This window comes from Diospyros lotus, chromosome 9, assembly GCF_014633365.1.
Source record: "Diospyros lotus cultivar Yz01 chromosome 9, ASM1463336v1, whole genome shotgun sequence".
NCBI classification, from domain to species: domain Eukaryota; kingdom Viridiplantae; phylum Streptophyta; class Magnoliopsida; order Ericales; family Ebenaceae; genus Diospyros; species Diospyros lotus.
In genome coordinates this window covers 17,616,530-17,678,029 of record NC_068346.1, presented here as the reverse complement: position 1 = coordinate 17,678,029, position 61,500 = coordinate 17,616,530, and the positions used below count along the sequence as shown (strand labels likewise).

Sequence of the window (61,500 nt, the reverse complement as noted above, 5' to 3'; positions counted from 1 at the left end):
CAAACAACGTTGATATCAAGCCTGCAATTATTCAAATGATTCAAATGAGAGTGTACAATTTTCTAGCCCTAATGATGATCCTAACTCTCATATTCCTAATTTTCTTGATAAGTGATACTTTATACATAATGGAGTTAGTGAGGATGTCGTTCGACTTAGGTTATTTCCTTTCTCCTTAAAAGATAAAGCAAAAGAATGGCTTAATTCTCTTCCTGCAAGTTCTATTACTATACGGAATGATTTGGCACAAAACAAATTTATCTAAATATTTTTTCACCTGCTAAAACAGTTAAATTAAGGAATGATATAACAACCTTTTCACAATTTGGTAATAAATCCTTATATGAGTCATGGAGAGAGATTTAAAGAAACTACTCAAGAAATGTCCTCACCTTGGCTACCTGTTTGGATGCAAATGCAAACTTTTTATAGTGTCATTAATCAATCTTCTCGTTTAATATTAAATGCAACTACATGTGGTCTGCATGAATTTGGAGAAGATGGCAACCAACAGTTATCAATGGAACAATGAGAGAGCAAATAAAAAAGGAGTTGGAATTTATAATGTTTATTCTATAACTGCCTTATATGTTCGAATTGCTGAATTAAAAGGAATTTGGGTAATTTGGGGATTTCAATTATAAATGCTTCTTCTTATTCTTCTTCTCATTTTCTTTCTTGTGAGTTTTGTGGGCGAGAGAGACATACTAGTGTAAATTGTCAAGTAGGAAATCCTTTTCCTTCTGTTTGTTTTGAACAAGCTGATTTTATTTCTTATGGTGGCAACAGGTCAAATTTTAATCCTATTCCAACACTTACAATCCAAGATGGAGGAGCCATCCTAATTTTTCTTGGAGTAATTGTAACATCCCTGGAATTTTGGAGATAACTAAAGGAGCGTGGAGCCCATAAGCTTTAGCCTTTCGGATACTTTTAATAGTTTAAGAAGAGAATATCTAAGGCAAGTTCATGTTTCCTACTTCCTAATTTGCAAGTTCTCTTTCCTCCTTAATTTATTTTAATGGCAAGTCTTTAACCATAATTGCAAGTTCCATTATCTATTCCTTGTTGTTGCATGTTCTTCCTATTTTCACAAGTTCCTATTTCTTTAATTTCCTGGTAAATATTTAATGGTTCTCAATTATATACTTAAGTCTCAAAAGTTTTGTATCACCCTATCTTCCTTTGGAAATAATACTTTATTGAGGACATGTAAGGCTTTGATGTTGTCTTGCATGAAGGTTGTCATCTCAGACATGTTGTTTCGGTAATTGTGTCAATTATGTATGAGAAGTCATTACAAATGTCCATGGTTGTGATAATACATATATCATGTGTACGAAAATGGTTTTTAAATATGTAAAGGATTCATGATGCACGTAGCGGACAAGTCCACAAGATATATTCACAGAGAAAATTTCGGCTCAAAGAAGGATTTCGGTCCCATGGTTATGATATGGATTTCGGTCCCATGGTTTTTGGACTTCAGTCCCATGATTATGGTTTAAAAGATTGCATATGAGCATGAATGCATGTTTCATCTTGTCATCATTTTAAAGCAATGAGAAGAAGTGGGGCATGAGTGCCATAAATGTTTACATGATGCTATTTGCCTCTCGATACCATGAGTTCTTATGCTCAATTTCTTTTAGTTATATTTGCTGGGCTTATGGCTCATATTTGCTTGCATCATTCTAGGTTGAGGAAGGGAAAGTTTGAGGTCGAGTTCAATGGTGTTAGATCCTTGTCAATAGATATGTGCACAGGGCTCTCCACCCGAAAAAAGATCTTGAGGGTAACTTCGAGACAAAGGCGCTGGTGTCATATTTTATTATGGTTGTTAATATGTCTTACTATTGTGTTTCCCCGAGGTATGTATTGACAATTATTTGTACTTCTGTTGTTTTGAAAGAGATTGGTATCAGAATATCGTGTACGAATAAAAGAATTTTTTGGGTAAAAAATTTTCTATCATTATAGTAATAATCAACAAAGAGCGCCTGGCTTTCAACAACAACAACATCAATTTCCAAAAGAGAAGAAGTCAAATTTGGAAGATATGATGGCAAAGTTTATCAATAGTACAAAGGCAAGAATGCAAAGTTTGGAAACTCAAATTGGATGACTTGCCCAAGCAATTTTGGAAAGACCACAAGGAGGATTGCCTAGCAATACTGAGAAAAATCCAAGGGAATATGTAAAGGCCATCACTTTGCAAAGTGGAAAAGAACTTGAAAAAGAAGAAAAAGATAAAGAGTATACAAAAGGAAGAAAGCCAAGAGCTTAAAGCCAAAGAAGAGGATCGGGAGCTATCAACGGAGAAAAAGGGAAGTTCTTATTCTCTTAATTTAAAATCTTACAAACCTTCTCTTTCTTTTCCTAAACAATTTCTAAAGGCTAACTTGGATAAACAATTTGCTAAATTTTTAGAGGTGTTTAAAAAGTTGCATATTAACATCTCTCTTCTTAATATTATTTCATAGATGCCAAGTTATGCTAAATTTTTGAAAGAAATAATTTCAAACAAAATAAAGTTAGAGGGAATTTAAGATGGTGAAACTTAATAAAGAATGCTCAGCAAATCTACAAAACAAATTGCCTCCAAAACTCAAGGATCTAGGGAGCTTTTCTATTACTTGCACTATTGGAGAAATTAATTTGTATAAGGCTTTATGTGACCTTGGTGCAAGTATCAATTTGATGTCTTTTCTATTTTCAGAAAGCTTGGATTAAAAGAACCAACACCCACCACTATTTCTCTTCAATTGGCTTATAGAAGTATCAAATATCCAAGGGGAGTAATGCAAGATATCTTGGTAAAAGTAGATAAATTTATTTTTCTATTAACTCCATTGTTCTGGACATGGACGAAGATTATGATATGCCTCTAATTTTAAGGAGACCTTTTTTTGCCACAAGAAAAGCTTTGATTGATGTCCAACAAGGAAAACTCAGCCTTAGAATTAATGATGATGAAGTTCTCTTTGATGTGTTTAATTAAGGCTATGAAACATTCTAATGGAAATGAAAATGAAGTCTTAATGATAGATTGTATTGATGATTTGGTAGATAGGAAGTTTCATGAATTTAGGTTAGATGTCCCTATAAAAAATTGCATTGCTAACTCTTTTGATATGAAGGAACAAATTTTGGATGAACAACACAAGGAAAGCGTGGGCTATTTGGGAGAAAAGCAAAAAGCCTGTCCATCAAAAAGAGACAAATTGCTACCTTTGGGTGTTTCTTCTTCTTCTTCTTCTTCGAAAGCCAGACCATCAAATTGAGAAACCTCCTATTTTGAAATTAAACCTCTTCCTCCTCATTTAAAATATGTTTATTGGGGGATTCATCTACCTTACCTGTGATTATTTCTTCTTCCTTGATAGGTCTTGAAGAAGAAAAGTTGAAGAGAGTGCTTAAGGAGCACAAAAAGGCAAATCTTATGGATGAAATATCAAATAGAAGACTATGGTATAAAACTTGAAAAATATTCTTATAAAATGTGATAATACAAGTGCTATAGATCTAACAAGAAATCATGTATTTCATGCAAGAACCAAGCACATTGAGGTAAAGCATCATTTTATTATAAACCATGTTCAAAAAAGAGATATAAGTCTAGAATTTATTGATACAAATCATCAAATAGCTGATATCTTTACAAAGTCTCTTGACAAAGAAAAACTTGAATTCTTTATAAGTGAATTAGGATTAATTATGTCATGACTAATGATTTTGAGTTTGTATATCTTGTGCTCTTTGAAAATCATTTTATAAGGTAATTCAAATGTTATATGTATATGTTTGATTCTACGGCCAAGCATCAAAATATGTCATCAAATAAGATAATTTGTCGACAGAATGTTCATAGGCCAAGATTTCATATGATAAAAGCATATTTCTGTGTCAACCAAATTCTTGTGTTAGTCGATAGAAGACCATCCTTTGTCGACCAAGTTTCCTTAAGTTAATAAGTTAGTCGACAAAATGTTATCTTTCAATCGACCAAGCTCCATGTTTTAAGGCAATCAGTCGACAAAAGCCTAGCATCAGTCGACTAAGCTTATGTTTTCTCTTTTGTTGGTCACCAAAAGCCTAGCATCGGTCGACCAAGCTTGTGTTTTCTATTATGTTGGTCGACAGAGCACTCGATGTTGGTCAACCAAGTGGGTTGATCTATTTAAGGGTTAGGCAACCATTCGCATTCCCAAACCCTAACCTTCTTTTAATTCTGCCAATTTCTCTCTCTCTCTCTCTCTCTTTCGTGGTTCATCCAATTCTAGCCTTCCTTTGTGAAATTTCTCTCTCTCTCTCTCTCGTTCCCTTAACTTCTCATCTCATTCCCTTTCTTTTTTCATTCGAGTGCATTGGATTTCTCCTCTCCAAGGGCATTCATTTCCATTTCTCATGGAAAGAACAAAGAATTTGGGCAAGGACAAACACAAGGTAAGGAACCAGCATCTTTAAGTCATTCGTCACCTCCACCTACACCTCAAATCCGTCCCTTCATTTTAGCAAGTCAACAGGAAAGGTATTCTATGTATTTTGATTCCAGAGAGATTATGAGAGGACGATATTTGGATATAGGGTTTTTAGAATCTACTGGTTTTCCATACATTGAAACTCTTAAGGAATTTGGTTGGTGGAATTTTTCGACTATCCATAAGAGTATTTATGAGGACTTAGTCAGGGCTTTTTATTCAAATACCAACAATACGTATCATAAACGTTAATCAAATAAGAAATTCAAGACCAATATAGGGGATACAAACTTTGAAATTACTATTCTTGCGATCTATAACAAGTTTGGAATTCCATTGGAGGGTGAAGATTATGCTTCTTGGACAAGATTATGTTAAGGCAAGTCAAGAAGTCACTGGAGATGATACCCTCACCACTAGAATCACTGACACAAACTTGATGGACTTGAACACTAGGCTCTTACATCTTTTTGTTGCCAAATGATATATCCTAGAAATGGCAGTTTCTCGTTTGTCACTATAATGGATTTATGGTTACTACAATGTATCAAGGCAAAGAGAAGGCCAAATTTGTGTATGTTGATGATAAACTTAATGATAGAATCATTTACTGGAAAAAATAGATCTTTGCCCTATGGTATGGCTGTTAGTGAATTATTGGATAAAGATGTGGGAAATCTGGATAATGAGAGAAAAACCTATCTAACCCCATTTCAACACATAAATGGAAACACAACCATTAGAATTGGGTATCACAAGGTGAATGAAGCTTGGGTAAAGTTTGAGAAGGCATAAAATAATGAGAAAAAGAAGAGAAAAACATCTGAAGGACCATCAATAGAATCTCTAGATGAGATAGTGGTTCAGGGGCTAGTAACTCTCAAGATGGCTATTGCAATGGTGGACCATAAACTTCTCAGAATTTAGGGAAAAAGTCAGAGCTGATTTGCAGAGCCTTCATTAGCAAAGCAGGAGATGTCATCTCAGCTGGGCTGTCTCGTGCAGATGATGCTCACCCAGTTTCCTTCTCCTCCTACTCCATCAGCATCTCTGCCATCTGCTTCTCCTCATCCATCTTCTCCCTCCTCCATTTCCCTGATCCTTAGATGTTGCTTTTATTAGAAATTTATTTCTATGTTATTATTTTTTTTTTGGTATCTCAACTTAATGATTATCCTTAAACATATTTCGTATGTTGTATGCATGTCTTTTGACTTTAAATCGTGAATGGTGAATCCTCTATTTATGCAAGTCATTAGGTATTACTCCTCATATATTTCATTGTTCTATACATGCAATGGGAGGCCTATCTTGTTTTCCAATTCTTTTGAAGCCCTATCTTAAGGGGGAGTCTGTCTCTAATTCTCTTTGATTATGACAAAAAGGGGGAGAAACATTTAGTTAAATGGAAATTGATTTTCTCAACTTAATATGTTTTGTTATCATCAAAAGGGAGAGATTGATATCTTACTCCTTACTCTTGTGATCAGATAGTTTTGATAATGACAAATAATGAAATTAATTTACTAAATGTACTCTACATGTTCTAAAATCAATTTCATGAAGTTTCGTAAAAAGAAATCAAGTTGGGCTAAAGAAATGATGTTGGGCTATTTTGAATCAAAGGGTTCATTTGTAAAATTGGTTCAATCCTAAAGCAAAGCAAGTCGACAAGATTTCAAGTTTATTATACAAGATTGGTCGTCTATCATAATGCTTTTTATCTTTCAAAGCTTATCTTGGTCGACTAAGTTATAGGCTTAGTCAACTAACAATGTGCTTATTTTAGTCTTAGCCGACTAACCTTAAGTCTTGGTCAACTAACAGTGTATTTGTTATATCTTAGTCGACTAACTCTTTAAGTCAGTCGACAGAAGGTCAGCCTTGGTCGACTAAGTGTCATGCCTGTTTTTGTCTTAGTCGACTAAATGCTCTATTGCTTTTGTGACTTGGTTGACTAACCTATTCTGTTTATTAACCAAGCTTATTATTTTATCTGATTCTATTGACTAAGTTCCTTTTGCAGAAATCATAACGGCTAGTTTTTAGCCTCACTTAATGCTCGCCCAACTACCCCAACGACTCGATTTTTGGATTTTTCCACCATCATCTATAAATAGGTGGTTGAAGGAGTTGAAGGCTGTTGAGAATATTTATTACTATCAACTACCAAGCATACACTTTGTATTCGCGCTTTCAACTTGTACTATATCTCTCTTGTTTTTTCATTTCAAGGCTTCGCATTTTACTATTTTATTCATTAACAGCCTCGTATTTATTGTAGAGAGGATTTGTACTAAGAGTTTTTAACTCTTAAAGTTATTTTCGTTGTATTCATTTCAATTTACCTAGCATAAGCTAGAGGGCCCATTCAAGTGGGAGGTTTTTAAATTTCCTAGTAGCGGACTAGAAGACCTACTAGATTTGAGTAGGGGGTTGATAGTGGATCAATTTCAAAATCCTCAGTGGGAAGTTAAGGTAGTGGATTAGGCTTGAAAAGATGAACCACTATAAATCATCATCTCTTGGTTTTGTGCTCTCTGTTCATTTGTTCTTTTTAGCATCCTTATATACCCTACTTAATTTGTATATTTAACATCTCACCTACAAAGATTTTATATTCATTATTCTCACAACGAGATTGTCTTCACATAGTTGATACCTCATCGTGACATTTTAAGATCTTGAGGTTTAACGAATCATGGTCTTCACAAACAACATCTCTGTTTATCAAAATAATTTTTTTTTGGAATAAGAACTATTTTTTATACCAATTCACCCCCCTCTTAGTTAGTGTGTGCCATAGCATTTCAATTCTATCACTATTAAGCACCAAAATTAAAATCAATTTAATCATGCATTCCAATGTTAAAAATCTTGTGATAAATCTCTTAATGACATTTGAAATATTATGTTTTTATTTGATCAAAAATGAAATAATTTTCTTAAGGAAAAATCAATCATATGTCAACTATATTGAAAAGTTTTCTTATTCTGTCGACTATCTTCAAGCAATTTGTCGACAAACATAATGCTAGTTTTTGATATTTTAAAATTTTGCCTTGATTTGTCGACTAACTCATTTCATCCATCGACTAAGTCATTTCATTTGTCGACTAACCTTTGAATATGTCAACTAAATAATTTCATTTGTCAAAACCTTTGAATCTGTTGACTAACTCAACTCATCTGTCGATAGTTTGTGTCTCTGATAGCTTCCATCGGCTAATTTTTCAATCTTCAACAGCTATAAACAACTAGTTTTCACTTGAAGCTCTTGGGATGCTTATAAATACAACTCAATGATAATCTAGAAGAGGCTCATGGATGGGAATGAAGTGAAGTGAGCTTAAATTATAATTCTTCTCAATTATATTTGTGCTTTCATAATTTTTCCCTCAAAGGCTTTGATCTTCATTTGTATTTATTTGTTTCAAACCTTGTATCATTTTCAAAGATCTTGTAACTAAGAGATTCATCTCTTAGATTCTCTCTTTGTTATTCATTTCTTGTATTTTCTACCTTGTATAGTTAGAGGGCCTACTTTTGTAAGTAGGAGGTTGATTTTCTAGCAAGTGTGCTGGAGGGCCTACCTTAAGTGTAGGAGGTTTGTAATTTCCTAGTATTGGACTAGAGGGCCTACTTGGGATCAAAAGGATTTCAAGTTTCAAACAAAATTTTAAATTACTCAATTCACCCCTTTTTGGGTGTGTGCCATAGTATTTCAAGCCTATCAATAGCAACATGTAATCTTGGTCGAAGAAATAGTGGTGGAGCCAGCAAAGAGGCAACCGTCAACTAGTGTGACCAAGGTGAGAAGATTTTTGAGATTGACAAGCTATTATCAGAGACTCGTGAATGGATTATCTGGAATAGTTGCATCCATAACAAGACTCATGAGGAAAGTTAAGTGAGGATGGTCTGCCAGATGCGAGGAGAGCTTTCGAGAGCTCAAAGGCAGGTTGATCGTGCACACTTATTCTGGTAATACCTAATGGGCTTGGAGGTTATGTTGTTTATACCAATGACTCAAGGATAGGTTTGGGTTGTGTGTTGATGCAATAGAGATGGGAAAATTGCATATGGATCATGCCAGTTGAAGAGGCACAAAGTGAACTACCCGAGCATGACTTGCAGCTGACAGTTGTGGTATGTGCTTTTAAGCTATAGAGGCATTACATGTGTGGTGAGACATTCGATGTGTTCACAAACCACAAAGAGTCTGAGGTATATGTTCTCGCAAAAGAAACTGAACATGAGAAAGTGACAGTGGATGGAGTTCCTCAAGGACTACAACTGCACTATTTTGTATCACCTAGGGCATGGTAATGAGGTGTCTGACGCTTTGAGTAGGAGTGTGTCTACTGTTGTGACTGGGTGGATAACCCGTGAGTGGCAATTATTAGAGGCATTTAGCCTATTGATTGTGAGTGTAATGCCAAGGGGATCGTCCATTCTTATTGTTAGTCTGGCAGTTTAGTTGGATCTGGTGAATGAAATACAAGAGGCATATGTGGTTGACAAACGTATATGTCTATGGGTAGGTGAGCGTAGTCAGCCCAAGAATTCTGATTTTTGAAATGTGAGATGGCATTATCAGGTTTCGGGGTAGGATATACGTGCCTAACCTCTGAGAATTGAGGCAAAGGATTCTAGATGAGGCCTATAGGACTCAATATACAGTGCACCCGGGAGTCACAAAGATGTATCAAAATCTTCGAGAGATCTACTGGTGGCCCGAGATGAAGGCTAGTGTGGCTAGAAGGGTGACACAGTGTGATACATGCCAGAAGGTGAAGATCGAGTATCAAAAAAAAAAATAAAAAAACAACGAGGCTAATGCAGCCAATAGACATCCCTAAATGTAAATGGGAATATGTCACAAATGGATTTCATGACGGGATTTTCAAAGAATCAGATGAATAATGATGCGAGATGGGTCGTAATGGACCGACTCATGAAATCAAAACATCCCTTACCTAATGAATAAGTCAACACAAAAGTTTGCAAAATAATACATAAGAGAGATAATCGAGCTTCATAACACACCAGTGACTATAATCTCGGGTCAAAACTTGAGGTTCATAGCGAAATTTGGGTGGAAACGATTGAGTTAAAAGATAATTTGACCTAATCGGAGTCACTCGAATAAATCTTAGATCGTTGCAACCAAGTTTAAGGAATAAAGTAATTCCTTTGGTAAAGATTCAGTGGAGAAAAACATATAAGGAGGAAGCAACATGAGAGCTAGAGCATACAATTAAGAGAAAATATCCTCAGTTGTTCGAAGAAATAGAAATAAAATATAGAATTTTTATAGCTCTTCTCATAATTGTACTAAAGATTTATTGTGAATGAAGAAATAATTGTGGATTTTTTGTTGATTTTGTGAAAGGCGCGTCATACTTTGTAAGCATTGGACATGTACTGAATACGAACTAGGATACTTGATAAGGTTAAAGACGATATGCAGTCAAGATGTTTAAGACATGATACTATTAACAATTGGGGGTAGTATCTATCGACTTGAGGAATAAGCTAATAATAATGTTTGGTTATTTGAAAATGAGGTAATGAGCTTTGTTCTCCCTTAGTTATATGATCAGTTATCTGCAAATTTTGAGACCGAAATTTCTTTAAGGAGGGGTGGATGTAATACCCGAAAATTCTTTGAGGATTTAAGTGTAATTTTTATGCGCTTAAGTGTAATTTTTATTGGGGTATAAGTGAAATTTTCCAAAATTATGGGGGATAAGTGTAATTTTCCAAGTTGTGGGAACAAGGAAAAATTCTAGAAATTAATGTGAGGGTTTGAGGTTAAGGGCCAACGTGTAATAAATCAAAAGGAGGGGACCAAAGTGTAAGAAAAGTAGTGTGAACACTGCCATGTCCAACAGCCACAATGCAGCAGTCAGCATCGACGTCAAATGGTTGATCAAAAGCAGGGATAGGGCCATCATGGCCAAGGGTAAGCCTTGTGATGCAAAGTGAGGCCGAGATTGGTTGGAGAGATGGTCAAAAATGACTATAAATAGTCGAGGTTAGGCCAAGGGTTTCTTCAAAATTAAGTCGTGTAATCCAAATGTTTTGAGAAAAATCGAGGGTTTTTTATAAAGGGGCTTTTGTTCTCCAAGTTGTGGAGATTAATTCTGGAGAATTTGATGAGTTTTCATGTTGATTTGAAGCTTGGCCGAAAAATTGAGATTCGTCAAAACCAAGGTTTAAACGGCCAAATCGAGGGTGTGTCGACTAATTGTTTCAAACCAATAAGTATGTCATCATGTTAAGAAGATTGAGTAGGCTAAGAAGGAAGAAGAAAATCAAAGAAAACAAGCCAAAACCAATCACTAGCGGTGAAGGAGAGGCCAAAGAAGATGACCAGAATTGGGCGCGTGAAGGCACACGCCAGGCGTGTGGGTGCAAGCGTGTGGGGGTAAGAAAATGGAAAAAAAAATAAGAAAAAATAAAGACAAAAATCGAAAAAATGTGGAAAATTTTTGAAAAATTAAAAATTTTAGTTCTATTAATTTTCCAAAAAATTTGGCCAAAAAATTATCTGGGCACTCGTATTGAGGTCAGGGCAGTCATACCGAGGAAGCCTAGAAGCTAAATCAATGTGAGTGATTTTTCCTGAAAATTTATACACGATATGTTTTACCTAAATTGAACATGATTTTCACGAGAGTTTCCAAATTATATGCGATTTATGTACATTTTGTCATATCTATACATGTTATATTGTTTCAATAATTGTGATATTTTGTTTAGCATAATATTATTGGCATATCGGTACTTGTGTCATCCATGATGGGGTGAGAATTTGCCCTGGTAGTATAGCTACATTTCTCCAAGTGAGTTTTGTTGAAAAGCTGCGGAAGTCTCTCGTGCCGGGAATGGATTTTCCCCAAAGTGAGAATTATTGGGATGACTTCCTAGGATTCCGTGTTGAGGTTAGAATGCTGGTGAAAGTTATGCTAGGACGTTGGCATGTTCATATCCATGCGTCATTCATTCATGAAATTTATTTTAACCCTTACTTGAAAATTCATCTTCTAATTAGGACTTTTGTCCTTGGAATATTCCACGTTTTAGGTGAATCAAGCAATAAGAAGGGAAATAAGTGGTCGAAGCGTAATTTAATTTCAAGTCATGATATTCCCTATGTTTGAAGTAGTTTATATGTTATCTCACTTACAAGATATTGCAATTTATTGGTTGTTGAGAACAGTAGTGTACGTTTGTGTATGTATGGACTTATGATATCCTTTAGGTTTCAATTTAACTTCTACAAGTGTTTAAGTTAGCTTTCCTTAGCTTCCATATGGAATGTTGAATGTATTTATGGGGATTTTGTATTGAAGAATTTGTGATGAAAAAAAAAATCTCGAGAATAACAGTACGTTGGGAAGGGCGGGTCGTTACATATTATCTCCTACATCGTGGTAGCATCTAACTTTAGCATTGACAGGCCCACGTGGGAGAGCTCCTGCAGACCGTCTAACTATTTCTTTGTCACAGACAATCAGAAGACCCAAAAGACTCATCCAAAGACAACCAAGTAATAGCTCTTCCCGAATAACCCCAGAGCTCTCCCAGAACCACCCAACTGAATGCCCCTATTTCAAGGCTTCTTCGAAGCCACCCACTTCCAAAGACCCTTCAAGACATCAGTTATTTAAAGACCACCCTCTTTGGGGAATCTTCCAAGGCATTTCTATTTCATACTTTTCATTTTCATTTCTAAATATCTTCAAATGTTAAAAAAATTCTCAAAATGACTAAGAAATATTTTTGAGTTCATGAATGATATTTAGGTGTAATGAGAGAAGAAAGTTAAGGTGGACTCGATGTTACTAATCTTGAAATAATGAGTCGATTGAAAGGCCAAAACAACTCCTTTTACACATACATGAATGTTCTTTATAATTTATAATTAATTTTTTATTTAAAATATTAGTACGAGTCATAATTGATGATGGTGTAACATCTTCTCATTAGAAAATGTTAAAGTGATCATGTGTTATTATATTATTTATTTAACACCTCTTATAATGAAAATGTGACACGTGATTAATGACACTACAAGAGGTTTGATTTTTTCCGGCGGTGAAAAAATCGTCGAAAAAAGTAAAAAAACCGTCGGTAAAATTTTTACCGATGGTAATTAATTCTGCCAGAAATACCTCCATCAGAAAAAAAACATTACCCCCGATTTTCTCAAATTGCTGGTAAATTCCCAACGATTTAATAAAATCGCGGCAAAGGTCATGCTTTCCCGGCGGTTTAAGCATGACCTTTGCCGGTGATTTTTAAACCGCCGATAAATCCCTAGGAATCGCCCAAAAAAAAAATTTAAAAACCGTTATGCCGGCGGTTTTTAAACCATTGGCAAAGGTCAACCGCCGGTAAAACCCTAAGAACCGCCGACAATACTCAAAAAAAAAAAATAAAAAACCATATGCTGTATAACATTAATCAAATGTATAACAATCAAAACCTGTATAACAAAAAACCACCAACAATTTTAAAAGATTCACCCACTACACACAATTGTATACAATAGATCTATTTAAGTACAACACATTTGATCATTTAGATCGATCTTGTCTCGTCTCATTACACAATACATCTTTGTACATACAAATCAACCCTAAACTAAAACTTGTCCAAGTGACCTCAAATAACCCTTGATTACGCCACTATGCTGCTCCAACCAAAATTGCATATCATATTTTTTCGATTTGCATTGAAAAATAATAGATCTATACGTATGTACATTAACTATGAAATTGCAAAAAACATGTTTAAAATTGCATAATAACTGTATACAAAAACACTTACATCAGAGACCCTCTATGGTATCGTAGTTTTACTATTATTAGCATCCCTCAAGACACGCATCCCAGAAAATTGTCGAGGCAATGGATATAATGGCTTCAGCACTTTCTGAATACTAATTTCAACAAACTCATTACCTAGTTCTACTCCCCCTACAGACTTGGTCGGATCAATGGAGACAATAATTGCCTCAGCAACAATGTAGCGAAATATTCGTCCATTCATCAAGTGAACAAATTCACTAATCTGTCATATCATACAGAATAATAAGAATTACTTTTTTTTCTTGTATGTTACATATTGAAAAGAACAAAAAATCCTAAAGTCTATTTCATCAGGACTCGCCCTTATAAACTAGATTAGATGAGTATTCAATTTCATCCTGGATTCATATGGTACAAAATATATAAAGTTAAAACAAAAACTGAATAACATAAACCAAACCCATAAAACAAATAAATAAAAAAAATAAAAAATTAGAAGAAGAAGAAGTTGTTTTAGGCCATTTCATTCAGGCAAGACACACGGCTGATGAAGCACGATTAGATTCGCTTCTTTATCGAGCAAGGAAACTAATGGCCGCAAGTAAGGGGGCTGGAACAGTGAGTCAACTAATGATTTCACGATCTCAGTGAATAGAGCAAAATCATGGAAAATTTTTACAGTTTCATTATGAGAGTCCCAACTCGCAACTTAATTGTTTCAAGCGATTAATATATATTAATTGCAAAAAGTACTTAGTTTTATGTGATTTCTTTTCATTTAGCATTTACATATTATACCAATGTCTTTATACATTATGTTTGTTGTTACAATCAAACAGAGATAGCAAAATCTCCAAACACAAAACACACCGTCAAAATCTCACACAAATGAACTCACACGAACTGAAAGGTTAAACGCAGCCAATATTGACAGTATTTCAAACATAAACCAGAAACAAGAGGCGCAAGATTTTATAGTGGTTCACCCCAAAAGTAGGGCTACGTCCACTTGAGCTCCGGTGAGAAGAGCTCACTTCCACTAAATAGATTCAATCTGATTACAGCAAAAAACAATAACAAAACAACCTGATTTTCTAAAACAGCAAGCCACAAAATCACTTACAGATTAGGAGCTTTCCTTACACAACACAAATCAGGAAGCCCTTGCAGAAGACGAACTATACAACATTTACAGAGAGAGAACGAGAGAGAGAGTATAACATGAAAACCCTAGAAAATGACCGACCCTCTCCCAACCCCCTCATTCAAGCTTCTTCAATGCGATCAGAAAATGGCAATCTCGAGGCGAGATATAAACGAAATGAATGGCTCGGATTGCCTCAGCAAAAGCAGCGCCGATGGTCTGGATTGAATCGTGCAAAAAAGGAGCAGCAGCAGGCAAAACGACAAGAGATCAAGAGCTATGAGAAATGGGCTTGGCCCAAGCTGGCTGCATCTTGTGGCCCTCCAGTGGGCAGCCCAAGTTGCCACAAGAGGCCCCCAGACTTGGGCCTCTTTTATGTTTCACAAAATATAACAAACTCCACCTTGAAACATAAAAAGACTAAGTAATCAGATATGAAAATATAAGTAAAGCATGCTATAATTCTCACCCTCATAGCTCTAGATGACCAGAAAATTAGCCATCATCAATATGCAACAATTTTAAGCAATGCTTAAATTTAGTTGCAGTTAATACCTTGGTACCCATGTCAGCTGGATTGTTGGCTGAAGATACTTTCTGAATTCCCATAGTTCCGTTGGTTATCATTTCTCTTACATAGTGATACTTCACATCCACATGTTTGGTCCTATCATGATACACAGGATTTTTGGACAAGTGGATGGCACTTTGACTATCTGAGAAAACCATCACTTTGCTTTGAAGCAAGTGAATTTCTTTTAGTATGCCTTGAAGCCATATGGCTTCCTTAAAGGCATCTGTTACAGCCACATACTTTGCCTCTGTGGAGGACAGAGCTACAAGAGGCTGTAACTGAGACTTCCAGCTTATACAATTTCCACCCAAAGTAAAATAGTAAGCAGTGGTGGATTTTCTGGAGTCTCTATCTCCAGCAAAATCAGAGTCAACATAACCAACAAGATTTAGAGTGTCAAATCTTTTCTTAAAATTTAAACCAATGCATGCAGTACCATTTATGTACCTGAGCAAATGTTTTAAGGCATCCCAATGAGTTTTACCAGGGTTAGACATATATCGACTGAGTAATGAAATTGAATATGCAAGGTCTGGCCTAGTGCTTATCATTGAGTACATAATTGTTCCAATTACATTTGCATAAGGGACATTTTCCATTTCTATTATTTCAGAGTTGGATGTGGGACATTGTAATTTTGATAAAATAAAATGTCCTGCCAGTGGAACTATGACAGTTTTACAGTTTCCCATTCCAAATTTGTGAACAGCTTTCATCAAGTAATCATGCTGATGTATCTTAAGGCTATTGTTGCTTCTATTTCTCTCAATCTTCATTCCTAGTATTTTCTTAGCATGACCTAAGTCTTTCATATCAAAAACTGAATTTAACATAGATTTTAACTCATTAATCTTTGACTTAAATTTGCTAATAAGAAAGATATCATCTACATAAAGCAGTAGATAAACTGGAATTTCTGTAAGCATGAAATAGAAGCAATTGTCATATTGACTTCTAATAAACCCGGCCCCTAGAACAAAATTATCAAATTTTTTGTACCATTGCCTTGGGGCCTGTTTTAAGCCATACAAAGATTTTTTCAGCAAACAAACATGATCAGGTTTTTCAGACACAACATAACCATTTGGCTGAACCATGTAAATGTGTTCATCTAGGTCTCCATGCAAAAATGCAGTTTTAACATCCAATTGTTCAAGTTCTAAGTCAAATTGAACTACTACTGCAAGCATCATGCGAATTGTCTTAAATTTGACCACAGGAGAAAAAATTTCAGTGTAATCTATCCCTTCCCTTTGTGTGAACCCCTTAGCTACTAGTCTTGCTTTATATCTAATAGGGTCATCTAGGGATATACCTTCCTTTAACTTGAACAACCACTTACACTAGATCAGTTTATGATTTTCTGGACGAGGGACAAGTACCCAAGTTCCATTTGCCATCAAAGAGGCCATTTCCTCATCCATGGCTTGTTGCCATTTTTTACTTTCCTTTGAGCTGACAGCCTTCTCATAGGAGGAAGGCTCACTGCTCCTCATCTCAACACCTGCCACTAGGGCACAAAACACCAAATCTGAGAAAGCATACCTTGAAGGTGGTCTAATAGACCTTCTGCTTCTATCTCGAGCAAGTTGATAGTTTTCCAGATTATGTTGAGGGGTGTCAAATTGCTCCACCTCAACTTCTGTTTCATCATTTTGTTCCTCATGATCAGATTCATGATCAAAGGTCTGATCTTGGTTTGATGTAGGGTCTCCTTCAGATTGAAGGATTGGAATAGCTGGAGCATTTGAAGGATTGTTATCTAAAACTTGATGCTCCACCTCTATTTGGGTATCTCCTAAACTGGTGGGATTATCTATGTCATCAGTTTTAGATAATTTGCAAGGGAAGACTGATTCATTGAATATAACATCTCGGCTGATGATAATTTTTACACCCTTAAATTGCCTTTCCCATAGCCTATATCCCTTAGTTCCTTCCTGATACCCAACAAAAACACACTTAGTGGATCTAGGTTCCAGCTTACCTTCTGACTGATGAGCATAGGCTTCACAGCCAAAAGTTCTTAAGTAGTTGAAGTTTAATTTTCTTCCAATCCACTTTTCTTCTGGGCATTTTAAATTAAGGGCTGTGGAGGGGCTTCTATTTACTAGGTGTGCGGCTGTTGCTAAGGCCTCTCCCCAAAAGGATTTAGGCAAGCCAGATGTGAACAAAAGGCACCTCACTTTTTCAAGGAGGGTCCGGTTCATTCTTTCAGCCACCCCATTTTGTTGGGGTGTATTCCTAACTGTCTTATGCCTGTTTATTCCTTGGGAGTTACAGAAATCATCAAACTCTTTATTGCAGAATTCTAAACCATTGTCTGTTCTAAGAGTTTTGATTCTCCTATCAGCTTGGTTTTCTATTAAGATTTTCCAGGTTTTAAATTTTTCTAGTGTTTGATCTTTTGATTTTAATAGAAAAACCCCATCTTCCTAGTATAATCATCAATGATAGAAAGGAAGTACCTGTTGCCACCATGGGTGGGGACCTGGGAGGGTCCCCACAGATCTGCATGTAAGTACTCAAGGCATGCCTTCGCCAGATGAGTTCCCTTATGGAAACTCATCCTGTGTTGCTTGCCAAGCACACATGGTTCACAAAAACCGAGGGTCTCAGCAAACACTGGACCAAGGTATCCTTGGTTTGACAGTGCCTGCATACCTCTCAGGCTCATATGGCCAAGTCTCAAGTGCCACAGATCAGTCTTATCAGTGTTAACATAGCATGCAGAATTTGATATAACAGAGGAATGAAAACAGCCCTTTAAAACATATAAACCATTTTTCTTTAAACCAGTTAAGATTAGTTCATCTCCTTTAAAAACATTTAAGGATCCATTTTCAGCTTTGTATGAGAATCCTAACTCATCAAGTGTACCAAGTGAGATTAAATTTCTTTTAAGATCAGGGACATATCTTACATCAGTAAGAGTTCTAATTTTGTTGTCATGCAACTTAAGAGTTATGTCTCCTCTACCCTGAACATTACAAGATTGGTTGTTTCCCATGTACACTAATCCACTTTCTCTGTTATTAAAGTTGTGAAACCAGTTAATATTAGGACACATATGAAAAGAACAGCCAGAGTCCATAATCCATTCATTTAAAACTGAGCTTGAGGAAACATTAAGTACCTCAGCCAAACAATTAGAACTACTAACTGCTACTGTTACATTTCCCCCTTGCTTTTGTTTTTTGAAGTAATCGTAACAGTATTTCTTTATATGACCTTATTTCCCACAGTGGTAACATTTCCACTTTTGTTTTTGTTTTCCCTTCTTTTCCTTCTTTTTTCCCTTATACCCTGACCCATTGTGTTGTTCAGTATTCACAGTATAATTTCTTTTATCTATATTTCCTTTAACAAACAAATTGTTGCCAGATTTCTTAGATGTACTAAGTTCTAGTTCTCTAGCTTTAATACCAGATATAACAAGTTCCATATTAGGTACTATACCAGTGTAACGTAAAGCATGTTTCACTACATCATAATCATCAGGTAAGGAATTTAACAAAATCATTGCCTCACTAGTATCTCCTAAAGCCTGATCAGTACCTCTCAATAACAAAGTGAGTTTGGTAAATTCATCTATGTTTTCATCCATAGACTTAGATGTATTCATTTTAAAGTTAAACAACATGCCTTTTAAATAAACTAAATTTGGAGCAGACATTACAAAATATAAAGATTCTAATCTATTCAAAAGTTCAAGAGGTAGAGATATACCGTCAACCTTATGGATTACAGAGTCACCAAGATGTAGAAAAATCAGATTAAATGCCTCTTCTCTGATTTCATCAGTTCGGGCCAGCTGCTCAGGTGACCATTTCCGGTCATCTGTCTCAAGTGCTATAAGCACTTTGTGATGAGAGAGAAGTACCCTCATCTTCTTTTTCCAACTACCGAAATCCCCCTTTCCATCAAATGTACCGATTTCAAATCGGGTTGTTGTCATTTTCGTAATACACGAAAAATTTCACAAAACAAAAAACCCTAGTTTACTGACTGAGACCTGTACAGCAAACTCACGCTAACAGGCTTTCTTAAGAAAACCCTAGAGTTCTTTTAAAAAACAACATTGACACAGTAAGGAAAGGAAACCCTAGGTTTTCGAAAAAAACAGAGTCGGTCGAGATTTTGACCCTAAAACGTTGGATACGATAAACCAGAGAGCTCTGATACCATTGTTACAATCAAACAGAGATAGCAAAATCTCCAAACACAAACACACCGTCAAAATCTCACACAAATGAACTCACACGAACTGAAAGGTTAAACGCAGCCAATATTGATAGTATTTCAAACATAAACCAGAAACAAGAGGCGCAAGATTTTATAGTGGTTCACCCCAAAAGTAGGGCTACGTCCACTTGAGCTCCGGTGAAAAGAGCTCACTTCCACTAAATAGATTCAATCTGATTACAACAAAAACAATAACAAAACAACCCTGATTTTCTAAAACAGCAAGCCACAAAATCACTTACAGATTAGGAGCTTTCCTTACACAACACAAAATCAAGAAGCCCTTGCAGAAGACGAACTATACAACATTTACAGAGAGAGAACGAGAGAGAGAGTAAAAGATGAAAACTCTAGAAAATGACCGACCCTCTCCCAACCCCCTCATTCAAGCTCGTCTTCAATGCGATCAGAAAACGGCAATCTCAAGGCGAGATATAAACGAAATGAATGGCTCGGATTGCCTCAGCAAAAGCAGCGCCGATGGTCTGGATTGAATCGTGCAAAAAAGGAGCAACAGCAGGCAAAACGACAAGAGATCAAGAGCTATGAGAAATGGGCTTGGCCCAAGCTGGCTGCATCTTGCGGCCCTCTAGTGGGCGCCCAAAAGGGCAGCCCAGGTTGCCACAAGAGGCCCCCCAGACTTGGGCCTCTTTTATGTTTCACAAAATATAACATTTGTAGTATTCAAACTACCATGATGGTAAAACAAGTGCCGACAGTTTTGCTGAAACTTCAATACATTAATTAAGTACATATTATTCAAACTATTATGCTTGGAGCACCAACTTTGTAGTAACACAATTGCATAATAATATTAAGTTGAATCCAATCCAATATGGTGGTATGTGGGACCCAATTGCAAAACTTAGTCTTGGAACCAAGCCAAAAAGCCAATTCAATTCCAAGACCAATTATAACATCTGAAAAGAAGGATAAAACTCAACACATAATTAGGACAAATAGATTTATAAAACTGTATTTTGTGTTTTCATTGTGAAATTTTTGAAAAGGACTAAACAAGCATTAAGAAGACCATCAGAATATCAAGAGATGAAAACAATGATGGAAAGCAATAATTAGAAATGCCATATTGTTTTGGAAAAGTAATAGACTGGCAGAATTAGAAGTGAATAAAAAACATAATTATTGGAAAGAAAAATAGAGATGAAAAAGGGCATTAGAATAAATAATGATTACATCCAACAATATGATCTATATGGATCTAAAAAGTAAATAACTCAACTAATTAAGGTATTCAAGAAATTAATCAGATGCCACTGATTTATTGCCATTGACAGCCTCAAAAGAAAAAAATGAAAACTTAAAGCATATCAATGAATGAGATAAAATTGAAGCACTCTCTTGACTATCCAAACATAACATAATCTATTGTATTCCATAATCGCATATGAAATATATGGTTTCCAATTTTCATTTGTATGTGTGAATAACTAAATCCTCAACTATCCAAAATTGTAAATTTAGAAAGATTTAACCATATGTGTATATATGAATCACTGTCATTACTCTTGGTGGTCAGTTAACCATGTGCAATTATAGTAGTATGGTTGTTGATCACAATTCTATTTTCTATTTTCTGTCATTTGGTTGGCTCACCGACATCAGTCTTATTGGTCGAAATTGCCATCATCATTGTTATTCATCATCATTTGTTAAAAGAAGATTTATAAAAAATAAATTTAAGCTCACATTAGTAAAGTGATTTGGAGGCAGAACTCGCTGCCCGCTGCTCGTTTAAGCGTTCTTGTGAATATTTTTTGTAAAATTTTTATTTTTACAAGAATCACTTTAGAAAAAATATTTTAACATCTGACCAAAAAATATGGCAAATCTTTCATGTATGTTTGGCCGCAAGCAAATATTTTTAATAATAAAATCATCAAAAGAAACGTTAACAAAAGTGTTTATATAATGAATATCATTTGGTAACAGATAAAATTTTAGCTTAGCAAGACCCTAATAATATACCATCCATCATTTAAATTGCCTATATATTTAAATTGGATATGCACATATCCATTGCTTTCACCATAACTTTGCTAACAAACTTAATTGACACATAATAACAAATTATAATGTCTAAAACAGTGAGTCAGTGACCATTACGTGACTTGCTCGATCACATTCACAGAGGGATCACACGTTATTGAATTATTGTATATAAAAAATATGCCCAAAATCCTGCCATTGACTACAATATTCACAGAGGGATCACAAGTTGCATAGCATATTCACTTTCAAGTTTCTCATTCTATGAATGCCCAAATAATAGTTCTTCCCCTGAGATGTTCCACAATTAATTTTATTATTGTATATATAAAAAAAGCCAAATAAATTATTTACAGATCCTCTTCACAGCATTGAATTTTTTAATTAAATAATATTTACCTAGTTTTAATTAGTTTATTTTGGCACAAATTCAAGCCTCAAAAAGAAATAGAACTCTTAAGTAGAACTGGAGGAGGTCAGTAAATCCCAATAAAATTGTTCAACAAACTCAATTTGTATGCATAACAGTTTAATTAATTATTTGTTAGATTATAGTGTGATTTGATGATGTAATCGAATTTGTATGCATAAAATAGAATTTAATTGAATTGAAATTTTAAAATTTTGATTCAAAGAGGGCGAGAGAGACAAAGACATACCTGATGATTCAAAGAGAGGCTACGACTGGGCGAGAGAGACAACGTGACTCGCAAGGTCGAGAGCGATTGAGAGTAATCGAATTTGTATGCATAAAATAGAATTTAATTGAATTAAAATTTTAAAAATTCGATTCAAAGAGGGCGAGAGAGACAGAGACATACCTGATGATTCAAAGAGAGGCAGCGACTGGGCAAGAGAGACAACGTGACTCGCAAGGTCGAGAGCGATTGAGAGTGAGCAAGCGACTGAGAGTAAGCGAGAGAGGCTGAGAGCGACTGAGAGTGCGCGAGCGAGGCCGAGAGCGACTGAGCGTGAGCGAGCGAGGCCGAGAGTGACTGAGCGTGAGCGACTGAGAGTGCACGAGCGAGGCCGAGAGCGACTGAGAGTGATCGATGGTGAGGGAGGCAGTGAATCAGCGGTGAGAGAGGGTTAGGGTTTGCAAGAGAAGGGGCCAGGTAAGGGGCAGATTAATTTGGGCGGGGGCGGGGGAGCGCGGGGGTATATATTATGAAAATTAGGGGTATATTTTTCATCATGAAAATTTTCATTTTTTATGATGAAAAATATTTTCATGTCTTCTCCTTTTTAAAAATAGAAATAAAGTATATATTATTGAAAATGAAAAATGAAATATCCATTTATTGCCTAAAGATATTGTTTCAATTATTTTATCAAATCATATAAAATCCTTAGTGGTAATCTCTTGAAAAATATCATACCCAAACCCGAATGATTAATTTAGTTATTTTGTGTATTAATTGCAATCGAATTTATGGTAGTTGTTTAAACTAGAATCCAGCATATCATGTATGGGGATTGCTTAAACTAGAACTATCATCATCTCTAATTGCATATAATAACAAACCCTCGTATCTGAAATTAAATTAATGTTGCTAATCTTTTCTGCTAAAAATTGGGAATCAGGGGGTTGGTGTTGAAATTGTCTTAACTCAAGTGCTATCCAATTTCATATTCTCACATTCAGTGTTTATTTCAATTTCTGTTTTACTTTATTTTCTAGTATCCGTTATCTGAAAATCCATAAAAAAATCTTGTTACCAATTCATCCAAATGCGTGTGTGTATGTGATATTCTTTTTCTTTTGTCATAAATAAATCTCTCAATAGACGACCTATACCTATCCAGAAAATACAAATTTAAATTTGGACTACAACTACACTCGTATACTGACGAGTATAAACCTCTCACCAAAATAAAGAAAAAAATATAAAAATTTTATTGTGCTTTTATTGTGTTTTAATTGCAGGGTGAGAGTGCAGCCAGGAATCGACCCTAGCTAACCCAAAATGCAACTTGTAGGAGCGACAAAATCGGCCAACTATCCAGTCGATTTTTTTCCATTTTTCGGCTAACCTAGTGGCCGTTGTCGACCACTTCCTTTATCAAAAAGCCTCTCCCGACCATCCCTCGTGCAACCCCGTGGTCCAAATCAGCCATCGCCGACCGGCCATGTGCTGGTCGGATTCCCATTGGCCACACTTTTGCTTAATTGCATTTTGGCCCCTCTAACTTTTGGCTTTTTCATTTTAACCCATTTCACTTTGCCCCTTAACGTTCCATAATTGTACTTAAGATGCTCAAGTCCTAAAACATCCATTTGACTCCCGAAGATTCTGAAAAAATGTCATTTAGACCTTCCTCCGATAATTTCAAAAAACTACACTTAGTCCCGAATCTTTGTTTTGACCCCAAACTCTTTCGTTTTTTCTTGAAACCACTGAATGGTTGATTTACATACCGAATATGAACCCCTCAAGATTTCGTTGACTTCTCGGAACTCTCCTATAATATTTCAGTTTTTCAACCTGAATCGCAACTACATTTTAGCTGTACCGAAAATCGTTCCTTATTCAATTTTTTTCGATGCCATAAATCCTGCCTCAAAATGCTCCTCAAATTCGTATCATTTTCCTTAGATATTTCAGCTCTAAGGCACTCCCTGCAGTCGATTTGGTACTTATAATTGCTATCAAGCCAATTTTTTGGTACTCTAAACTTATTTAAATTACGTGGTAACCTTATGAAAATATGGGTTCTTACATTTCGGGGTAGGGTATACATGCCTAACCTCTTAGAATTGAGGCAAAGGATTCTAGATGAGGCCCATAGGACTTAGTATACAGTGCACCCGAGAGCCACAAAGATGTATCAAAATCTTCGAAAGATCTACTGGTGGCCGGAGATGAAGGCTAATGTGGCTAGAAGGGTGACATAATGTGATACATGCCAGAAGGTGAAGATCGAGCATAAAAAAAAAAGAAAATGAGGCTGATGCAACTCGTAGAGATCCCTAAAAGGAAATGGGAACATGTCACAAATGGACTTCGTGACGGGATTTTCAAATAATCGGATGAATAATGATGCAAGTTGGGTCGTAATGGACTGACTTATGAAATCAAAACATCCCTTGCCTAATGAATAACTTGGCACAAAAGTTTGTAGAATAATACATAAGAGAGATAATCAAGCTTCATGACACACCGGTGAGTATAATCTTGGGTTGGAACCCAAGGTTCACAACGAAATTTGGGTGGAAACAATTGAGTTAAAAGATAATTTAACCTAATCGGAGTCACCTGAATAAATCTTGGATCGTTGCGACCATGTTTAAAGAATAAAGTAATTCCTTTGGTAAAGATTCAGTAGAGAAATCACATAGAGGAGGCATGAGAGCTAGAGGATACAATTAAGAGAAAATATCCTTAGTCTTTCGAAGAAATGGAAATAAAATATAGAATTTTTATAGCTCTTCTCAGAATTGTACTAAAGATTTATTGTGAATAAAGAAATAATTGTGGATTTTGTGTGGATTTTGAGAAAGGCACGTCATGCTTTGTAAGCATTGGACATGTACTGAATACAAACTAAGATACTTGTTAAGGTTAAAGATGATATGCGATCAAGATGTTTAGGACATGATACTATTAGTAGTTGGGGGTAGTATCTATCGACTTGAGGAAGAAGCCAATGGTAATGTTTAGTTTAGATAGGATTATTTGAAAATGAGGTAATGAGCTTTGTTCTCCCTTAGTTATTTGATCAATTATCTACAAATTTTGAGGCCAAAATTTCTTTAAGGAGGGGTGGATGCAATACCCGAAAATTTCTTGAGGACTTAAGTGTAATTTTTATGCGTTTAAGTGTAATTTTTATTGGGATATAAGTAAAATTTTCCAAAATTATGGGGGATAAGTGTAATTTTCCAAGTTGTGGGAACAAGGCAAAATTCTAGAAATTAACATGAGGGTTTGAGGTTAAGGGCCAACATGTAATAAATCAAAATGAGGGGACCAAAGTGTAAGAAAAGCAGTGTGAACATTGCCATGTCCAACAGCCACAATGCGGCCGCCAGCATCGACGTCAAATGGTTGATCAAAAAGTAGGGATAGGGCCATCATGGCCAAGGGTAGGTCTTGCGATGCAAGGCAAGGCCGAGATTGGCCGGAGAGACGGTCAGAAATGACTATAAATAGTTGAGGTTGGGCTGAGGGTTTCTTCAAAATTAAGTCGTGTAATCCAAATGTTTTGAGAAAAATCGAGGGTTTTTTATAAGGGGCTTTTGTTCTTCAAATTGTGGAGATTATTTCTGAAGAATTTGGTGAGTTTTCATATTGATTTGAAGATGATTTGAAGTTTGGCCGAAAAATCGAGGTTCGCTAGAACCAATGTTTAAACAGCCAAATCAAGGGTGTGCCGGCCAATTGTTTGAAACAAATAAGTATGTCATTGTTTTGTTCCCTAATCAATGTCATCTAAATCTAGTATTATGGCACATTACTAACATTTTCGTGTCCTCACTTCATATGCAAACATGATGATGTTCTCGTTAACTAAGCACTAGTTATGCATAGCACTAGGTAAAATGTAGATTATGAGCAAAAAAGCTAAATACTTCTATCATTGCATACTCAAAAAATAATTGCCTTAAATATGCGCTCAGAAAAAAAAAAAATTAATGTGGAATAGGACAAACAACAAGAAAGGAAGAGAAAATTCCAAATATCAACATTTTCAATACAACCTTGAATTTTCTCAATTCCTAGATCTGCAACAAACAAATTACTTCCAATAAGCTTATTGGAAAGATTGATGGACAAGCAACAAGAAATTAGACTTGTTTGAGTTTTATTAGGAAGGTTAACAGATGAACTATTAGAAACAAATAAAACAAAAATTTTAGGTACTATATATATATATATATGCAATCGTTCCATAAAATCTCTATTTGATACAAAATCCCCAAAAAGAGACAAATAAAGAAATTTAATGAGAATCCAACAAAGAAGGCAAAAGCTTCAAAATTTAATGAGAATCCATGAAAAAATGATCGAAAGAAGTATTCAAAATCTTGAATTTTATATGTAATTGAAATTGGAAAAGCCAATGAGCATCACTAAACAAATATTCAATCACAAAAATAAAAATCAAATATTAGGATTCTATATTCATGTGTGCCTTACTCTAATACCACATGTTAAATCAATATACAAAATTATATACAAATATAGAATATTTTCAAAATTTTGGATTCATACCTGTTGGAGCCATGATTAGGAATAATATGAGAGTAATTCACAAACTCTACTAATCAAGAAACAACAATGTTATATTGTTCACTGGCGGGCAACATAGCATTTCCCCGCCAATTAGGGGGGTGCAAGCCCCGTGCACATAGGGCTCGTGCCCTCCCTCATTGGCGGGCAAACGCTATGTTTCCCGCTAATGGATAATACAACATCTCTGAATCAAGAAAATTGTTCAAATTAATCTTTCTCTTTCACCTCACAACCTGATGGTAGGTCTCAATGGATAGAACTCAAAAGACTGAGGAAAATTGAAGAGATCTAGTCTATTATATATCAATTATATTAAGCCACTCATTAAGACCCAATATAAGTTTTAATCCCACACCACTGCCAACCCTTATCGCATAATATAAGTGAGTTGGACTATTCCTAAAAGATCACAAATAATATAGGCTAAACACAATTATATAATAAAACTCTAATTATATCATAAAACCCAAATTTATTAAAAACTAAAAAAAATCTACAATTAACCTTAGCAATAAGAAAAATTCCAACATCCTTAACTAAGTGGGAAGGGTTTATTTGAGCAATTTTAAAAAATTATACTTAGACCTTATTTCTTTATAAACTCTTTCAAGTACATAATTTTTTCAGTTATTGTCAAATTGCTCTTTTTTGGGTCTAATTTTAATTAATTTAAAATTAACTTTAATGTCTAAAATCTTCAAATATTAAAAAAAATTCTCACCCCTCGCAAAAGAAGTTATTTTAAATAAAAAGTTTTTTATAACGAGGGCAAATTTGTAATCTTATTATATATATATATATATTCAACAATGCCAGCCTTCTTTAATCTCGTACCTACCATTCTACGTGGTGGAACATAAAATACAAAGTTACTTCGTATTTAGTTGTCAACTTTGGGAAATAGTTGGATGAGTACCACAAATATAAAAATAAAATAAAAGGCTGAATGAGGAGATAAGGCTAAGAAATAGGGTAGGTGAAAGCTCATACTAAATTATTGAAGTGCATCCAAACAAGTACAAATTTGAAGCCTTAGCCCTTAAGATTCTTAGAAAGATTTTTAAAAAAAAAATTAAGCATTTAGGGAAGAACTTAGAATATGTTTGATAATATTTAGTTAAAAAAATATTTTTTAATTTATATCAAAAATAAAAATCATTTCATTAGATAAATTTTTTTATGAAAAATAGGCTAAATGATGTTTTAATAATTATAATATAAAATTTAATTTTATAAAAAATATAATATGTCAAACAATAAATATGAAATTTAATTTTTTAAATAAAATATTTTTTATACTATCAAACACACCCTTAAAAGTAGGAATGACAATTGCAACCGAAACTATGGAAAATCGAGCTGAAACCGAATCGAACAACGCGGTTAAATATCGTTTGATTGGGTAATTGTTTGGTTTCGGAAAAAACTGAACACTGTTTCAATGAATATGGTTTGAAATTATGATTTTTACTAAAATCAAACCAAAATCGAACCGTTGTGTGGATAATCAAACCAAACCAAACCAAATCGAACCGAATATATAAATATATAATATAAACATTATATATTAGAGGGACGGCTGCGAAACCTAGCCCCAAACCCAGCCCAGCCCAGCCCACTTGCGAACCCACCCCAACCCAGCCCACTTTCAAACCCTTCTATTCTCATTCCTCTCTTGACCTCGCTCTCGCTCTATCTCACCCTCGTTGCCTCTCGCTCTCTACCTCCTCTCTCTTGCTCGTCCGCTTGCGCTCTCCCTCGCTTTCTGTCTTTCTCTTGCAATCTTGCTCTCCCTCGCCCTTGCTGGCTCTCTCTTGCTCTCGCTTCGCCCCCTCCTGCAACAGCAGCAAACCCTTCTCCATCTCTTCTTCTTTCTAGATCTGTTTTGTTGCTCGCCCTCGCTCTTGCTCGCTACCTATCTTGCCCTCCCTCGTTTTCTCGGTAATACAAATATAGTTTTGAGAGCAATAATTGAAACACAAAAAGCGTCGACCAAGCGAGTCGGGAGTCTTGGACCTTCATTTTCTAAGCATCACACTTGAATTGCCTTATACAATTTATCTTTGTACGCCAATAGTAAGGTCTCCTCTCTCTCTCTCTTTTGGCAACTCACAAATTAGGGTTTCTGACTTGATTTATTATTTTGATTTGATTGATGCGCAAATGCCTAAATCTAAATCTAACTTCCATTTTATATTTTTATGTAAATCTATAATGTTTAAAAATGTGTTTGTGTTTGATATTTCTTTCTTTACTCATCTGTTTTGGTTCTTTTTTCCCTTACTGCAATGAATTGGAAGGTCGAACTTTCTATTTCCTCCCTCCGCGCTTGAGTCGAATTTTTGATCAAATATTAATATATATTGTGGGTGTGTTTGTGTTTGTGTTTGTCACTTAGATGTATAAATAAATTAAATTATTACAATTTAGGAGGCATTGTAAATTTGAAGCCAAAAGCATGGGGTTAATATTGGGATTTTCACCTAATAGTTAGATATATGTTTGCATAATGTTATTGTTAGTTGTGACAACTGTGAAAGGCATAATGTAGTGCATGCAGATCAACAAGTTTTAATAAATGTTATTTGTAAGCGTTTGTCTTTATTTGTTGGTATGGATCAAATTAAAAAAAATCATAATTAAAATCGAAATCGAATGATTTGGTTATGGTTTTTAATTTTTAAAACTAATGAGTTAATGGTTTGATTTTGGTTTTACTATTTTAAGTTTGATTTGGTTATGATTTTAGCAAAAATCGAAATCAAACCGAACCATTGCCAACTCTATTTAAAAGTTATACTAAATTATTGAAGTCCATCATAACAAGTAAAGTTTGAAACCTTAACCCTTAAGTTTCTTAAGAAAGTTTAAAAAAAAAAAGAAATTAAGTATTTAGGGAAGAAGGTGAATTATGTATGTCCGTGTGAAAGCTTAGAAGAGAATTAAAATGGATAAAGCATATAGTGAAGTCACATTCCACATTGCATTAAGAATAGGGTATCCTAAAAAAGTATTATCACATTCCACATTGGTACTACTAAACGTGTCTTGTCACTTAACCTTCCTTTGTTTAGCAAATGAAATTTAAACTTTAGGATTCAAAGTTGATACTCAATTACTCCTCCCGTATCATATATAAGACTGAATAATTCTTAACAAAATTATATAATATATGATAATAATGTTACTAACCTCGTCACTTTTAAAATTCACTTACACATAAGTGCTGACTAATCGCGACAAACTTAATATTAGGACTTTGGGACAAACTCGTCGTCATATATACATATAAGGTGACTGGTGTCGCGTTGTCGAAGGACGAGGGGCAGGAGTGAGTGTGATAAGGTCGGTTCGCGTTGACGCCCAAGTCATCGCCCTGTCTTGCTCTCCAAGTCTTTGATAGTAGATTGCACCAACAAATATACATATAACTAACTAATGCTATGCGATAACAAGGACATCAAGTTGGCATTAATTTGATCGAAAACGAAGAACCAAGAGAAACCAGAATCTGCGAAGAACAAAGCCATGGCTAGCACCACTGACAGTGAAGCTCACAATCTCGAATCGCTTCTTTCCTCCGAAGAAAGAGACTTCCTCGTCCGCAACAATGGCGATCAGGTGAATAACCCAGATGAGCTCCAACTCTCCTTAATCTATTCTCGCCTGAGTCGTTGCGATCTTTGCGACCCTTAGAAATGAACTGTTATTGACGCTTATAATCGTCAGTTTTCCGGGAACATAATTCTGGGTTTGTCCCTACAAATGCTTTATATTTGTGTAGGTTTGAATATTTGATCCTTCTTGTTTAGGTTAAAATCAGTCATTTGATTTCTGTGTTTTTCTTTTTCATGACCCATATGGAATGAACTGTTTGAGGCTTGTAACATTCAATTTTCTGGCAAAATAATATTTTGGGCTTGTGGATTTGAGTTTGATCCCTTTTTTTGGTTAAAATCAGTAACTTGGTAGGAAAGTTTGTGGGTTCATAAATCAGCATTTGATTTTTGTGTTTTCTTTTCATGACCCATATGGAATGAACTGTTTGACACTTAAACAATATATTCAGTTTTCCGGGAAATTAATTCTCGGTTATGACCTTCAAATGCCTTATAGTGTGTATTTGAATTCAATCCTCTTTTTAGGTTAAAATCAGTAATTTGGCTGGAAAGATTGTGGGTTTCTAAATGAGTAATATGATTTTTGTGCTTTTCTTTTTATGACCATCTGGAATGAACTGTTTTGACACTTTTATAATCCTGAGTTTCCCGGGAAAAAAATTCTGGGTTTTCTCCTCCAAAAAAAGCTTTATATTTGTGCGGATCTGAATTTGATCCCATTTTTTTCAGGTTACGATCAGTAATTTGGTAGGGAAGACTGTGGGTTTATATTTCTCTGGTTCATGGTGTGGTCCATGCCGCGGATTCACCCCTAAACTGGTGGAAGTCTACGAAGAGCTCTCATCCAAAGGTGACTTTGAAGTTGTGTTCATCTCCTCTGATAGAGCTAATGAAGCATTTGATCAGTACTTCGCCAAGATGCCATGGTTGTCCATTCCATTTTCTGATTCCGGGTCAATAAAGCGCCTCAAGGATTTGTTCAAAGTTAGGGGAATTCCTTGTCTTGTGATCATCGATAGCAATGGCAAGGTTTCAACTGATAAAGGGGTTAGTATCATCAGGGATTTTGGCTCAGAGGCCTATCCATTTACACCTGAAAGGATCAATGATTTGAGAGAGGAAGAAGAAGCTGCCAAGAAGCAACAAACTTTGAGGTCCATCTTGATTTCAAGTTCTCGTGATTTTGTGATATCAAACACTGGAACTGAGGTACCGATTATTTGTTGGTAGAATTTGTCTTGATTTGGTTTTTGTTTTATCTCTTTTCAGGTAAGATAAGGTCATAGATAGGAATAACTAGGGAGATAGAATTTATGTGAGGGATAAAGGCTTGATATGTTCAAAGATCATTGATTAAGAACTTAGGTGTATTTGTTTGCTATCAGATCCCAGTTTCAGAGCTCGAAGGGAAGGTGATTGGCCTGTATTTCGTGGTGGACGATCACAGAGGATGCACTGAATTTACCACAAAACTTGTGGAGGTCTACAGAAAAATCAAGGATACGGGGGAGAATTTTGAAGTTGTATTAGTATGGTTGGATGATGAAGAAGAAGAAGAATCTTTCAAACAAAGTTTTGATGCTATGCCATGGCTGGCTTTGCCTTTCAAGGACAAAAGCTGTGAAAAACTGGCTCGATACTTTGAGCTTAGAGCCCTTCCCACACTGACCATAATCGGTCCAGATGGGAAGACTCTACATCCAAATGTGGCAGAACTTGTTGAAGAACATGGGGTTGAAGCCTACCCTTTTTCACCGGAGAAGGTGGCTGAGCTTGCCGAGATTGAGAAGGCGAGACTTGAAGCGCAGACTCTGGAATCCATCTTGGTTTCAGGTGACACAGATTTTGTGATTGAAAAAAGTGGTTCCAAGGTATGAGTCTGGTAGTTTTCTCTATTAGCTTTCTATCAATTCCTTTGTTAAGAATGGTAGAATGAAGAAGTTGCTTTGATTCTTTGTTGTTTAGGTCCCGGTGTCTGAACTTGTTGGGAAGAACATTCTCCTCTATTTCTCTGCCGAGTGGTGTCCGCCCTGCCGTGCCTTTCTCTCCAAGTTCATCGAAATCTACCATGAGATCAAAGCGAAAGACCATGGATTTGAAGTAATTTTCATCTCAAGCGATCGCAACCAACCTGCTTTTGATGAATTCTTCTCAGGCATGCCGTGGCTGGCTCTCCCCTTTGGCGATGACAGGAAGGCGTTCCTCCAGCGCAGGTTCAAGATCGGGGGAATCCCGGCTGTGGTAGCCATCGGCCCCAGTGGCCGAACACTCACCACACAGGCCAAGCAGCTCCTACAAGTCCATGGTGCCGATGCATATCCCTTCACGGAAGACCACTTAAAGAAGCAGGAGCAGAAGCTGGAGGAAATGGCAAAGGGGTGGCCTGAGAAGGTGAAAACGGAACTGCATCCGGAACACGAGCTCACTCTGACTCACCGCTCGGCTTTCATCTGCAATGGGTGCAGGGAGATAGGGCATGCCTGGTGTAACACCCCAATTCTCGGGAGCGTTAACGTAACGTAAGATTCCGGGGATAAATTTTTTTCAAACAAAAATCCAACACAAAAACCATTCCCCGAAGATCCCGTTACACCTTCTCAGTATATCAACTATGAACCATTAATAAACCAAGACAGGTTCACCAACACAAATGCGGAAGCTAGATCGAAACCTCAACAGGTCATAACCAAAATCACTTTATTTATATATAAAGTTGCACCAACGTTTACATGACGTTTTCAAAAGTAAATAACATAACTGAAAAGACATAATGTAAACTATCCGCTAATCGCCGTCACTCCTCGACGATTCCTTTCCCTTTTGCACCGCTGCCTTCACCTGGAACGTTTGAATATTCCAGGGACAAAGTCCAAATTAGATGATGAATCATCTAAGTGAGAGTTCAAAACACATTTTTCATAAATAATGCAAGACATGAAATAAACCAATATACCCGGTAAGCCCTAGCTCAAGAGAATTCCCACGCGTTTAACCCTACCATGGGGAAAGAGCAATCTCTCTAAAAGCTATGCCACCACACCGACTCGACGACACGACGACGCGACGCGATTCTAGCTTAAATGGGGCTGCCAACGCATCTCACCAGAATACGTTCCCACCTTAAGCATCCAGGAACCACCATACAATCCCAACTCCAAAATTTCACATGGACCACCTAGTCGTCCTAGTGCAACTTCCCTGGCCAAACGGCCTGGCACGGAAATCAAGGCGGCTATCCTGACATGCACACCCAGCATCAGATACCCCTATTATTCCGTCACGCCCTTGGAGAATTACGGCTACACTATCCAGACAACATCCTAGGCTGACATCCCACATGAACAACACAGTATGGATCACCTAGTCGTCCTAGTGTAACTTCCCTGACCAAACGGTCTGGCACGGAAACCAAGGCGGCTATCCTGACATGCACACTAGCATCAGATACCCCTATTATTCCGTCACGCCCTTGGAGAATTATGGCTACACTATCCAGACAACATCCGAGGCTGACATTCCATACGTACACATAAAACTCAAGACAATGCCACAATTCACAATTCAATGCATCGTATAAACAACATTTATAAAATGCAATGCACAGTTCAAAACGTTTAGGGACAAACCTCCCTCATAAATCCAACCGTCACCGGTTACCGTTTTAATGCACAAAACCATTTTGCATGAAATCACCATATGTTCAGATAGAACAAGCACAATAAATCAAGTTTTGGAGGAGAACCACTCATAAGAAAGCCAAATTTTGGTAGCGAACAACTCACCTTGAACGAAACTCAGAACACCTCGAATCTTGTGCCCAACCTCAATTTTCGTGCAACTCCTCAAGTCTTTTAACCAAACCACCTCCTTACAGGTCCTCACGCGCTGCCTAAGTGCTCTACGCGTGTGATGCCTCGCGTATGCTTTAAAAACCCTCTATCCACTATACCCGAAGCACTCTCGTCTAGCACAAATGTATCACAACTTCGAATGAGAGAATCCTTAGCCTTGAGCCCCTATTTATATGTTTAGGAAACTTAGCCACCAAGAAATATATATTCTGCAATCATTTCAAATCTTTCAAAATCTTTTCCAATCATTCCAAATCTTCTAATATTTTCTATAATCATTCCAAATCTTTTGATATCTTTTGCAATCATTCCAAAATCTTCTGAGATTCTCTGCAATCATTCCAAATCTTTTAATATCTTTTGTAATCATTCCAAAATCTTCTAAGATTCTCTGCAATCATTGTAAATCTTTTATAATCAAATCTTTTCTTATCCAATCAAATCTTATACAAATCTTATCCTTAAAGTCATCATGAGCCTTCATCTTATCTCTAACGTCATCATGAGACTTCATCCTTATCTCTAAAGTCATTTATGAAGCTTTTTTCCTGAATCTCCCAAATGCCCCTAGTAAAAAGATTTCAAGAATTACACTTTGGCCCGAACTTTTGGATAATTGCACTTAGACCCTTTTCAACATGGTCCCCGGGCTAATTTTTAATTGCATTTTAGTCCCTGAAAAATGGACTAATTGCGCTAATGCCCCTAATTTTTAGGTAAATTACACTTTTACCCCAACTTCAAAAATTACGATTTTGCCCCCGGCTCAAAAACTGAATTTCTCTTTAAAGACCTTTATAACCCTTTGAAATATCCCAAAACACTCTCTTTAAAATTCCGAAAAAATATCGTTTCGATCTCCCTCTGTCAATTTCGAAAAACTGCACTTAGGCCCAAATCTTCGTTTTAGCTACAAACCCTTTTGTTTCTTCCAAAAACTACTGAAGGGTTACTCTATATGCCAAATATGAACTTCCTTGGGGTTCCATTGACTTCCCGGATGCCCCGTACGATAATTCGGTATTTCAACCTAAATCACAATTGCTTTTTTTTTAGCTGTACCGGGAACCGTTCCCGATCCAACTTCTTTTGATGCCTAAAATCATAACTCGTATTACTTGTCGATACTATACCATTTTCCTTGGCTATCTAGGGTCCAGGGTATTCCCTCTGACTAATTCGATCGTCCAAAGTTGCGTTAGTGTACCCTATAGTCTTATTTTCCACAAAGTCCATTTATGCCCTTCATCAAATATTATTTATGACCTCAAATCATTCTCGGGTATTACACCTGGTCCTTTCTCTGCAAGCAGTGTGACTTTGATCTGCACCCAAAGTGTGCTCTAATGCAGGATGAAGCAACAAAGAATGGCCCGAAAGAGGGGTGGAGCTGTGAAGGAGATGTCTGCAAGAAGAGCTGTGAAAAGTTAGATGAAAATTAATCAAGTCTTCTTCAATGGAGGTGTGGTATGAAATAAGAGTATAGTGTGGTGTGGTGTGGTGTAAGCATTATGTATTCTGTTTCAGACTTGGGAACAAATGTTCTTATTGTTCTTCCACTGTGAAATGGCCCAGTTCCATCTCTCAAGCTTCATAATCTAATGCTGTAGAACAAATCTATGGAGTCATGGTTTAACAGAATTTTTAGTCTTTGTCCCTTTTTGGTTAGGTTTATTTTTTTTTAAGAAAAACAAAAACTCCATCTTAGAGCCCTCAATCCACTTAAAATCCTTATGATAGGGAATGGGTGAGTCCCATGTTGAAACAAAGGCCCTTTTTCAAAAAAGAGGCCCAAAAAAATGAATAAAATGAAGAAGGAAAGCGATAAAGGATCAGGAAGACTCTCCTAGCAGAATACCTAGAGTTACACTCCCTCGAGAGACTCGAAGGTCTCTGGGAGACTCCTTTGACTTGAGTCCATAAACCCATCTCCTGGGAGATCTCCCTTGTAGGGTATTCCTAAGGCGAACGTGCAAGCCTTTACCTCTATAATCTTTTCCTTGAAAGTTGCAAAGATAATCTCAAGATGGCTGAAAACTCTGCCACTTATCATCTACCACCTCTATAAATGGAGGTGACTCCTCCAAGTATGCGAAAAATAATACACAGAATTCTTTGCAAATTCTTTTGATTTTCAAGGAGTTTGGGTTAAGTTTTAGAGGATTTGCGCGGAGAATACCCTATGTCCTTTGATTGGCTTTTCAAATTTTTGACGCCTTGGAGACAATTTCTTGACATTTAAATTTATTATTATATCTAAAGAATAACAATTGGTCTTATTTGTGGGAACTCGATTGAAAAGCCTAAAAAATGACAATGGGATACGTAGGATCCCAAATCTTTGGAAACTGGCGGAGCAACAAGTAGCCTAGTATTCGTCTCCTGAAAACCTCCAAATCCAATGACTTTCAAGTAAGCTCCTCCAATTGTCCTTTTCACTAAGTACAAAATACTCTGAAGATAATATGATGAGAGTGTTCAAGCTTTCTGAGAGATGCCAAGGTTCATGCAAAGTATCATTTCCCATGCTCCACGCCATTACTTTTGCTTGACTACAACAATAAACTTTCAACATGGGAGTAGGACGCGTGAGGTTGGATAGGCTCAAGGTGTTATCTAGGTATCAAGCAATCCAAAGACTTCCAAGTCTAGGTGTAAGTGATCCAAAGACCTCCAAATCTGGGTCCAAATGATATTGGGACCTCTAAGTTTGGGTGCAAATGATCTTGAAATCTCCAAGTTTGGGTGATCTTGAGACCTTCAAATGATCTAATCTGTTCAAGATGACGAAATGAGTTCAAAATGATTGATTGGGTTGAAAATGACTGATTGGGTTCCAAATGACTAAGAGACTTGCCAAGATAGAAGCCGGTTAAGGGCATAGGTGAGTATCCCCGCGCAAAGCCTCTGACGCCTAAGTTACTCTCTTGAGAATGCTAGAGCGCAATGAGAGAGTTCAATATCAGAGTAGGTATACCAGAGTGAGAAGATGGCTCTTTTTATTTATAGTGGAGAAGAAGGTTGACACATGACATGCTACCTACGTTTTTAGACATAAATCTCAGAGGCATGTTTGAGGAATCTTGGAGGATTCTTTAACCACCGCTAAGAAGGTATTGGAGAAAGGCTCCTAGGCCTAGATGGTTCACGGGATGTTCTTATGTAGCCAAGTAACCTATGAGTAGCACTGAAAAGGTCTCTTGGTCATGTCAAGAGAGGCTTCCAAGGATGGCGAGTTGTAGAGTCCCGTTCCCAAGAGAGGTGTATAAGGCTTAAGATAGCAAGGAAATGGACCAAGACATGAGTAAGGGAATGAGGCCACTCAGTTATTGCTCTCTCCCTTCTCTTCATCTATCAATCTTCTTGTCCCGAGCCCCTCTTATAGTTTCTAGTGCTTTTATTGCTTGACTTGCTTTGAGTTTATTTTTTTCTTGTGGGGTGGTTATTGTTTTGATTTTGATAATGAAAAACATCTTTGGAATTCGAAAATAATTAGTGAGATTAATTTGTAAAATATTTAAAATAATTTTGATGATGCCTAGATGTCCTTTCAAAACCTTTATATATTCCAATAATGCCAAAGGATAAAAATCCTAAATATTCTTTCAATATAAAATCCTTTGTAGAAAATATTTTATTCTGGAAAACAATATTATGAAATCAAAGAAAAGTTATTTTGAAACCAAATGAATTGTTATATAAAATGTGTCAAAATTATTTTCTTTTTCATATTATTTTGATGATGAAAAATTTTATGTTTTCTTATTGATGAAAATCATCATGTTGAATATTTTTTTATGAAAAATACTTTGATCATGAAAATTTTCATTTTTTATGATGAAAAATATTTTCATGTCTTCTCCATTTTAAAAATAAAAATAAAGTATATATTATTGAAAATGAAAAATGAAATATCCATTTATTGCCTAAAGATATTGTTTCAATCATTTTATCAAATCATATAAAATCCTTAGTGGTAATCTCTTGAAAAATATCATACCCAAACCCGAATGATTAATTTAGTTATTTTGTGTATTAATTGCAATCGAATTTATGGTAGTTGTTTAAACTAGAATCCAGCATATCATGATTGTTAGAACAATAGGTTCTATGGCACACACCAAGAGGGGGGGTGAATTGGATATTTTAAAAATCTTTGATAGAACTTTGAAATCATTTTGATGGAAAATTCGATGCAAGTGAGGATTATTGAATTGCTTGAAATAATAAATGAAATAAAACTACAAGCACAAGAGAAGAACACAAAGGATTTATAGTGGTTCGGCTTAACCTAAGCCTAATCCACTACCTTAGCTCCTCACTAAGGATTTTTCAAACCATCCATGTAACACCCCAAATTTCTTGAGCGTGTTATAACTTAGGATTTCAGGAATATAAAAATTTTTCATATAAAAATAGCTGTCATACATCACACAATATCCCAAAAATCCAAATTTACACCTTCTCAGCTTAACAAACCCAATAATCGAATAGTTAAGACATGCGTTAAAATCTTGAATGCGGAAGATAGATCGAACCTGATATGGTTCACAACCATAATACTTTATTTATCATAAAATTGTTCAAGACGTTTACAAAATGAATTACATAGACATTATCTCTCGCAAGATATAACTGAACGTCTTAAACATATCCAAGACATACATAGGTTCGCATATAAATGAAAATATTCTAAACATGCTATAAACAGCAAATTAAACTTATTCTTCAGCTACCTCCTTTCCTTTAGAGCCGCTCGTCGAACCTGGAACGTTTGAATATTCCAAGGACATAGTCCAATTAGAAGATGAATCTTCTAGTGAGAAACTCCAAAAACAGTTTATATCGATGCATGATCAGGTATAAAATATATGAGAAAAACAACGAGAACTACTCCGAAGTGCCTCGTGAACACGTTAGCCTTCTCCAACGAGAGCTTTCTCAATGGCGCACGCATAGCGCCTCTCAGGAGGTCCCTAACCATGTCACTTTGGCCCGACTTCATAGCACTCATGCAGGCACCACATCCGTTGTTCCTTAAGCTCACGGTCTTCCCCACGAGAGCTTTCTCGATGGCGCACGCATAGCGCCTCTCGGGGGATATCCGACTTTTGCCCTCGGCCAACAATAGATAGGTACAACAGTATGGCCACACGAATTTTATAAATGCAACAGTTAAAAAGCCAATAGCATATAATTTTCAGAAAAATACATTTCGTATATGCATCATGATTTCACGTAAGAGAATAACAAGCGTTTATGTGTAAGAACCTCACGAAACACGTCTCATGCAATAGAAGTCTCCCATAAGAGAATAAAAAAATAGGATTTGGAGCATAGGAGTCTCACGGAGTCTCACCTTGTTGAGTTATCTCTTCGACGATATAATTTTACAGCAAACGGCCTAGGTTTCTGCAGAAAATATGTGTTTTGGTAAATCTAACCTCAAATATTTTTACACAGAGTTGAAGGGTATTAAATTAGGGGCATAACTGGAAAATTTCATGTAAAAATGACCTCTTACGCGCCCTCACGTCCCAAAGAAGGATAGACACACGCCCCTACGCGCAGCCATTATCCGGCGCGTGGAACTCACGCGCAGACACCAGATTCCGAACAACAACGTGTCGGTTTGGTATTTCGGTCATATCTCCCTCGTTTTAACTCCGATTCGACCCCCGTTTGAACCTACGCGACGCTCTCTTCCCCCTCTACAAGATTATCAAAAAAAAAATCGGACTTACCTCGCTTTTTTGCTGACTGATTTTGGCGAATTCCGGCGAAGACCCGCAACTCCGACGAGGCTCGTTCTCCGCCGCTTCTTCGCCGCTTTCTTCCCGCCTTCTTGCCGAACCTCCTTCTCTCTCTCTAGAGTAAGCTTCTCCTCTTAGAGTGCTTCACTCTTCAAATTTGTTTGGAATGGTTTGAGAGCAACTCAAGGTGCCTATTTATAGAATCCTTCAACCAATGGTGTTATGCCACTTATCACAATCTTAGCCATGGACTCCAAAGACTCAAAGCCATAATTGAGTGGCTTTTGAAATCCAAAACTAGAATTAATCCATTTTTTGAAATCCAAGCTAAAACCCTAAACTTCTTTCAAATAACACTTTGGCCCATATTTCAAGTTTTCAACTTTAACATTTCACCACCTAAGCTCATAATTTCATCATTCTTTCATTTGGATAATTTCTCTAATTAGAATTATACTCTCAAACATCAAATTTATTGAGATACTTAAAATCCCAGAATTATTAACTCAAAATTACTCAATATATATGATTTTTCGGAAGCCCCTTACCATCATTCGGTATTTTTAGGTTATAACTTAGCTTAACCGAAAACCATTTCTGATTTGATTTCTTTCAGTGCAATAAGTCTCACCTCGAGACGCTCGTTAAAATTATACCTTTGTCCTTAGGTATCTAAGCTCTAGGGCACTCCCTGCGACTGATTCGGTCACTTGTTGCCATTTCAAACATATTTTTCGGTATTTTAACTCACTTATAATACGTGGCAATTTCACGAAAATATAGGGTGTTATAATCCACTAAAACCCCCTACTTAAACCAAGTAGGTCCTCTAGTCCAAGACTAGGAATTACAACCTCTTGCTTATACAAGCAAGCCCTCTAGCACCTAGCTAGGAATTACAACCACTTGCTTCAATGAGCAAGTCTTCTAGCACAAAGCTAGGAAAATAAGAACGATATAAATGAAAGAGAGAAGCTAAGAGTTAACACTCTTAGTTACAAGTTCTCTCACAATGAAAACAAGGCTTAATAATAAATTTACAATGATAGAACAACAAAGCCTTGGATAGAAAATACAACAGTGAAAGCGCAAAGATTGTAAGCTTCGAGTAAAAATGATTTTAACTCTTTAGATCAACTCGTTCCCGTCTATTAGTCTTCTCTTGATCATCCACGACTTGTATTTATAGGCTTCCCAAAAGATTGAAGAGAAATGTAGCCGTTTGTGACCGTTGAAGTTGAAAAACTAGTCGTTGGAAGCTTTCTGTAAAAGATATAGTCGACAGAAGAAAATGCATAGTTGACTATTTTTACAAATAAAACAAAATATAGTCGACAGAAAAAATGCATAGTCGACTATCTTATAACACAAAAATTCCATAGTCGACAGATACATATGCATAGTCGACTATTGCAAAAATGTGAAGGGATTTTTAAATTTTATGAACAAAAATAGTCGACAGATGAAAAGCCATAGTCGACTATCCTTACATGATAGTCGACAGACTGAAAAATAGTCGACAGATCGAAACAGCATAGTCGACTATCCTTAAATATAGTCATTATCAAAACCATTTTACTAAGAATAAAATATCAGTATGGGGATTGCTTAAACTAGAACTATCATCATCTCTAATTGCACATAATAACAAACCCTCGTATCTGAAATTAAATTAATGTTGCTAATCTTTTCTACTAAAAATTGGGAATCAGGGGGTTGGTGTTGAAATTGTCTTAACTCAAGTGCTATCCAATTTCATATTCTCACATTTAGTGTTTATTTCAATTTCTGCTTTGCTTTATTTTCTAGTATTCGTTATCTGAAAATCCATTAAAAAATCTTGTTGCCAATTCATCCAAATGCGTGTGTGTATGTGATATTATTTTTCTTTTATCATAAATAAATCTCTCAGTAGACGACCTATATCCAAAAAATACAAATTTAAATTTGGACTACAACTACACTCGTACACTAACGAGTATAAACCTCTCACCAAAATAAAGAAAAAAATATAAAAATTTTATTATATTTTAATTGCAGGGTGAGAGTGCAGCCAGGAATTGACCCTAGCTAACCAAAAATGCAACCTGCAGGAGCGACAAAATCGGCCAACTATCCAGTCGATTTTTTTCCATTTTTCGGCTAACCTAGTAGCCGTTGTCAGCCACTTCCTTTATCAAAAAGCCTCCCCCGACCATCCCTCGTGCAACCCCATGGTCCAAATCAGCCATCGCCGACCGGCCATGTGCTGGTCGGATTCCCATTGGCCACACTTTTGCTTAATTGCATTTTGACCCCTCTAACTTTTGGCTTTCTCATTTTAACCTATTTCACTTTGCCCCTTAACGTTCCATAATTGTACTTAAGATGCTCAAGTCCTAAAACATCCATTTGACCCCCAAAGATTCTGAAAAAATGTCATTTAGACCTTCCTCCGATAATTTCAAAAAACTACACTTAGTCCCGAATCTTTGTTTTGACCCCAAACTCTTTCGTTTCTTCTTGAAACCACTGAATGGTTGATTTACATGCCGAATATGAACCCCTCAAGATTTCGTTGACTTCTCGGAACTCTCCTATAATATTTCAGTTTTTCAACCTGAATTGCAACTATATTTTAGCTGTACCGAAAATCGTTCCTGATTCAATTTTTTTCGATGCCATAAATCCTGCCTCAAAATGCTCCTCAAATTCGTATCATTTTCCTTAGATATTTCAGCTCTAAGGCACTCCCTGCAGTCGATTTGGTACTTATAACTGCTATCAAGCCAATTTTTTGGTACTCTAAACTTATTTAAATTACGTGGTAACCTTATGAAAATATGGGTTCTTACATTTCGGGGTAGGGTATACATGCCTAACCTCTTAGAATTAAGGCAAAGGATTCTAGATGAGGCCCATAGGACTCAGTATACAGTGCACCCGGGAGCTACGAAGATGTATCAAAATCTTCGAAAGATCTACTGGTGGCGGGGATGAAGGCTAATGTGGCTAGAAGGGTGACATAGTGTGATACATGCCAGAAGGTGAAGATCGAGCATAAAAAAAAAAAAAAAAATGAGGCTGATACAACTCGTAGAGATCCCTAAAAGGAAATGGGAACATGTCACAAATGGACTTCGTGACGGGATTTTCAAAGAATCGGATGAATAATGATGCAAGTTGGGTCGTAATGGACTGACTTATGAAATCAAAACATCCCTTGCCTAATGAATAACTTGGCACAAAAGTTTGCAGAATAATACATAAGAGAGATAATCAAGCTTCATGACACACCGGTGAGTATAATCTCGGGTCGGAACCCGAGGTTCACAACGAAATTTGGGTGGAAACAATTGAGTTAAAAGATAATTTAACCTAATCGGAGTCACCTGAATAAATCTTGGATCGTTGCGACCAAGTTTAAAGAATAAAGTAATTCCTTTGGTAAAGATTCAGTAGAGAAATCACATAGAGGAGGAAACGACATGAGAGCTAGAGGATACAATTAAGAGAAAATATCCTTAGTCTTTCGAAGAAATGGAAATAAAATATAGAATTTTTATAGCTCTTCTCAGAATTGTACTAAAGATTTATTGTGAATAAAGAAATAATTGTGGATTTTGTGTGGATTTTGAGAAAGGCACGTCATGCTTTGTAAGCATTGGACATGTACTGAATACAAACTAAGATACTTGTTAAGGTTAAAGATGATATGCGATCAAGATGTTTAGGACATGATACTATTAGTAGTTGGGGGTAGTATCTATCGACTTGAGGAAGAAGCCAATGGTAATGTTTAGTTTAGATAGGATTATTTGAAAATGAGGTAATGAGCTTTGTTCTCCCTTAGTTATTTGATCAATTATCTACAAATTTTGAGGCCAAAATTTCTTTAAGGAGGGGTGGATGCAATACCCGAAAATTTCTTGAGGACTTAAGTGTAATTTTTATGCGTTTAAGTGTAATTTTTATTGGGATATAAGTAAAATTTTCCAAAATTATGGGGGATAAGTGTAATTTTCCAAGTTGTGGGAACAAGGCAAAATTCTAGAAATTAACATGAGGGTTTGAGGTTAAGGGCCAACATGTAATAAATCAAAATGAGGGGACCAAAGTGTAAGAAAAGCAGTGTGAACATTGCCATGTCCAACAGCCACAATGCGGCCGCCAGCATCGACGTCAAATGGTTGATCAAAAAGTAGGGATAGGGCCATCATGGCCAAGGGTAGGTCTTGCGATGCAAGGCAAGGCCGAGATTGGCCGGAGAGACGGTCAGAAATGACTATAAATAGTTGAGGTTGGGCTGAGGGTTTCTTCAAAATTAAGTCGTGTAATCCAAATGTTTTGAGAAAAATCGAGGGTTTTTTATAAGGGGCTTTTGTTCTTCAAATTGTGGAGATTATTTCTGAAGAATTTGGTGAGTTTTCATATTGATTTGAAGATGATTTGAAGTTTGGCCGAAAAATCGAGGTTCGCTAGAACCAATGTTTAAACAGCCAAATCAAGGGTGTGCCGGCCAATTGTTTGAAACAAATAAGTATGTCATTGTTTTGTTCCCTAATCAATGTCATCTAAATCTAGTATTATGGCACATTACTAACATTTTCGTGTCCTCACTTCATATGCAAACATGATGATGTTCTCGTTAACTAAGCACTAGTTATGCATAGCACTAGGTAAAATGTAGATTATGAGCAAAAAAGCTAAATACTTCTATCATTGCATACTCAAAAAATAATTGCCTTAAATATGCGCTCAGAAAAAAAAAAATTAATGTGGAATAGGACAAACAACAAGAAAGGAAGAGAAAATTCCAAATATCAACATTTTCAATACAACCTTGAATTTTCTCAATTCCTAGATCTGCAACAAACAAATTACTTCCAATAAGCTTATTGGAAAGATTGATGGACAAGCAACAAGAAATTAGACTTGTTTGAGTTTTATTAGGAAGGTTAACAGATGAACTATTAGAAACAAATAAAACAAAAATTTTAGGTACTATATATATATATATATGCAATCGTTCCATAAAATCTCTATTTGATACAAAATCCCCAAAAAGAGACAAATAAAGAAATTTAATGAGAATCCAACAAAGAAGGCAAAAGCTTCAAAATTTAATGAGAATCCATGAAAAAATGATCGAAAGAAGTATTCAAAATCTTGAATTTTATATGTAATTGAAATTGGAAAAGCCAATGAGCATCACTAAACAAATATTCAATCACAAAAATAAAAATCAAATATTAGGATTCTATATTCATGTGTGCCTTACTCTAATACCACATGTTAAATCAATATACAAAATTATATACAAATATAGAATATTTTCAAAATTTTGGATTCATACGTGTTGGAGCCATGATTAGGAATAATATGAGAGTAATTCACAAACTCTACTAATCAAGAAACAACAATGCTATATTGCTCACTAGCGGGCAACATAGCATTTCCCCGCCAATTAGGGGCGTGCAAGCCCCGTGCACATAGGGCTCGTGCCCCCCTCATTGGCGGGCAAACGCTATGTTTCCCGCTAATAGATAATACAACATCTCTGAATCAAGAAAATTGTTCAAATTAATCTTTCTCTTTCACCTCACAACCTGATGGTAGGTCTCAATGGATAGAACTCAAAAGACTGAGGAAAATTGAAGAGATCTAGTCTATTATATATCAATTATATTAAGCCACTCATTAAGACCCAATATAAGTTTTAATCCCACACCACTGCCAACCCTTATCGCATAATATAAGTGAGTTGGACTATTCCTAAAAGATCACAAATAATATAGGCTAAACACAATTATATAATAAAACTCTAATTATATCATAAAACCCTAATTTATTAAAAACTAAAAAAATATCTACAATTAACCTTAGCCCACAATAAGAAAATTTCCAACATCCTTAACTAAGTGGGAAGAGTTTATTTGAGCAATTTTAAAACATTATACTTAGACCTTATTTCTTTATAAACTCTTTAAGTACATAATTTTTTCAGTTATTGTCAAATTGCTCTTTTTTGGGTCTAATTTTAATTAATTTAAAATTAACTTTAAGATCTAAAATCTTCAAATATTAAAAAAATTCTCACCCCTCGTAAAAGAAATTATTTTAAATAAAAAGTTTTTTATAACGAGGGCAAATTTGTAATCTTAATATATATATATATATATAACAATGCCAGCCTTCTTTAATCTCGTACCTACCATTCTACGTGGTGGAACGTAAAATACAAAGTTACTTCGTATTTAGTTGTCAACTTTGGGAAATAGTTGGATGAGTACCACAAATATAAAAATAAAATAAAATAAAAGTCTGAACGAGGAGATAAGGCTAAGACATAGGGTAGGTGAAAGCTCATACTAAATTATTGAAGTCCATCCAAACAAGTACAAATTTGAAGCCTTAGCCCTTAAGATTCTTAGAAAGGTTTTTAAAAAAAATTAAGCATATAGGGAAGAACTTAGAATATGTGTGATAATATTTAGTTAAAAAAATATTTTTTAATTTATATCAAAAATAAAAATCATTTCATTAGATAAATTTTTTTATGAAAAATAGGCTAAATGATGTTTTAATAATTATAATATAAAATTTAATTTTATAAAAAATATAATATGTCAAACAATAAATATGAAATTTAATTTTTTAAATAAAATATTTTTTATACCATCAAACACACCCTTAAAAGTAGGAATGACAATTGCAACCAAAATCATGGAGAATCGAGCTGAAACCGAATCGAACAACGCGGTTAAATATCGTTTGATTGGGTAATTGTTTGGTTTCGGAAAAAACTGAACACTATTTCAATGAATATGGTTTGAAATTATGATTTTTACTAAAATCAAACCAAAATCGAACCGTTGTGTGGGTAATCAAACCAAACCAAATCAAATCGAACCGAATATATAAATATATAATATAAACATTATATATTAGAGGGACGGCTGCAAAACCTAGTCCCAAACCCAGCCCAACCCAGCCCACTTGCGAACCCACCCCAACCCAGCCCACTTTCAAACCCTTCTATTCTCCTTCCTCTCTTGACCTCGCTCTCGCTCTATCTCACCCTCGTTGCCTCTCGCTCTCTACCTCCTCTCTCTTGCTCGTCCGCTTACGCTCTCCCTCGCTTTCTGTCTCTCTCTTGCAATCTTGCTCTCCCTCGCCCTTGCTGGCTCTCTCTTGCTCTCGCTCCGCCCCTTCCTGCAAACAGCAGCAAACCCTTCTCCATCTCTTCTTCTTTCTCGATCTGTTTTGTTGCTCGCCCTAGCTCTTGCTCGCTACCTATCTTGCCCTTCCTCGTTTTCTCGGTAATACAAATATAGTTTTGAGAGCAATAATTGAAACACAAAAAGCGTCGACCAAGCGATCCGGGAGTCTTGGACCTTCATTTTCTAAGCATCACACTTGAATTGCCTTATACAATTTATCTTTGTACGCCAATAGTAAGGTCTCCTCTCTCTCTCTCTTGGCAACTCACAAATTAAGGTTTCTGACTTGATTTATTATTTTGATTTGATTGATGCGCAAATGCCTAAATCTAAATCTAACTTCCATTTTATATTTTTATGTAAATCTATAATGTTTAAAAATGTGTTTGTGTTTGATATTTCTTTCTTTACTCATCTGTTTTAGTTCTTTTTTCCCTTACTGCAATGAATTGGAAGGTCGAACTTTCTATTTCCTCCCTCCGCGCTTGAGTCGAATTTTTGATCAAATATTAATATATATTGTGGGTGTGTTTGTGTTTGTGTTTGTCACTTAGATGTATAAATAAATTAAATTATTACAATTTAGGAGGCATTGTAAATTTGAAGCCAAAAGCATGGGGTTAATATTGGGATTTTCACCTAATAGTTAGATATATGTTTGCATAATGTTATTGTTAGTTGTGACAACTGTGAAAGGCATAATGTAGTGCATGCAGATCAACAAGTTTTAATAAATGTTATTTGTAAGCGTTTGTCTTTATTTGTTGGTATGGATCAAATTAAAAAAAATCATAATTAAAATCGAAATCGAATGATTTGGTTATGGTTTTTAATTTTTAAAACTAATGAGTTAATGGTTTGATTTTGGTTTTACTATTTTAAGTTTGATTTGGTTATGATTTTAGCAAAAATCGAAATCAAACCGAACCATTGCCAACTCTATTTAAAAGTTATACTAAATTATTGAAGTCCATCATAACAAGTAAAGTTTGAAACCTTAACCCTTAAGTTTCTTAAGAAAGTTTAAAAAAAAAAAGAAATTAAGTATTTAGGGAAGAAGGTGAATTATGTATGTCCGTGTGAAAGCTTAGAAGAGAATTAAAATGGATAAAGCATATAGTGAAGTCACATTCCACATTGCATTAAGAATAGGGTATCCTAAAAAAGTATTATCACATTCCACATTGGTACTACTAAACGTGTCTTGTCACTTAACCTTCCTTTGTTTAGCAAATGAAATTTAAACTTTAGGATTCAAAGTTGATACTCAATTACTCCTCCCGTATCATATATAAGACTGAATAATTCTTAACAAAATTATATAATATATGATAATAATGTTACTAACCTCGTCACTTTTAAAATTCACTTACACATAAGTGCTGACTAATCGCGACAAACTTAATATTAGGACTTTGGGACAAACTCGTCGTCATATATACATATAAGGTGACTGGTGTCGCGTTGTCGAAGGACGAGGGGCAGGAGTGAGTGTGATAAGGTCGGTTCGCGTTGACGCCCAAGTCATCGCCCTGTCTTGCTCTCCAAGTCTTTGATAGTAGATTGCACCAACAAATATACATATAACTAACTAATGCTATGCGATAACAAGGACATCAAGTTGGCATTAATTTGATCGAAAACGAAGAACCAAGAGAAACCAGAATCTGCGAAGAACAAAGCCATGGCTAGCACCACTGACAGTGAAGCTCACAATCTCGAATCGCTTCTTTCCTCCGAAGAAAGAGACTTCCTCGTCCGCAACAATGGCGATCAGGTGAATAACCCAGATGAGCTCCAACTCTCCTTAATCTATTCTCGCCTGAGTCGTTGCGATCTTTGCGACCCTTAGAAATGAACTGTTATTGACGCTTATAATCGTCAGTTTTCCGGGAACATAATTCTGGGTTTTGCCCTTCAAATGCTTTATATTTGTGTAGGTTTGAATATTTGATCCTTCTTGTTTAGGTTAAAATGAGTCATTTGATTTCTGTGTTTTTCTTTTCCATAACCCATATGGAATGAACTGTTTGAGGCTTGTAACATTCAATTTTCTGGCTATATAATATTTTGGGCTTGTGGATTTGAGCTTGATCCCTTTTTTTGGTTAAAATCAGTAACTTGGTAGGAAAGTTTGTGGATTTATAAATCAGTATTTGATTTCTGTGTTTTCTTTTCATGACCCATATGGAATGAACCGTTTGACACTCGAAACAATATATTCAGTTTTCCGGGAAATTAATTCTCGGTTATGCCCTTCAAATGCCTTATAGTTGTGTGTATTTGAATTCGATTTTTCTTTTTAGGTTAAAATCAGTAATTTGGCAGGGAAGATTGTGGGTTTCTAAATGAGTAATATGATTTTTGTGCTTTTCTTTTTATGACCATCTGGAATGAACTGTTTTGACACTTTTATAATCCTGAGTTTCCCGGGAAAAAAATTCTGGGTTTTCTCCTCCAAAAAAAGCTTTATATTTGTGCGGATCTGAATTCGATCCCCTTCTTTTCAGGTTACGATCAGTAATTTGGTAGGGAAGACTGTGGGTTTATATTTCTCTGGTTCATGGTGTGGTCCATGCCGCGGATTCACCCCTAAACTGGTGGAAGTCTACGAAGAGCTCTCATCCAAAGGTGACTTTGAAGTCGTGTTCATCTCCTCTGATAGAGCTAATGAAGCATTTGATCAGTACTTCGCCAAGATGCCATGGTTGTCCATTCCATTTTCTGATTCCGGGTCAATAAAGCGCCTCAAGGATTTGTTCAAAGTTAGGGGAATTCCTTGTCTTGTGATCATCGATAGCAATGGCAAGGTTTCAACTGATAAAGGGGTTAGTATCATCAGGGATTTTGGCTCAGAGGCCTATCCATTTACACCTGAAAGGATCCATGATTTGAGAGAGGAAGAAGAAGCTGCCAAGAAGCAACAAACTTTGAGGTCCATCTTGATTTCAAGTTCTCGTGATTTTGTGATATCAAACACTGGAACTGAGGTACCGACTATTTGTTGGTAGAATTAGTCTTGATTTGGTTTTTGTTTTATCTCTTTTCAGGAATAACTATAGGAATAACTAGGGAGATAGAATTTATGTGAGGGATAAAGGCTTGATATGTTCAAAGATCATTGATTAAGAACTTAGGTGTATTTGTTTGCTATCAGATCCCAGTTTCAGAGCTCGAAGGGAAGGTGATTGGCCTGTATTTCGTGGTGGACGATCATAGACGATGCACTGAATTTACCACAAAACTTGTGGAGGTCTACAGAAAAATCAAGGATAAGGGGGAGAATTTTGAAGTTGTATTAGTATGGTTGGATGATGAAGAAGAAGAATCTTTCAAACAAAGTTTTGATGCTATGCCATGGCTGGCTTTGCCTTTCAAGGACAAAAGCTGTGAAAAACTGGCTCGATACTTTGAGCTTAGAGCCCTTCCCACACTGACCATAATCGGTCCAGATGGGAAGACTCTACATCCAAATGTGGCAGAACTTGTTGAAGAACATGGGGTTGAAGCCTACCCTTTTTCACCGGAGAAGGTGGCTGAGCTTGCCGAGATTGAGAAGGCGAGACTTGAAGCGCAGACTCTGGAATCCATCTTGGTTTCAGGTGACACAGATTTTGTGATTGAAAAAAGTGGTTCCAAGGTATGAGTCTGGTAGTTTTCTCTATTAGCTTTCTATCAATTCCTTTGTTAAGAATGGTAGAAAAAGAAGTTGCGTTGATTCTTTGTTGTTTAGGTCCCGGTGTCTGAACTTGTTGGGAAGAACATTCTCCTCTATTTCTCTGCCGAGTGGTGTCCGCCCTGCCGTGCCTTTCTCCCCAAGTTCATCGAAATCTACCATGAGATCAAAGCGAAAGACGGTGGATTTGAAGTAATTTTCATCTCAAGCGATCGCAACCAACCTGCTTTTGATGAATTCTTCTCAGGCATGCCGTGGCTGGCTCTCCCCTTTGGCGATGACAGGAAGGCATTCCTCCAGCGCAGGTTCAAGATCGGGGGAATCCCGGCTGTGGTAGCCATCGGCCCCAGTGGCCGAACACTCACCACACAGGCCAAGCAGCTCCTACAAGTCCATGGTGCCGATGCATATCCCTTCACGGAAGACCACTTAAAGAAGCAGGAGCAGAAGCAGGAGCAGAAGCTGGAGGAAATGTCAAAGGGGTGGCCTGAGAAGGTGAAAACGGAACTGCATCCGGAACACGAGCTCACTCTGACTCGCCGCTCGGCTTTCATCTGCAATGGGTGCAGGGAGATAGGGCATGCCTGGTCCTTTCTCTGCAAGCAGTGTGACTTTGATCTGCACCCAAAGTGTGCTCTAAAGCAGGATGAAGCAACAAAGAATGGCCCAAAAGAGGGGTGGAGCTGTGAAGGAGATGTCTGCAAGAAGAGCTGAGAAAAGTTAGATGAAAATTAATCAAGTCTTCTTCAATGGAAGTGTGGTATGAAATAAGAGTATAGTGTGGTGTGGTGTGGTGTAAGCATTATGTACTCTGTTTATTGAAGGTGTGGTATGAAATAAGAGTATAGTGTGGTGTGGTGTGGTGTAAGCATTATGTACTCTGTTTCAGACTTGGGAACAAATGTTCTTATTGTTCTTGCACTGTGAAATGGCCCAGTTCCATGTCTCAAGCTTCATAATCTAATGCTGTAGAACAAATCTATGGAGTCATGGTTTGACAGAATTTTTAGTCTTTGTCCCTTTTTGGTTAGGTTTATTTTTTTTTTAAGAAAAACAAAAACTCCATCTTAGAGCCCTCAATCCACTTAAAATCCTTATGATAGGGAATGGGTGAGTCCCATGTTGAAACAAAGGCCCTTTTTCAAAAAAGACGCCCAAAAAAATGAATAAAATGAAGAAGGAAAGCGATAAAGGATCAGGAAGACTCTCCTAGCAGAATACCTAGAGTTACACTCCCTCGAGAGACTCGAAGGTCTCTGGGAGACTCCTTTGACTTGAGTCCATAAACCCATCTCCTGGGAGATCTCCCTTGTAGGGTATTCCTAAGGCGAACGTGCAAGCCTTTACCTCTATAATCTTTTCCTTGAAAGTTGCAAAAGATAATCTCAAGATGGCTGAAAACTCTGCCACTTATCATCTCCCACCTCTATAAATGGAGGTGACGACTCCAAGTATGCGAAAAATAATACACAGAATTCTTTGCAAATTCTTTTGATTTTCAAGGAGTTTGGGTTAAATTTTAGAGGATTTGCATGGAGAATACCCTATGCCCTTTGATTGGCTTTTCAAATTTGTTAAGTTCTAAAGAATAACAATTGGTCTTATTTGTGGGAACTCGATTGAAAAGCCTAAAAAATGACAATGGGATACGTAAGATCCCAAATCTTTGGAAATTGGCGGAGCAACAAGTAGCCTAGTATTCGTCACCTGAAAACCTCCAAATCCAATGACTTTCAAGTCAGCTCCTCCAATTGTCCCTTTCACTAAGTACAAAATACTCTTAAGATAATATGATGAGAGTGTTCAAGCTTTCTGAGAGATGCCGAGGTTCATGCAAAGTATCATTTCCCATGCTCCACGCCATTATTGTTGCTTGACTACAACAATAAACTTTCCACATGGGAGTAGGACGCGTGAGGTTCGATAGGCTCAAGGTGTTATCAAGGTATCAAGCAATCCAAAGACTTCCAAGTCTAGGTGTAAGTGATCCAAAGACCTCCAAATATGGGTCCAAATGATATTGGGACCTCCAAGTTTGGGTGCAAATGATCTTGAAATCTCCAAATTTGGGTGCAAGTGAACTTGAGACCTTCAAATGATCTAATGGGTTCAAGATGACCAAATGAGTTCAAAATGATCGATTGGGTTGAAAATGACTGATTGGGTTCCAAATGACTGAGAGACTTGCCAATATAGAAGCCGGTTAGGGGCACAGATGAGTATCCCCGCGCAAAGCCTTTGATGCCTAAGTTACTCTGTTGAGAATGCTAGAGCGCTATGAGAGAGTTCAATATCAGAGTAGGTATACCAGAGTGAGAAGATGGCTCTTTTTATTTATAGTAGAGAAGAAGGTTAACACATGACATGATACCTACATTTTTAGGCGTAAATCTCAGAGGCATCTTTGAGGAATCTTGGAGGATTCTTTAACCACCGCTAAGAAGGTATTGGAGAAAGGCTCCCAGGCCTAGATGGTTCACGGGATGTTCTTATGTAGCCAAGTAACCTATGAGTAGCACCGAAAAGGTCTATTGGTCATGTCAAGAGAGGCTTCTAAGGATGACGAGTTGTAGAGTCTCGTTCCCAAGAGAGGTGTATAAGGCTTAAGGTAGCAAGGAAGTGGACCAAGACATGAGTAAGGGAATGAGGCCACTCAGTTATTGCTCTCTCCCTTCTCTCTATCTATCAATCTTCTTGTCCCGAGCCCCTCTTGTAGTTTCTAGTGCTTTTATTGCTTGACTTGCTTTGAGTTTATTTTTTTCTTATGGGGTGGTTATTGTTTTGATTTAATGAAAAACATCTTTGGAATTCAAAAATAATTAGTGAGATTAATTTGTAAAATATTTAAAATAATTTTGATGATGCCTAGATGTCCTTTCAAAACCTTTATATATTCCAATAATGCCAAAGGATAAAAATCTTAAATATTCTTTCAATATAAAATCCTTTGTAGAAAATATTTTATTCTGGAAAACAATATTATGAAATCAAAGAAAAGTTATTTTGAAACCAAATGAATTGTTATATAAAATGTGTCAAAATTATTTTCTTTTTCATATTATTTTGATGATGAAAAATTTTATGTTTTCTTATTGATGAAAATCATCATGTTGAATATTTTTTTATGAAAAATACTTTGATCATGAAAATTTTCATTTTTTATGATGAAAAATATTTTCATGTCTTCTCCATTTTAAAAATAAAAATAAAGTATATATTATTGAAAATGAAAAATGAAATATCCATTTATTGCCTAAAGATATTGTTTCAATCATTTTATCAAATCATATAAACTCCTTAGTGATAATCACTTAAAAAATATCATACCCAAACCCGGATGATTAATTTAGTTGTTTTGTGTATTAATTGCAATCGAATTTATGGTAGTTGCTTAAACTAGAATCCAGCATATCATGTATGGGGATTACTTAAACTAGAACTATCATCATCTCTAATTACATTTAATAACAAACGCTCATATCTGAAATTAAATTAATGTTATTAATCTTTTCTGCTAAAAATTGAGAATCATGAGGTTGGTGTTGAAATTGCCTTAACTCAAGTGCTATCTAATTTCATATTTTCACATTCAGTGTTTATTTCAATTTCTGCTTTGTTTTATTTCCTAGTATCCGTTATCTAAAAATCCATAAAAAAATCTTGTTACCAATTCATCCAATTGCGTGTGTATGTATGTGACATTCTTTTTCCTTTGTTATAAATAAATCTCTCAGTTGACGACCTAGACCTATTTAGAAAATACAAATTTAAATTTGGACTACAACTGCACTTGTACACTGACGAGTATAAACCTCTTACCAAAATAAAGAAAAAAATATAAAAGTTTTATTGTGTTTTAATTGCAGGGTGAGAATGCAGCCAGGAATCGACCCTAGCCGACCTAAAATACAACTTGCAGAAGCGACAAAATCGGCCAACTATTCGGTCGGTTTTTTTCCATTTTTCGGCCAAGTGGCCGTTGTCGGCCACTTGCTTTATCAAAAAGCCTCCCCCAACCATCCCTCGTGCAACCCCGCGGTCCAAATCGGCCATCGTCGACCGGCCATGTGCTGGTCAGATTCCCATTGGCCACACTTTTGCTTAATTATATTTTGGCCCCTCTAACTTTTGGCTTTCTCATTTTAACCCATTTCACTTTGCCCTTTAACGTTCCATAATTGTACTTAAGACGCTCAAGTCCTAAAACATCCATTTGACCCCCGAAAATTCTGAAAAAATGTCATTTAGACCTCCTTTCGACAATTTCAAAAAACTACACTTAAGCCTGAATCTTTGTTTTGACCCCAAACCCTTTCGTTTCTTCTTGAAAACCACTGAATGGTTACTTTACATGCCGAATATGAACCCCTCAAGATTTCGTTGACTTCTCGAAACTCTCCTATAATATTTCAGTTTTTCAACCTGAATCGCAACTGCATTTTAGTTGTACCGAAAATCGTTCCTGATCCAATTTTTTTCGATGTTATAAATCCTGTCTCGAAATGCTCCTCAAATCCGTATCATTTTCCTTAGATATCTCACCTCTAAGGCACTCCCTACAGTCGATTTGGTACTTATAACTACTATCAAGCTAATTTTTCGGTACTCTAAATTTATTTAAATTACGTGGTAACCTTATGAAAATATGGGTTCTTACATTTCGGGGTAGGGTATACATGCTTAACCTTTTAGAATTGAGGCAAAGGATTCTAGATGAGGCCCATAAGACTCAGTATACAGTGCATCCAGGAGCCACGAAGATGTATCAAGATCTTTGAAAGATCTAATAGTAGCCGGGGATAAAGGCTAATGTGGCTAGAAGGGTGACACGATGTGATACATGCCAGAAGGTGAAGATCGAGCAAAAAAAAAAATAGGCTGATACGGCTCGTAGAGATCCCTAAATGGAAATGGGAACATGTCACAAATGGACTTCGTGACGGGATTTTCAAAGAATCGGATGAATAATGATGCAAGTTGGGTCGTAATGGACCGACTCATGAAATCAAAAAATCACTTGCCTAATGAATAACTCGACACAAAAGTTTGCAGAATAATACATAAGAGAGATAATCAAGCTTCATGACACACCGATGAGTATAATCTCGAGTCGGAACCCGAGGTTCACAACTAAATTTGGGTGGAAATGATTGAGTTAAAAGATAATTTGACCTAATCGGAGTCACCTAAATAAATCTTGGATCGTTGCGACCAAGTTTAAGGAATAAAGTAATTCCTTTGGTAAAGATTCAGTAGAGAAATCACATAGAGGAGGAAGCGACATGAGAGCTAAAGGATACAATTAAGAGAAAATATCCTCAGTCTTTCGAAGAAATAGAAATAAAATATAGAATTTTTATAGCTCTTCTCAGAATTATACTAAAGATTTATTGTGAATAAAGAAATAATTGTGGATTTTGAGAAAGGCACGTCATACTTTGTAAGCATTGGACATGTACTGAATACGAACTAAGATACTTGTTAAGGTTAAAGATGATATGCGATCAAGATGTTAAGGACATGATACTATTAGCAGTTAGGGGTAGTAGCTATCCACTTGAGGAAGAAGCCAATGGTAATGTTTGGTTTAGATAGGATTATTTGAAAATGTGGTAATGAGCTTTATTCTCCCTTAGTTATTTGATCAATTATCTGCAAATTTTGAGGCTAAAATTTCTTTAAGGAGGGGTGGATGTAATACCTGAAAATTTCTTAAGAACTTAAGTGTAATTTTTATGCGCTTAAGTATAATTTTTATTGGGATATAAGTGAAATTTTTCAAAATTATGGGGGGTAAGTGTAATTTTTCAAGTTGTGGGGCCCGTGCCTCCCTCACTGGCGAGCAAATGCTATGTTGCGCGCCTGTAGACAATATAGCATCTCTGAATCAAGAAAATTGTTCATAATCTTTCTCTTTCACCTCACAACCTGATGGTAGGTCTCAATAGATAGAACTCAAAAGACTGAGGAAAATTGAAGAGATCTAGCCTATTATATAACAATTATATTAAGCCACTCATTAAGACCCAATATAAGTTTTAATCCCACACCACTGCCAACCTTTATGGCATAATATAAGGAAGTTGGACTATTCCTAAAAGATCACAAATAATATAGGCTAAACACAATTATATAATAAAACTCTAATTATATCATAAAACCCAAATTTATTAAAAACTAAAAAAAATCTACAATTAACCTTAGCCCGCAATAAGAAAAATTCCAACATCCTTAACTAAGTGGGAAGGGTTTATTTGAGCAATTTTAAAAAAATATACTTAGACCTTATTTCTTTATAAACTCTTTCAAGTACATAATTTTTTCAGTTATTGTCAAATTGCTCTTTTTTGGGTCTAATTTTAATTAATTTAAAATTAACTTTAATGTCTAAAATCTTCAAATATTAAAAAAAAATTCTCACCCCTCGCAAAAGAAGTTATTTTAAATAAAAAGTTTTTTATAACGAGGGCAAATTTGTAATCTTATTATATATATATATATATATATTCAATAATGTCAGCCTTCTTTAATCTCGTACCTACCATTCTACGCGGTGGAACATAAAAATAAATTAAATAAAATGAAAAGCTGAATGAGGAGATAAGGCTAAGAAATAGGGTAGGTGAAGGTCATACTAAATTATTGAAGTCCATCGTAACAACTACAAGTTTGAAGCCTTAGCCATTAAGATTCTAAGAAAGCCTTAATTAGCCCTTAAGTATTTAGGGAAGAACCGTGTGAAAGCTCAGTAGAGAATTAAAATGGATAAAGCATATAGTGATGTCACATTACACATATTGGAATAAGAATTGGGTACCACTAAAGAAGTATTACCATTTGGTACTACTAAACGTGTCACTTAACCTTCCTTTGTTTAGAAAATGAAATTTAAACTTTAGGATTCAATTTGATACACAATTACTCCCCGTATCATATATAAGAGTATGATAATAATATTACTAACCTTCGTCACTTTTAAAATTCACTTTCACATAGGTGCTGACTAATCACGACAAACTTAATATTAGGACTTTGGGACAAACTCGTTGCCACTTCATTGAATTTTCGTTACACGCGTGACTGGTGTCGCGTTGTCGAAGGACGAGGGGGAGGAGTGAGTGTGATAAAGTCGGTGGCGCCCAGGTTATCGCCATGTCTTGCTCCCCAAGTCTTTGATCGTAGATTGCTCCAACAAATATAAATATACATATAACTAATGCTATGCGATAACAAGGACACCAAGTTGGCATTAATTTGATCGAAAACGAAGAACCAAGAGAAACCAGAATCTGCGAAGAACAAAGCCATGGCTAGCACCACTGACAGTGAAGCTCACAATCTCGAATCGCTTCTTTCCTCCGAAGAACGAGACTTCCTCATCCGCAACAATGGCGATCAGGTGAATAACCCAGATGAACTCCCAACTCTCCCTAAACTATTCTCGCCGGATTCGTTGCGATCTTTGTGACCCTTAGAAATGAACTGTTATTGACGCTTATAATCGTCAGTTTTCCGGGAACATAATTCTGGGTTTTGCCCTTCAAATGCTTTATATTTGTGTAAGTTTGAATATTTGATCCTTCTTGTTTAGGTTAAAATCAGTCATTTGATTTCTGTGTTTTTCTTTTTCATGACCCATATGGAATGAACTGTTTGAGGCTTGTAATATTCAATTTTCTGGCAAAATAATATTTTGGGCTTCTGGATTTGAGTTTGATCCCTTTTTTTGGTTAAAATCAGTAACTTGGTAGGAAAGTTTGTGGATTTGTAAATCAGTAATTTGATTTCTGTGTTTTCTTTTCATGACCCATATGGAATGAACTGTTTGACACTCAAAACAATATATTCAGTTTTCCGGGAAATTAATTCTCGGTTATGCCCTTCAAATGCCTTAATAATTGTGTGTATTTGAATTCGATTTTTCTTTTTAGGTTAAAATCAGTAATTTGGCAGGGAAGATTGTGGGTTTCTAAATGAGTAATATGATTTTTGTGCTTTTCTTTTTATGACCATCTGGAATGAACTGTTTTGACACTTTTATAATCCTGAGTTTCCCGGGAAATTAATTCTGGGTTTTCTCCTCCAAAAAAATTTTATATTTGTGCGGATCTGAATTGGATCCCTTTTTTTCAGGTTAAGATCAGTAATTTGGTAGGGAAGACTGTGGGTTTATATTTCTCTGGTTCATGGTGTGGTCCATGCCGCGGATTCACCCCTAAACTGGTGGAAGTCTACGAAGAGCTCTCATCCAAAGGTGACTTTGAAGTTGTGTTCATTTCCTCTGATAGAGCTAATGAAGCATTTGATCAGTACTTCGCCAAGATGCCATGGTTGTCCATTCCATTTTCTGATTCCGGGTCAATAAAGCGCCTCAAGGATTTGTTCAAAGTTAGGGGAATTCCTTGTCTTGTGATCATCGATAGCAATGGCAAGGTTTCAACTGATAAAGGGGTTAGTATCATAAGGGATTTTGGCTCAGAGGCCTATCCATTTACACCTGAAAGGATCCATGATTTGAGAGAGGAAGAAGAAGCTGCCAAGAAGCAACAAACTTTGAGGTCCATCTTGATTTCAAGTTCTCGTGATTTTGTGATATCAAACACTGGAACTGAGGTACCGACTATTTGTTGGTAGAATTAGTCTTGATTTGGTTTTTGTTTTATCTCTTTTCAGGAATAACTAGGGAGATAGAATTTATGTGAGGGATAAAGGTTTGATATGTTCAAAGATCATTGATTAAGAACTTAGGTGTATTTGTTTGCTATCAGATCCCAGTTTCAGAGCTCGAAGGGAAGGTGATTGGCCTGTATTTCGTGGTGGACGATCATAGAGGATGCACTGAATTTACCACAAAACTTGTGGAGGTCTACAGAAAAATCAAGGACAAGGGGGAGAATTTTGAAGTTGTATTAGTATGGTTGGATGATGAAGAAGAAGAATCTTTCAAACAAAGTTTTGATGCTATGCCATGGCTGGCTTTGCCTTTCAAGGACAAAAGTTGTGAAAAACTGGCTCGATACTTTGAGCTTAGAGCCCTTCCCACACTGACCATAATCGGTCCAGATGGGAAGACTCTACATCCAAATGTGGCAGAACTTGTTGAAGAACATGGGGTTGAAGCCTACCCTTTTTCACCGGAGAAGGTGGCTGAGCTTGCCGAGATTGAGAAGGCGAGACTTGAAGCGCAGACTCTGGAATCCATCTTGGTTTCAGGTGACACAGATTTTGTGATTGAAAAAAGTGGTTCCAAGGTATGAGTCTGGTAGTTTTCTCTATTAGCTTTCTATCAATTCCTTTGTTAAGAATGGTAGAATGGAGAAGTTGCGTTGATTCTTTGTTGTTTAGGTCCCGGTGTCTGAACTTGTTGGGAAGAACATTCTCCTCTATTTCTCTGCCGAGTGGTGTCCGCCCTGCCGTGCCTTTCTCCCCAAGTTCATCGAAATCTACCATGAGATCAAAGCGAAAGACGGTGGATTTGAAGTAATTTTCATCTCAAGCGATCGCAACCAACCTGCTTTTGATGAATTCTTCTCAGGCATGCCGTGGCTGGCTCTCCCCTTTGGTGATGACAGGAAGGCATTCCTCCAGCGCAGGTTCAAGATCAGGGGAATCCCAGCTGTGGTAGCCATCGGCCCCAGTGGCCGAACACTCACCACACAGGCCAAGCAGCTCCTACAAGTCCATGGTGCCGATGCATATCCCTTCACGGAAGACCACTTAAAGCAGCAGGAGCAGAAGCTGGAGGAAATGACAAAGGGGTGGCCTGAGAAGGTGAAAACGGAACTGCATCCGGAACACGAGCTTACTCTGACTCGCCGCTCGGCTTTCATCTGCAATGGGTGCAGGGAGATAGGGCATGCCTGGTCCTTTTTCTGCAAGCAGTGTGACTTTGATCTGCACCCAAAGTGTGGTCTAAAGCAGGATGAAGCAACAAAGAATGGCCCAAAAGAGGGGTGGAGCTGTGAAGGAGATGTCTGCAAGAAGAGCTGAGAAAAGACAGATGAAAATTAATCAAGTCTTCTTCAATGGAGGTGTGGTATGAAATAAGAGTATAGTGTGGTGTCGTGTCGTGTGGTGTGGTGTGGTGTAAGCATAATGTATTCTGTTTCAGACTTGGAACAAATGTTCTTATTGTTCTTCCACTCTGAAATGGCCCAGTTCCATGTCTCAAGCTTCATAATCTAATGCTGTAGAACAAATATATGGAGTCATGGTTTGACAAAAAATTTAGTCTTTCTCCCTTTTTGGTTAAGTTTATTTATTTTTTTTTAAGAAAAACAAAAACTCAAAAACATCTTAGAGCCTTCAATCCATTTAAAATCCTTATGATGGGGAATGGGTTGAGGCCCATGTTGAAACAAAGGCCCATTTCCAAAAAAGGGAGGCGAAAAGATGAATAAAATGAAGAAGAAAAGCCACAAAGAGCCAGGAAGACCTTCCTAGCAGAATATCCAGAGTTACACTCTCTCAAGAGATTTGAAGGTCTCTGGTGTTGGTCCCAGCATGGCCACTCAAGTGGGGGTGAATCGAGTGCTTAAATTTTTTCTCTTTTTAATAAATATTATTGATTATTTATTTTCTCTAAGAATATATAAATTATTTTCTTTAAATTCTTGTTATTTAATTTTAAACAAATTAAGATTTTATAACTATATATACGCAAGCTTGAGATTGCAAGCCACGAGATATAGCAAGAATAAATAAATAAGGCACAAGACAATTTATAGTGGTTCAGTGTCTCCACACACACACACCTACTCCACTCTTCCAAGGTCTCAACCACCCTTGGGGTTCCACTAATCTCACCAAGGTTTTTACACTAGCTCACCTTAAAAACTAAACACACTCCTAGATTACAACGGGTTTTAGGTAAACCACCAACACC

The 61,500-nt window shown here is 36.3% G+C and overlaps 1 protein-coding gene, 1 long non-coding RNA gene and 1 other non-coding gene across 9 annotated transcripts; 1 reads left to right on the top strand and 2 right to left on the bottom strand.

Annotated features, from left to right (window-relative positions):
• Positions 1-291: 291 nt before the first annotated feature.
• LOC127810749 (small nucleolar RNA R71) lies at positions 292-400 on the bottom strand. The gene has a single exon (XR_008025558.1). It is a non-coding gene; the product is annotated as a small nucleolar RNA R71 (small nucleolar RNA).
• A 29,416-nt stretch (positions 401-29,816) lies between these two features.
• Positions 29,817-60,845, top strand: LOC127809653 (probable nucleoredoxin 1). 7 transcript variants are annotated; one of them, XM_052348624.1, is made up of 5 exons: positions 29,817-30,134; positions 30,863-31,342; positions 31,519-32,004; positions 32,099-32,491; positions 60,330-60,845. In XM_052348624.1, exons 1-5 carry the CDS (start codon positions 30,042-30,044, stop codon positions 60,603-60,605), a joined length of 1,728 nt encoding a protein of 575 aa, XP_052204584.1. In that variant the 5' UTR covers positions 29,817-30,041; the 3' UTR covers positions 60,606-60,845. The 7 variants fall into 7 exon arrangements, with proteins under 7 accessions (XP_052204584.1, XP_052204585.1, XP_052204587.1 ...); XM_052348625.1 differs by lacking the exon at positions 60,330-60,845 and adding an exon at positions 51,055-51,565 and having other exon boundaries at positions 29,818-30,134; positions 32,099-32,492; XM_052348627.1 differs by lacking the exons at positions 31,519-32,004; positions 32,099-32,491; positions 60,330-60,845 and adding exons at positions 50,097-50,579; positions 50,673-51,565 and having other exon boundaries at positions 29,831-30,134.
• LOC127809655 (uncharacterized) lies at positions 38,609-39,881 on the bottom strand. Its single transcript, XR_008025188.1, has 3 exons — positions 39,729-39,881; positions 39,344-39,396; positions 38,609-38,749 (listed from the first exon to the last, which is right to left on the bottom strand). It is a non-coding gene; the product is annotated as an uncharacterized LOC127809655 (long non-coding RNA).
• Positions 60,846-61,500: the final 655 nt, after the last annotated feature.

What these genes read in the sequence shown, in the direction of transcription:
- LOC127809653 (XM_052348624.1), top strand. Translation starts at nt 30,042, where the DNA reads ATGGCTAGCACCACTGACAGTGAAGCTCACAATCTCGAATCGCTTCTT. An exon ending in TCCGCAACAATGGCGATCAG is followed by an intron (nt 30,135 to 30,862) that starts GTGAATAACCCA and finishes CATTTTTTTCAG; the next exon opens with GTTACGATCAGTAATTTGGT. An exon ending in TAAAGAAGCAGGAGCAGAAG is followed by an intron (nt 32,492 to 60,329) that starts CTGGAGGAAATG and finishes TTCACGGAAGAC; the next exon opens with CACTTAAAGCAGCAGGAGCA.